The following is a 72,089-nucleotide window of genomic DNA, read 5'->3' on the forward strand; positions in this document are numbered from 1 at the left end:
GTTTAAGTTGTTGACTAATCTCTGAGTTCATGTGCTGAGCTGGTTCATGAAGTTCTTGAACTTTTCTTATCCTTGGACTTCTGACACAGTGGAAATGAAATAAGAAACCAGTACTGTCTTTAAAATAAGCCTATGGCATTGAGTGAATTGAATGTTTGACTTTGAATTAAGAGGTTCAAGGAATTCCAAGAAAACTCATCTACTACTCATTGAGGAGTACTGTGTGCCTGTCACTGTGCTAGCTTTAGGGTCAGAATGAAACTGAATTTCCCCTGAGGTCTGTGGAGAATTCTACTCTCTCAGGCTGCCTCCAGAGCCATTGGGTCAACATGAGTCTCCGTCTATTTTAAATATAATGTTTTAAATGCACAAAATGAATAATCAGGTGGAGATCAGAGCCTTTAAAAAGTGAAGATAGACCTGTGCTCTCCAGTGTGAGAGCCTGTAGTCTCACACCAATGAGGAACTGAAGATGTTGGGCTCCTGGGTTATACTAGTCAGAGCTCCAGGGCTCCAGAGCCACCTGTGGCCGGTGGCTGCCATATTGGACTGCACAGATAGAGAGCAGTCTCATTGGTGCAGAATGTTCTAGTGGGCACACATCATAAATAATTAAACATGGGCTCATAAGGAATATTTGAATATTTTTTCACTTACACACGTTTTGACAACTTCAGCCTATAACACTTGGAAGGGCCATGTCAAGACTGGAAAAAACCTTATAGATTACACAGAATAACTATCCATCCATGATTAAACTACTCTACCATATCATATCAAACCTCTGTCCATGATGGGCTTGATAATTCCAACAAAGCATTTGCCTTCCAAGACAATGGCTTTTCTCAATGAATTGTCCTTGGTCTAAATGGTTGGTATAATTTAGTACATGGCTCTTAAAAATGAACATTTTTCTCTGAAAATATTAAGGAATTCCATATTCTTACAAATACCTTTAAGATGAGTCTCACAATTCCCATTAAGATTGTGCATAGAAAGAGTAAATGTCAAGTGTAAATGCAAATGTCAAAAATAAAATGAAGTTACAAAGTTATCTGCCACCTAGGCCCACCGTCTCTTTAAGTATGCTCATAATAGGTGTAGTCACTGTGGCACAGTGGGTTAAGCCACCACTTGGGGATACCTGCAACCCATATCAGAATGCCTGGTTTCAAGATCCATTTCAGTTTACAATCTAGCTTCCAGCTAATGCTTGCCATGGAAGGAAGCAGATGATGGCTTAAGTATTCAGGATGGAGTTCCTGGCTCCCAGCTTTTGCCTGGCTCAGCATTCCTGGCCAAGGAGTAAGCCAGTGGATGGAAGATCTCTTTCTCTATGTTGTTCCACCTTCCAAATAAAAAATAAATAAATGAACATATTTTTAGTAAGACTGTTTGGATATTGGAATATTGGATATTTGAGAACAGCCAAACCGATGACTTATTACTAATAATGATCAGGTTTGTTTCCTAATGATTTTTTTCTCAAAAATATTTTACAATTGAAAAAATAAATGAATTTTCCAGATAAAAATTAAGCCTACTTTTTATAATACTATCTTGAGAATTGTAATCGGTCACGATAGAAATATTTTCATAGACTAGCTCTATGTGAGTAAACAGGGTGGAGGGGTGTGTCCCGTTTTCTCAGGGTTTGTCACTCTCAGTAGACCAAGGACATGGCACCGCTGTGGTGACCCGGCTTGTGAGCTTACAGCCACCCTCTGTGTGCTATTACTTCCTTCAGTAATTCCTTGCACTCTTCCCTCTCATTCTTTTTTTTTTATTATTAAACTTTTATTTATTGAATATAAATTTCCAAAGTATAGCTTATGGGTTACAATGGCTTCCCCCCTCCCATAACTTCCCTCCCGCCCGCAACCCTCCCCTTTCCCGCTCCCTTTCCCCTTCCATTCATGTAAAGATTCATTTTCAATTCTCTTTATATACAGAAGATCAGTTTAGTATATATTAGGTAAAGGTTTCAACATTTTGCCCATATAGCAACATAAAGTGAAAAAACTACCATTGGATTACTAATTATAGCATTAAATAGCAATGTACAGCACATTAAAGACAGAGATCCTACATAATTTTTTTTCAAATTAATTAATTTTCTATGCCATTTCCTTTTTAACTCCAGGTTGTTTTTTTTCATTTCCAATTCTCTTTATATACAGAAGATCAATTCAGTATATAATTAGTAAAGACCTCATCAGTTTGTGCCCACACAGAAACACAAAGTATAAAAATACTGTTTCAGTACTAGTTATAGCATCACTTCGCTTTAGACGACACATTAGGGACAGATCCCACATGGGGTGTAAGTACACAGTGACTCCTGTTGCTGATTTAACAATTTGACACTCCTGTTCATGGCGTCAGTAATCTCCCTCTCATTCTTAACTGCTGATGGCTGTCTGTTCTATGGGAGAGCTCTACCTCATTGTCTTATGTACACCAGAATTATTTGCAAAGATAAGAATCCCAACTATTATTCTGCCAGAAATCCGTAGTTACTGCTACTAAGTGAAGTGCGCTGGCTTTGTGAGCGCTCCTTTCCTTGGTGCCCTTCTGGCCTTCAGTACTGACTGATGTTCACAGTCAGCGACCCGAGTTGGGATGCTGTGTCATACAATGCCAAAAACAACAGTATGAGGAAGAATGGCAAGCACATAGCCACAACCCAAGGAGTCTTCAGAAAATTAATAGAAAACACATATTATGGAAAAATTACTCAAGGGCTTCAAAAGATTTTTGTCCCCAAACCAAATTTAATTCCAGTTTCTGTGAACTTTTAGAAGTGCCCTCATGGTAAGCACTGGGCTATGGATTTTGTGTACGTTGACTCATATTATCCTCATGACTACCCCCTAAGTACTGAATCAGACCGTCACACGCAGGTGTGCCAGCTGTGAGATCCTGCAGACTCCTATTTCGTTCTATCTTCATGTTTCAAAGGGTGAAACCCAAAGCACAGCAGTGGAGGTCATCCAGCCCCCAGGTGACAGAGCCTGGACTGAAACACAGGATGGGCAGCCTCACAGATTCTACTTGCAACCATTTTGCTTTATGGCAGATGTCTATAGCTTTCACTTGGTAGCAGAATAAATACATTCATGTTTACAACAAACACTTATTTCTATACTCAATTTTGTAAGGGGGGCCTTTGGTAAAACTCACAGACTATTCTATGAGAGGCAGCTTGTTCTAACAGAAAAGAATACAAGATCAGACAGAACTGATATGACCTTTGTGCACACATTCAACAGAGGTTACTTTGAACAAAGTCTCATTTGAATACTTAATTTTTTCAGCCTTTTGTATCCTTCTTAGAAGGCTAGCAATGCCTTGTTTGCATGTGAGCATGTGATTCTTTTGTGTAGTTATTGTGATAACATCTGACATACCGGTTTTCTGAAATGTGTTGGCTTAAAAAAATCTCATTATCCATATTGTTTGCTTCTGAAAGCAGATTCAGTATTTTAAGATTTAGGAAGAATCAATTTATTCAGCAACACTTATTGAGTGCCTACTATGTGACGAGGGTACAAGTAGTGACTTATACAGATTCCCTATGTTTAAGGCACTCACTATCTACTGGGGAAGGCACGTTGATGAAGTGACAGCAATGAAGACAGTGGCGGAGTAAAGGCAAAGGAAAAACCTAGGGATTCGGGAGAAGCCAGAAGGAGCTGGGTTGAGACTTGAGGCTTAATAGGAGGCCACCCAATAACTGAAGCAGGAGAGACGTCACTGGCCCCTTGGAGCCTTAGGTGCAAAACGGAGCCCATCCAACCTGCTCCTCCTCCTGGGTTCTCATTTCAGGGGATGGCACTGCTTGGTTGCTGAAGACAGAAACCTGTGCAGCATCTTTGACTCCTTTGTCTTTCTCCACTAGCCACTGCCCAGCCACCAAGCCCATTGGCTCCTGTGCCCCAGCGGCTCTGGGACCTGATGCTTCTCTGCACCAGGCCCATAACTTGTCTGGGTTTGGCAGATTCTAGTGTCAGGCTTTCTTTGCTTCCAGGCTTGGGCTCTGCGGGTCTCTTTCCACTCCCCTCCCCAAACCCATTCTCCGCATTGCAGCCACAGCACATTCTAAATTGCAAACCGGAACAGGCCGTTTTCCTAAGGAAAGAAACCTCTCAATGACTCTGCTGGTCTTAGAACAAAATTTAAATTTCTATCATGAGCGACAAAGGCTTCCTGCTTCAGTCCCTGCTTATTTTTTCCAGCCTCACATTTGCCTGCCCCTTCCTCACGTTCTAATCAAGCTCTCCTGAGCTCCTTTCAGTTCCTTGAATACATCCTGTTTTGCTCCCTGGCATTTTATGTGTGTTTTCCCACTTTGCTTGGATAAGGATTACTCATCCCACAAGTCTCATTTTAAATATGGCTTCCCCCAAACAGTCTTTTCTGGACTCCCAAGGCTAAGAACTTCTCTTATGTGCTCCCAAGACACATTTTACTAATTACACTATACGGTCCCTGGCTGTTTGCTTGGGTAACAGCGTGTTCACGTGGGCACCGAATTCTCCCGTATTTCAAAGAAAGATACATGCAGAGGAGGAATCCAGGAACCAGGTTAAGATTAGAAATGCTGGAGGCTGAAATAACCAAGAGCTCAGAGGATCCATAAGAGGGGCTTTGAGACAATCAATTGGAGAGGTTGATCTTTGTCATGAAGTTTGAGGTGACAGAGACACTGGGATTTGTTCCCAGTCTAAGAAGTCTAAAAGTAAATGGTTGTGGCCAAGGCGGCTTGTCTGGTGGCAGAGCTGAGATGAAGCTGCACGGAGTGAAAACAAACTGTGTTTGCACTGCCAACAGGGCAGAAATGTGTCCCAGGGACATGATGGGGACAGCCAAGGAGGAGACAGTCTGAGGATGATTTGTAAGGGGACCCAGCTAGGAAGGCTTCCAGCCAGCAGCAGGCAGTGGCCAGAGAAGGGAAATGGGTTGTCACGTAATAGAGGCAGAAGCTGGGAGATAGGGGAATTGGAAGCAGTTCACAGGAGACAGGGAGCATCAGTCAGATGTTTCTGGTGGGAAAATCTTCAAGGAAACAGGAAAGTGCTCCATGGGAGGAAGAACGAACTCTGAATGTTTCCCCATGCCCAGAGAGCAGCAAACCAAGTCATAACTGTAACAGTCACACAAGAGCCTGTGCTACACCGCACCCCTGCTACATCCACAGCAGCCGTGCTCACCACTGTGAAGGTTCTGGACACCTAGCTCCGAATCATGGGAAGCAAGATTGAACTTTCAATAGAATCAACTTTTTTATTATTATTATTGCACTGATTCCTTCTTTGACATATTAACTTGAGTATGTATTCAGAACTGAAAATGACCACAGGACTTTTTATTATCTTGCTGTGAACAAAGAAATTATGAAATCTGTTTAAGAGTTTCAGCTTAAGGAAAGATAAAAATATAGATTACTTAGTGATTGTAAGATTTTTTTCTTGAAGTCTTTGATTTCAGCAGTTTGATTATGGTATGTCCAGGTGTGGATTTCTCTGAATGGTCCCTGTTTGGGATTTTCCAAAATGTGAATCCAGAGGTGGACTTTTTTAACTAGTTGGAATGTTTTCACCATAATCTCTTCAAATGCTGCTTCTTCCCCATTTTTATCTTTCCTTCTAAACTCCAATTATACATATTTTGGACCATGTGATAATGTCACATCCTCTTCTATTTTAGTCAGTTTTATCTTGCAGTTATTTTTCCTGTATGTGCCCATATGATTTAAAGTTTCTCTCTCTCTCTCTCTTTCTCTCTTTTTTTTAAGATTTACTTATTTATTTGAAAGTCAGAGTTACAGAGAAGCATAGAGAGAGAGAAAGATAGAGAACTTCCATCTACTGGTTCACTTCCCAGATGGCCACAACCCGGGGCTGGGCCAGGCCAAAGCCAGGGACCAGGAGCTTCTTCCAGGTCGACTACATGGGTACTGGAGCTCAAGCACTTGGATCATCCTGCACTACTTTTCCCAGGCCATTAGCAGGGACCTGGATCAGAATTAGGGCAGCAAGGACTTGAATTGGTGCCCATATGGGATGCCAATGTTGTGGGTGGCAACTTTACCTGCTATATCACAATGCCAGGCCACATTTAAAGTTTTCTATTGAACTGTTTGACTTCTCTGATCTTTAAAAAAATTTTTGGTGATATCCAGTCTTTTATTAAATTCATCCAATGATTTCTTCTTTCAGATACAATAGTTTCAGTTCCCTGCAGTCAATTGCTATCTCAAATTATCAAACGAAAAGTCCCAGGAATAAACCATTCATAAGTTTTAGGTTGTACACCTTTCTAAGTAGTGTAATATAAGCTGATGTCACCCTGCTGCATCCCACCTGGGACGTGAATCATTGTTTTGTCTAGCATACCCAGCCATTAGTCACCTGTAGCTGACTTAGTCATCAGACTGACTGTCATAATACACAGTGCTCGTGTTCAAGTTACCCTTATAGAGTAGCCTAACCATCCATCGCAACACTTACGCCATTCACCTCATTTCACCTCATTATGTAGCCCTTGTATCATCTCACATTGTCACAAGAAGGAATGAGTATAGGACAAGAAGATATTTTGAGAAAGATCACATTCACATAACTTTTACCACATTAAATGAATTGTTGTATTTTGTTATTAGTTTATATTGTTAATCTCTTACTGTGCCTAACATAAAATAAACTATACCATAGGTATCTATCTATCTATCTATCTATCTATGCACATATGAATGCATGTGTATGTGTCTCTGTGTGTGTGATCTTGTACTGTCTAAGGTTTTAAGCATCTACTGGGGGGTTTTGAACTGCGTTCCCTGTGGATTGGGTGGGAAGCAGGCTGCATTTTATTTTTCAGTTCTGGAATACACATGTAGTTATTGTCTAAAACATTCTTTGTTGAATTCTATTTCTTGTAATCCGTTTTATTTACCTTTCCTCTGTGTTCATTGCCATACTTATAAAAGTATTGTTATACACAATGAGATACTACTCAGCATAAAATGGGTTAAAATCTTGTCATTTGCAACAACATGGATGGAACTGGAGGTCATTATGTTGAGTGAAATAATCCAAGTTTAGAAAGACAAGTATCATGGGGCTAGGGCCAGCGCTGTGGCGCAGCGGGTTAACACCCTGGCCTGAAGCGCCAGCACCCCATATGGGTGCTGGTTGAGACCCTTCTGCTCTACTTTCTATCCAGCTCTCTGCTATAGCCTGGGAAAGCAGTGGAAGATGGCTCAAGTCCTTGGGCCCCCGCACCTGTGTGGGAGACCCGGAGGAATCTCCTGGCTCCTGGTTTTGGTTCGGTGCAGCTCCAGCCATTGTGGCCAGTTGGAGAGTGAGCCATTGAATGGAAGATCTCTCTCTCTCTCTCTTCTTCTCTCTGTGTGTGTAACTCTGCCTTTCAAATAAATAAATCTTAAAAAAAAAAAGAGAAGTATCACATCATCTCGCTGATACGTACCAGAGGCTGGTGAGGAAAGTGGGGAGGGAAGGATGAGGAATCTGTAGGGCAACTACACATTATGTTAATTTACTATATATTTTACTGTAAAACAAGCAAGCTAGAGATAGGATTTTGGATGTTTTCATTACAAAGAAATGTTAAATGTTTGAAGAGATCAGTATATTTACCATGATTGGACATTACGCAATGTATACATGTGCTGAAACATCACATAGGATGCTATAAATACATGCAATTTTTATACATCTGTTGAAATTTTTAAAAAATAAAAGCACTTTTTAAACAATCCAGTAAGAAAAAAAAATCATTGCCTATCATTTCCTGCATTAGGGTCATCTGGTGGTCAACTTCTATTCCATGATTTTCCTCATTTCATTATGAGGCACACATTCCAGCTTCCAATCATGTCATGTAATTTCTAAAATTGTATACCAGATATTATGTATAAAAGATCTGAAGTTGGTATTATAGGTAAGATGAGGAAGACTTCAGTCCAGTCTGGAATTGCACTGGATTTTCACTTTAAATATCTTGAAAGATATACCTGTTTTGTGCCTATTTCAGATCTTTCTCTTTCCCCAGCAAGATTCTCTTGCATAAACTGGAAGATCTTTCTCATTTCCCAATCCTCTTAGCTGCCCAGTACTCAGCAAAATCCTATAGACTAGTGTTTTCCTTCACACATGGCCAAAATATTTCTTGCCTCTCCACATCCCACTCAGATTTTCCTCTAGAAATATACTTCTCCAGGGGTAAGCAATGTATTTCCCAAGGATTGCCAAATGAAAACTTAATTCAAACGTCCGTCAACATAAAGCAACACTAATTCATTATACTTTATTAGTTTGTTAGCTAAAGGGGGGATGAGGAGAACAAGTTACCTGGAAAGCAGAATGGGAAAGTTGAGTTGGGCTTGCAGGGGAGTCAGACCTAGGTGAGAGGCATTACTGGGTGGTAAGTGAGCAGAATCAAGAGTGTGGTTCTCCTTCTACCCTCCTGACCATAGCCAGCGCTTCCCATTGGCTGAAGCAAAAGTCAGCCATAGCATAAGAGAGCTCGGTTAATGCAGACAGCAGAGATCACCCTCTTGGGCAGACAGTGGATCTGGGGAGAAAAGAGGAATTGGTCAAGTGAAGAGTGGTGAGAACAAGATTCTTGAATTATGCCATGCTACTGATTATGACGATCCTTATTTAGACACTGTTTTATACAGAAAAGGTTTGTATCCTAATGCATTTTGGTCCTTTTGTTAGAGTTTGGGAAATCATATTTTTTTTCCTTCTTCAGCCAGAAATTACTGTTATAGCATCAATAAAATAAATAAGTACACATATATGTAAATACAAACAGAGCTCCTTACTGCATAATTTTAATGACGTGCTTACATTAGTATTTGTAGACTATCAAACATATCACACATTTTTTTAGTTGTTACAGAATTTGGAGGCCTGGCCATCACTCTCAAATAATGTTGTCACTAACCACAGATTTAGAGGTAATGATTAAAATACCACACTGAATATATTAAATATGAAGACACTGTGTCCTTGTCTAAACCTTCTTGAAGGAGACATGGATTATAGGGGGCAAAAGTATTATGGAATCACACAACTAATATGAATCCTTACTCAGGTACAGAAGGGAGGCTAGGGAATCTGGTCGTTCCAATAAAGACAAGATCTAAAATATCTGAGTTCTTCCTATATAGGCTAAGAAGAAAATAAAGTGGCAAGAAATGGGATATTAAAACTAGGATATGATTGCCAGTAAAAATCCTAGTAAATCAGCTAAAATACTTCACCTCTGAAGGAACAAGAGGGTAAAATCAGCTGAGTACATAGAAATATTGAAAAAGAAAGTTGATAAAGTCAATGACCCAATAGTTATGGGGAATTTTGCTTAAATTGTTGAGGAGAGAATATCAGGGATGATAAATTTTTACATCACCAGATTAAACCTATAAAATATTTGCTCTTTTCTGTAAAGATAGTGTGATGATTAATTTTATGTGTCAACATGACTAGGCCGCAGGATGCCCAGACGGCTGGTTAAACATTATTTCTGGGTGTCTGTGAGGGTATTTCTAGGAGAGTCGAGTATTTAAATTGGTGAGCTGAGGCAAGCAGACAGCCCTCCCCATGTGCGTGGACCTCACCCAGTCCATGAGGAACTGAATAGAACCAAAAGGTGGAAGAGGGTTAAATTCACTCTCTGCTTGAGCTGAGACACCTGTCTTCTCCTGCCCTCAGTGTTCCTGGTGCCCAGACCTTCAGACTGGGATTGGAGTCTACACCCCTCTGCCTTTCTGGCTCTAAGCCCTTGGAAATGCACCTGGCTCTCCAGCTTGCATGAAAATTCTCAGTCTCTATAGTCATGGGAGCCAATTGCTTCTGAGATCTCTCTATCCCTCTCTCCCTGTCTCTCTCTTTCTCCATATATGTAAATTTTAAAAATATGCTTCTATTTCACATTGTTGTTTTATAAACAAAGGCTCAGACCTTGTGGCATCTGACTGCCTTTCCTCCGGCAGCATGCCCCAGGTAGGCCTGCCTTCCCTGCTCCCACTGACACTCCCCACCTGTGAGCCTACACCTCTTTCTCACAGGTCTATCTGCTCCAGTCAGTCCAGGCTCAAATCCAACCTCAACTCAACCCTCAAAGTGATATATTTAGATTGCCCATCCAATATCACTTCCATACTTAACAGCCGATAGTGACTTCCTTTTGTAAACCTGTTTTTACTTTTGTTGTTGCTGGAGATGGTATGCTTCTTCAAGTGCACCTTGATTTTGGTCACAGAAAGATTTCTTCAGATGAAAGCTTAGCTGGAAGCATGATATTGTAAAAGATGTGACTTGGTTGACCCAGATTGAAGCTAGGGTCTGAATAGTGACCTCCATCCTTGTGCTGGCCTGATTGTTGACATAGGGGCTGTGATAAACCCGAGAGGGCAATTGAAAACAGCATGAGAAGTGCTTGAGAAGACTGGGCCACTCTTCCCTGTATCAGCTGGCCAGGTGAGAGGCAGGCATGAGGCCTCAGGCAGTGAGAGATAAACTGGCTGCTGAAGAATGTGGGGCTGGGCATGGACAGAGGTCCTCGGCAGTGGCCCATTGCCCACTGTTTCTGAACCCTAACATGGCTCCTTTCCGTCGGCCAATTTCTTTTCTCCTTGCTTGATGGTTCCCAGATTTTAATGACTCCAGGACCTCCTTTTGACTGAGTATTAATGGTTCTCAAAGTGTGGCCCATAGGCCCGTGAATTCCTTGGGATCCATTCAGGAGACTCTCAAGACTGAAGCTATCTTTAGAGTAATCTGAAGACTTTGATTTACCTTTTTTTGTTTGTTTGTTTGTTACCATATGGACATTTGCTCCAATGGGTAAAATGTCAAAGTCATAGAACAAATCAAGGACAGTTGACTTGAAAACTCCCTTTGTAGTCATCATTTTCTTCACTACTACACACTTCCTAGTTTAAAAAGCATTTCATTAACACACAATTATTCTTAGGTATTTAAATTTCACTGAAAAGTGATCCCAGTTAAATATAAGAGTGGGAATAAGAAAGGGAGGAGATGCATAGTTTGGCACATGCTCAATCAGACTTACCCCATTGGGAGAGTCAGAAACCTGCCAGGGGATTCCAATTCAATCCCATCAAGGTGGAATGTACCAATGTCATCTCACTAGTCCAAGTGATCAGTTTCAGTTCATAATTAATCATAATGATAGGATTAAGAGTCAAAGGGATCACATAAACAAGACTAGTATCTGCTAATACTAACTGGTAGAATTAAAAAGGAGAGAACGATCCAACATGAGAAGCAGGATACACAGCAGACTCATAGAATGGCAGATGTCCTAAACAGCACTCTGGCCTCAGAATCAGCCTTTAAGGCAATCAGATCTGGCTAAAAAGCCCATGAGAGTATTTCAAGCATGGAAAGCCAAGACACTGCAGCAAAAAAAAAAAAAAAAAAAAAAAAAAAAAAAAAAAAAAAAACAAAAAAAACAAAAAACAAAAAAACCTAAATGAAAGATCTCTGTGAGTGAGATCCCAGTGGAAAGAACAGGCCATCAAAGAAGCACGTACCTTTCTCTGAAGAGGGGAGAGAACTTCTACTTTGACTATGCCCTTGTCTAAATAAGATCAGAGTTGGCAAACTCAAGAGGCTTCCATAGCCTTGGCAACTCATGACAAGAGCCTTGGGTGATCACTGACGGCATTAATAAGAGTGTCAATTGTTAAAATCAACAACAGGAGTCATTGTGCACTTACTCCCCATGTAGGATCTCTGTCCTTAATGTGTTGTACTATGTGAATTAACGGTATAACTAGTACTCAAATAGTACTTTATACTTTGTGTTTCTGTGTGGGTTCAAACTGTTGAAATCTTTACTTAGTATATACTAAATTGATCTTCTGTATATAAAGATAATTGAAAATGAATCTTGATGTGAAAGGGATGGGAGAGGGAGCAGGAGATGGGATGGTTGTGAGTGGGAGGGAGGTAATGGGGGAAAAAGCCACTATAATCCAAAAGTTGTACTTTGGAAAAAGCATTTCATTTAAGAATGTCCTTGATGACATAGTAAAAATCATTGTTTATGAGCTCTTGACATTTGAATATATTTTAAAAATATTGGTGGGGGGGTGCAAAATGGGAAGTTTGCCAAGAGGACATCTCTGCATGTAATTGAATAAGAAGCTGTCATGAGGGAAAGCACCCATGTGATCTCTGCAGTGGACTTGTGAGCAGAGTAAGAAACAGAGGACTTGTGAGCAGAGTAAGAAACAGAAGATCTATGCTTCTCAGACTTGGGTTTGTGGGTGGCAGATATTGCCTGGAAAATTAACAAAATGCTGCTATCCATTTAAGAAAAACAATGGACAGTGGTGGTTGCCAATGATAGAACTCAAGCTGTCAAGGAAAAATGAACATTTTGGAAAACTTCTGCCCCTGTGAACTTAGTTTTCCAACACTGGAGACTTTGCTAATGGACTCAACGGTGACATTTGTGAATGGAGGTTCTTGATATTGTAGAATGTATTGTGTCAACACTTGGATGTTCTGTGGAACACAATGAACAAATATTTTCAAATGACCAAATGCTTGTTGTTACAAAATCTTCCCTGGATAAATGATCCATTGGAAGAGTCATAGATATCATTATAACAGTCAGAAGATATCACTGGTGGTTTGAGATTTCATAGTAAGAAACAACACTGGTGACATTTGGTATATTAGAAAAGCAGAAGTCCATGATTATTTGGAAAAGCAATTAAAATATGCCTCCCTTTTTAAACTATATATTTATGTGAGACTATATTTTCATCAAGCACTTCAAGAAAAATAATGTATCACAACATATTGAGTACAGAAGCAGATATGAGAATAGAGTTATCTCCTATGATAGGAATTTGCAAAGCAATCAATGCAACCCTTTTCACCAATATTCTAGTTTTTGAAAATGTAATCATTGTTCATAAAATATGTTGTTACCTCAAGTGAGTAAGAAATTTCCATTTGAAGTTCCGATATGTTAAATATTCACAGCTGTAATGCATATTAAAAAAAAACTTTTTGAGGTCCCCAGTGTTTTAAAAGGGTAAAGAGATCCTGGGACTAAAATTTTTGAGAACTGCTATTGTAATTTCATGGAATCTTAAAGTCATGCAAGTTCAAATTTTTCTTAAATTCTATAGCTTGGTGTTAAAATTACATAAAATTAGCATTAAAATGCATCTATGTATTTCTCTTTACTATCTAGGCATATTATGCTCTCAAATTTGCTGCATGTTTTCCTACTTCAGAGAGGCCATCAACATTTTCACAGAGTGACATTATTTGGACATTTTGTCACTTTCCTCCTTAACATTTTGTCTTCTCCTCAGTCCAGCCCTCTGTAATAGGAATGCCAGAAAAATGTGTACATGCTACTCTTTAATTTGTTCATTTCATAAACATTCATTAAGTGATTTGTTAAGGGAGTAGGCATGCAAAGATAGAGACTACTGTCAAAGCACTTAGAGTGATAGATGAGATAGAGAAGGAAGTTAAAGACGATCAAATGAAGCTTCAGAGCTGTGATTGCTGGGTGCTCTATGATGTAGTGAAGAATGATAGCAATGCTCAGCCTAGGAAGGGGTCCCAGAAAAGCTTCATAAGGACCAAGAGCCTTAACGGAACCATCGAAGATAAGCCAGTAATTCAGAATAAAAGTCAAAGAGCCACCTTGACAGAAGACCCTGATGACCAAAGTTGTAGAGGAAAGAAATGGGAGGGTTCAAGGAGTTGTCTATTGCTGGGTCAGAAAGTGGTGAGGCTGGAGGAACAAGGAAATCACGCAACACGGGACAGACAAGATGACAGAAGCTGTATTAAGCAACTTGACAGTAATCTGATGCGCTGCTGGGGCTGACAAGGTTCATGAAGCTCTAGCAAGACTGCATGTCTGACGGGCCGGCACCATGGCTCACTTGGTTAATCCTCCCTGTAGCGCTGGCATCCCATATGGGTGCCGGGTTCTAGTTCCGGTTGCTCCTCTTCCAGTCCAACTCTCTGCTGTGGCCCAAAAGTGCAGTGGAGGATGGCCCAAGTGCTTGGGCCCCGCACCTGCATAGGAGACCAGGAAGAAACACCTGGCTCCTGGCTTCGGATCGGTGCGCAGTGCTGGCCATAGCAGCTATTTGGCGGGTGAACCAATGGAAGGAAGACCTTTCTTTCTGTCTCTCTCTCTTACTGTCTATAACTCTACCTGTCAAATAAAAAAATAAAAATAAAAAGACTGCATGTCTCTGGAAATGTTTGTTATGGCGAGCGCCATGCCTTAGAGTAGACTTTGAATGCTTTCCTTCAATTTGTTTTTCCACATTTCCCATGGACCTGTCCCTTGTTTGTCCTCTTGCTGCTCTTTGTCCCTGTATGGTCCCCTGGCTACCAACTATTTATGGACACCTTGGCCCCTTATATTGTATTGTCCATTCATGTCTTACAGGTGTCTCACCCAGTTTGTAACCAAATCTTGCTGCTTAATCCTTTGATATGTGAGGCTCCTCTCCCCAAAATGATTAAAAATATTTGGAAAACTCTAAACACCAAGTCCCTTGTCTGAATGGAGATTCACCATGTACATTTGTACATTAACACCACTGATAAGATCGGCATTAATCCAAAAACAACCAGTATTGTTTAAGATGATATTTTCTAAGATAATGTAAGTGGAGGATGAGCCTTGATCTGAACCTTATCAGTGTGCATAGGACTGCTTGGCAGCAAGCGAGACAGGCTGGATGGCTGGATTTTTCTGAGTGTGGTCAGAGAATCTTGTAACTCTGTACTCCCTTCAGGAATTCCACAATTGTAAAAGCCTTCCATAACAATGGTGAGGCATAATTTCCTGTTTCACTCTCATACTCTCGGCAGTGTAGAGTATCATTGTCTAGAGGCTGCTCCATGTACAACATTGTAAGGAAGTAAGTGTCAAAGGGGACCTGAGCGTCTATTAAGTCAGAGAGCAAAGAAACTTGAAAAAATGTCAAGCAGTGCCAGTGTTCTTTCCACTTTTTTTTGAAATATAGTTTTTAAAAATAAAAATATGTTAACATTTTTTCAGTTGAGGTTTCTATTATGTCAAATATTTATAGCTGTCTCATAAAATGAAAGCTTTCAGGAGTCCTCATTAACTTTTTTTTTTAAAGATTTATTTATTTGAAAGAATTACAGAGAGAAAGAGAGAAACAGAGAGATCTTCCATCCTCTGGTTCACTCCCCAGATGACTGTCATGCCTAATGTGGGGACTGGCTGAATCCAGGAGCTTAATCAGGGTCTCCTACATGGGTGGCAGGGGATCAAAGACTTGGGCCATCTGCTGCTGCTTTTTCCATCCTGGCCATTAGCAGGGAGCTGGATTAGAAGTGGAACAGCTGGGACACAAACCAGTGCCTATATGGCAAGCAGGCACTGCAGGCGGCAGCTTTACCTGCTATGCCACAATGCAAGCCCAAGTCCTCATTAACTTTTTTTTTTTTTTTTTTGACAGGCAGAGTTAGACAGTGAGAGAGAGAGAGACAGAGAGAAAGGTCTTCCTTCTGTTGGTTCATTCCCCAAATGGCTGCTATAGCTGGCGTGCTGTGCCAATCCAAAGCCAGGAGCCAGGTACTTCCTCCTGGTCTCCCATGTGGGTGCAGGGCCCAAGCACTTGGGCCATCCTCCACTGACTTCCTGGGCCACAGCAGAGAGCTGGACTGGAAGAGGAGCAACTGGGACAGAATCTGGTGCCCCAACCGGGACTAGAACCCAAAGTACCGGCGCCGCAAGGCGGAGGATTAGCCAAGTGAGCTGCGGCGCCGGCCGTCCAACTTTTAAGAATAAAGGGGTCCTCCTGAGGCCAATACTTTAAAAATTGCTGACCTAGCAGAATTACCGCAGAAAGACAACTATTCATTTTCTGTGCCCAGCAGCACAACATAAATTCTTTATCTTTTGTGTATCTGTGCTTGAGTAATTTTCCTTTGAAAACTCCCTTCCCCCTCCTTTCAGCCCACAAAGTTCACAGTGGGTTAACTTAATTCCCTGGCTCAAGGGAGAGGCATTTGAATCAGACCTGTATTTAGCCAAAGTCTAGATCTGACCTTACATTTATCAACAACATGGACCAATAAATTGTCACTTGAGTCCAGAAAAGTCTTGTCTTAATACATCAAGGTATCAGGAAATAGAGTTTGGAAAATGGTGATCTAATCACCATGTTTAGAGTTGAGTATTGATTCAAGCTTTGAATTTTCAGATACCTGGATCTTGGCAGCACTGAATACCTATTAGTTTACGAGTTTACTTTGACTTAATTGTTTTATAATTTTGATAATTAATTAGGTTAATTGTTGTTAATATAACATATAAATGAACTCATGGTCAATGAGAGACATATGCAATTGGTAAAACATATTAAATAAATTACTATAATAACATAATCACCCTCCACTTAAGACAAGCCCCTGGCTACTTTCTCTTTGGGTAGCTGCTACAATGGGATGAGTTGAATCATTATCTTTTATTATTATCTAAAAACCTGACTCCCCAAATTGGTTTATGTCCCACTTTTGTTATAAGGTTATATTGTTATAAGGTTCTCATTGTTTTGCACTTAGCCTGTGAAATACAAAGTTTTAATTATTTGTGTGATGATCTGGTCCGGAGGTTTTTCGCACTACAGTGTAAGCCATGTGTTTGACTTTGATTGCCATGTTCCTGGGATCCAGCTCAGGGTTGGCACAGCATGGATCCTCCCCAGTCTATCTGCAGAGTAAAGATTGAAGGCATGAGTGCCAGCGGGAGATGTCAAGGGTGCTGAGGGAGGATGATACTAGGGCACCCTCATGGGTTAGTGGGGCCACACAGGACTTCGGGAGGGGTGATGTCTGAGCCAGGAGAGCAGAGCGAGTAGGAAACAACCCAGCAAAAGGCTGCACTTGAAGCTGATGTAAAAAAGGCAGCCTCTAGCCAACTTGTGCAGCACCATTTGTAGATTGCACTTAGAGACCATGCAAGGAGTTTTGAATAATGATACAGGAGGTAGCTTTAAAATGTTCATGGAAAATGTATATTATGAAGAAGCCATGCATGGAGTTCAAAAATTTTTTGCACTTTTAATTCCATTTTCCCACAAACTTTATGCACCCCTCTTACATATTTTTGCTTTTAAAAAGATTTAATTTTTAAAAAAAATTTATTCGACAGGGAGGGAAAGAGGGTGGGAGGGAGATAGATAGATAGATATCTGGTTCATCCCACAAATGCCTGCAGTGGCCAGGACTGGACTCAAGAGCCATGAACTTGATCCAGATCTCTTTACACGAGTGACAGGAACCCAATCACTTGAGCTATCCCTTTATTAGCAGGGAGCTGGAGTCAGGAACTAGAGCAGGGACTCAAACCTCAGCCTCCAATATGGATTGTGGGCATTTCAAGCAGTATCTTAACTGCTAGGCCAAAAACCTATTTACCATAATTTTGCTTTCAAAAGGAAACCAATGTGTATGGACCTGGACCTGTGCAGGGGACAAACAAAACTGGAATTGGTGGGATCAGATACAAGATGTGATTAATTCAGATGAGAAATAGTGTGGCTTAGATTTAGAGAGTGGCAGAAACTTTGAGATTCCTTCACTCACTGGTTTTTAAAGACAATTTTATTTATTTTTATTTAATTTGAGAGACAGAGACACAAAGAGAGAAACAGAGACACACAAATAGATTTTCTATCTGCTGGTTCTCTCTGCAAAGGCTTGCAACAGCTCAGGCTGAACCAAGCAGGAAGCATGAGCCTAGAACTCAATCCAGGTCTCCCATGTAGATGGCAGGTATCAAAACACTTGAGTCATCACCTGCTACCTCCCAAGGTGCACATTAGCAGGAAGCGGGATCAGAAGTGGAGTCAGGACTCCAGGGCACTCCGACATGAGAACTGGACATCCAAGTGACATCTTTTTAAATATTTGTTTATTTATTTATTTTTAAAGTTTTTTTTTAAATTTTATTTTTGACAGGCAGAGCGGACAGTGAGAGAGAGAGACAGAGAGAAAGGTCTTCCTTTACTGTTGGTTCACCCTCCAATGGCCACTGCGGCTGGCGCGCCGCGCTGATCTGAAGCCAGGAGCCAGGTGCTTCTCCTGGTTTCCCATGAAGGTGCAGGGCCCAAGGACCTGGGCCGTCCTCCTCTGCATTCCTGTGCCACAGCAGAGAGCTGGCCTGGAAGAGGGGCAACCGGAACAGAATCTGGCGCCCCAACTGGGACTAGAACCCGGTGTGCTGGCGCTGCAAGGCGGAGGATTAGCCTATTGAGCTGCGGCGCAGGCCTAAAGTTTTTTTTGGTTTGTTTTTTGTTTTTTTTTTTTGAAAGGCAGAGTTACAGAAGCAAGGGCAGAGAGGCAGAGAGAGGTCTTCCATCTGCCTATTCACTCCCTAAATGGCTGCAATGGACAGAGCTGGGCTGATCCAAAGCCAGGAGCCTGGAGCTTCTTCCAGGTCTCCCACGTGGGTGTGGGGACCCAAGGACCTAGGCCATCTTCTACTGCTTTCCCAGGCTATAACAGAGAGCTGGATCAGAAGTGGAGCAGCCAGTACTCGAACCAGCATCCACATGGGATGCTGGCACTGTAGCCAGCGGCTTTTCCCGCTACATCATCCAGCCGGCTCTGCAAGTGGCATCTTAACCACTGCCCCTCTTCACTTATCTTTTATTTAACAAATATTTACTGTGTACCTATTGTACCAGGCAGCATTCTAGGAAATGGTGAATGTTATAGAAGTGTATAACACATAAAGAGCTCTTGAATATTTAGGGCTTACATATTAATTGTAGTGTGGGATATTGACAAATAAATAGGTGAAAATATACGTTACCTTCGAAGGAGTAGCAAGTGGACTGATAGTGAAGTTTCTAATGCAGCCTATTGAAGCCCTCGCACAATGGGATGCCATCTTGTGAGTACCAGAAGAAAATACCTGCCAAGTGACAGGGAGTCATGTGAGAGGGGTCACAGGAATGTAATATGACACTCTGGGCCCAGTATACCTGAGCATGATTCACAGATTTGAGAGATCTTGTAATCTGAGAATCAAGATGAAAAGGAATTTAAAAAAAAGTATAAGACAAAGCATCATGACATCATTGCATTAAAACTCACTGTTGGGGCTGGCACTGTGGCATAGCTGGTAAAGCCACCTGCTGCAGTGCTGGCATCCCGTATGGGCACCGGTTCGAGTCCTGGCTGCTCCACTTCCAATCCCGTTCCCTGCTAATGTGCCTGGGAAAGCAGAAGAAGATGGCCCAAGTTCTTGGGCCCCTGCACCCATGTGGGAGACCTGGAAGAAGCTCCTGGTTCCTGGCTTCAGATCAGCCCAGCTCTGGCCATTGAGGCCATTTGGGGAGAGAACCAGTGGATGGAAGACCTCTCTTTCTTTCTCTGTCTCTACTTCTCCCTGTAACTCTTTCAAGTAAATGAATTAAATCTAAAAAAAAAAAAAAAAAAAAAGTGGACTCTCATCACTCTTCTTCAACATGTATGAGGTTGAAGTATTCCATGTAGAAGACACGCTTTAATAAGTCAGAAATGTATCATTTGTGATAAACACTATCTATCAAAGTCCCTATTGGAGAACTGAGCAAAGAAATATTTGAAACAAAACAGTATTAATAAAAAAGTGAAAACAGCGCAAGCTTTATCGATGTTTAAGTGGCCCACACCTCCTCTCTTTCCCTCTGAAGAGGCATCAGGATTTGTGAGCTTTGTTAATATTCTCATTCTTACCAAGGTGCACAGTTCTCAAACAGGCATTTACAAAACCCTAGAAAGTTTTTTATAGCAATGGAAGTAATATTTACCTCTCTCATCAGTTTTTTTTTTTTTTTTGAAAGGCAGGGTTACAGAGAGGCAGAGGCAGAGAGAGAAAGAGAGGTCTTCCATCCGCTGGTTCACAACAGCTGGAGCTGCCCTGAACTGAAGCCAGGAGCAAGGAGCTTCTTCAGGGTCTCCCACGGAGGTGCAGGGACCCAAGGACTTGGGCCTTCTTCCACTGCTATCCCAGGCCATAGCAGAGATGTGGATCGGTAGTACAGCAGCTGGAACTCGAACTGGAGCCCATATGGGATGCCGGCACTGCAGGCAGCAGCTTTACCTAATTTGCCACAGCACCAGCCCCTCTCATCAGCTTTATATAAGATGTCGCTTTAAAAAAAAGTTTATTTATTTGAGAGGTAGAGTTACAGACAGTGAGAGGGAGAGACAGAGAGAAAGATCTTCTGGCTGCTGGTTCACTCCCCAAATGACTGCAACAGCCAGAGCTGCGCTGATCTGAAGCCAGGAGCTTCTTCCAGTCTCCCATACGGGTGCAGGGGCCCAAGGACTTGAGCAATCTTCCACTGCTCTCCCAGGCTACAGCAGAGAGCTGGATTGGAAGAGGAGCAACCGGGACCAGAACCAGCATCCATATGGGATGCTAGCGCTGCAGGCGGAGGATTAACCTACCGCGCCACAGCACTGGCCCCTAAGATGTCTCTTATACAAAAACAGATATTAGGCACAGAGATTAAGATACCATTTGAGACACTGGCATCCCATATCAGAGTGCCTGGGTTCAAGTCCCAGCTCTGCTCCCAATTCCAGTTTCCAGATAATGCACACCCTGGGAGGCAGCAGGTGATGGCTTAAGTACTTGGGTCCCTGCCATGCATGTGAGAGACCCTCAGTGAGTTCTGGGCTCCCGGCATCAGCCTGGTCCAGCCCTAGCTGTTGGGGCATTTGGGGAGTGAACTAGCAGATAGAAGCTGGATCCTCTCTCTCTCTCTCTCTCTCTCTCTCTCTGTGTGTGTGTGTGTGTGTCTTTGCTTGTTGCACATCCTGTATCCTTTTTCTCTGCATCACCATCTTCATTTTAAGTGAGTTCATGTCTGTAAGCTCTCTTTCGTGGCATTCAAAGCAGCCACGCTTAAAGCTACTTTGATGATGCAGAAGCACGCAGCTGGGAAGACAGTTCTGAAATTTTCTAAGCCTTGCCAAATACTTCGGGAAGCAACATTTGGAACGTGATAGAGGCCGCACCTTTAAGATCCCTGGGGATGACCTTTGCTGAGTTGGGGATGGGGGTAGGGGACAAGAATAGGAAGGGTATACAGAGGTCACCAAGTCTAACCTAAATCCAAAGGAGAAAACTGAGCTCAGACATGTGCACCGCCCCAAGGAATGTGCCCATGGAACTCTTCAGCCTTGCCCAAGATCTCCTTTGCATCGCCCGCAGCCCACCTTTGGGCTCTCCAGAAAGGCAGCCTGGGATGACCCAGCGGAGCCTGGAACCCCTGGAGCAACCCACAGCCTCCCCCTCCGAGGGCCCTGATGGGGAGGAGGCTGACAGTGCAAGAGGGGGAGAGGAAGGAAGGTGGGAGTGGAAGAGGCAGCCTCGCCCCGGGCTGATTGGCTCCCGAGGCCGGCCCTCTCGAAGCGCTTTTTATAAGAGTTGGGGTTGCCGGGCGCCCTGCCCGCTGGCCCGAGCGCCCCAGGAGCCACCGCCGGGCTCCGAGCGATCGAGCGAGCGCCCCACGTCCAGGCCCCCCGCCTGGCCCCTCCGCTGTCTTTGGAGTTGGCCGCGAGCGGACGGGAAAGAGAGGGAGCGCCCGAGCGAGCGGGCTGAGCGCCATGCGCCGCGCCAGCCGAGACTACACCAAGTACCTGCGCGGCTCCGAGGAGATGGGCAGCGGCGGCTCCGGCGCCCCGCACGAGGGCCCCCTGCACGCCCCGCCGCCGCCGCCGCCCGCGTCGCCCGCGCCGCCCCAGCCGCCCGCCGCTTCCCGCTCCATGTTCGTGGCGCTCCTGGGGCTGGGGTTGGGCCAGGTGGTCTGCAGCGTCGCCCTGTTCCTCTACTTCCGAGCGCAGGTGAGTGGCTTCCCTCCCCCTCGGGTGCCTGCGCACACCGCGCGCCTCCTGCATTTGGGGACAACCGGCCTGGCCGCTGGCCACGGCTCCTCAGATCTTGCCTGTGCAAGAGGGGAAATGACTCCGAGAGAGCGAGAGCGCGGGCCCGGGGACCGGCCAGCTCGGGGCTGCCCCGCACGCTCGGCCCTGCTCTCAGAGCGCGGAGGTTGGGCTCCTGGGGTTTGAATTTCCCCCCTGGAAACAGCATTGGCCGCTCGCTCACCTCTGCTGGAGAAGGCACGATTTGTCCTTCCGTCCATTTCTCACTTGGAGCTAAGACCCAACCAACTTGGGTCCCCTAGGGGGAAAAAAAATCCAACTTCTCCACTTGGGCACCGACCCCTTTCCTTTTCTGCCCACCGCCTGGGGGACTTCGGGTCCTGGGTGGGCCAATTTGTCATTGTACTGGGGACACAGGGCTGGAAGGATGCGTGGTGCCAGCAGGCGCTGGGATACTCGGTGGCTATGCCCGGGTTGCCAGGGGGGCTCATAGCGCGACCAGGAACGCCCAGTCTCGGCACAGGGACCGTGCCGCCGCGCTGACCCGTGGCACACCACTCGCTGGCGGCGAAGTGGGACGGCCCCACGTGCTTGCCGGGGAGGTGGGCGGAGGAAGGAAGCAAGGTGTGTGCGGTGAGCAGGGCTCCGCTACAATCTAGGAAATACCCAGCCTTTGAACAGAGGCTGTGCAAGGCGGCTCGGAACTGCAGGGGGAGAGTGGAAAGGAAGGGGCACATTTGTAATACTATGCTTTCTGGTGGTTTATGTCTTGTGTTTTCTTGGAAATTGCAGTGCAGTTGGTTGGATTCATTCAAATATTCTTGTCTGGTGCTGTGAACTCTCTCAGAGGAAGTGGGGGGCTGACTGTGCATTTTTTTTATGGGAAAAGAAAGTTGGGTTTGGACTTCATTGGTTTCAGATTCAAAGGTGATTACTAAACTAAGTTGGATGCATGAAAACATGGCATTGTGTTCATTGTATGGACTTTTGACATGGGCCAGCGTCTTCAACTCCATTACTTTTAATCAGTGGCTTTTCGTTAACTATTCATTATCCACTGGTCTGCATTTTATGGAGATAACGTGGTTATCTACTAAAGGAGAAATACTTTGATCGATACTGCAGGAAATTTATGTTTATGTACTATAACAATAATTTTTACATGATGATAAATTTTTTTTTCCTAAAAAGATGAGAGAAAGGATAAATCATTCATTCTCGACTTTGGTGTGTTTTTGTGCAGCACAGATTATGCTAATCTCTATGAAAGTAAATGCTTTTCTTTCTCTGGAGTATGTTGTAGTCAAGAATGAATGGTTTATCCTTTTTCTCATCCAGCATTTGGCTCTTCATCAGCTTGTGTACTGAGTGTGTGTGTGTGTTGTGAGCAAGATTCAGTAGTATGAAATACGAGTCAACAGTCACTTATTCAACACGCAATATCCACCTACTGTGTGTGTGGTACCCAGGAAGGGAGGAGTCTCAACAAAAACCTTAAAATCCTTAGTGAAACAAGAGGGCTCCAGTCATATAGGGACTAAATATGCAGTAGTTCTCAGCATTTTATCTAACACCTTGTGAATGCATTTTCATGACAGTAATAGCGAAGCGAACATTCAGCATTGAACACAGTAGGACAATGAACAGGTTCTCTTTTTTAAATATTTATCTGAAAGGCACAGTGACAGAGACAGAGAGAGACAGACAGTCTGGGGCTTGAGGGGAGTGGAACACCTTCCATCTGCTGGTTCACTCCATCAAATGCTGGCAACAACAGAGCTTGGGCCAGCCCAAATAAGGATCCTAGAACTCCATCTAGGTCTCCCATGTGGGTGGCAGGGGCCCAAGCACTTGAAACCTCATCTGCTGCCTCCCAGCAACATAAGCAGGAGGCTGGATGGAAAGCAGATAGTGGGAGTTGAACCAGACATTCCAAAATAGGATGCAGCTCTCCCAAGCTTAGGCTGCTGTGCCACGATGTGTACCCCTAGAATGAATGAGTTCTAGGGACCATGAGCCACTAAGCTTGACAGGAACCATGGAAATCTGTGTGGCTCAGTAGCAGCCAATCATTCAGCTTTCCCATGGGAATTCTCAATGGCCTTCTGATGATAACCTAAAGGCTTGCAGTAAACCTGATGGCACAGGGGTAACAGTGAAACACGCAAAAGCTTTTCCGAAGTCAACATGTGAGCTAGTAAGCCTGGCTTCAGAGTTTTCATTCGGAGAATTTAATTCCATCAGATTTCTAGGTACCACTTTCCTAATAACCATGAAGATTGGGTTTCTCTAAGACTTGGGAAAAATGTTCTAGCTATTATTGTGAATCCAGTCCTGCATTGCACTTTTAAAAGAGTATCTTCAGCAAAGAAGTAATATCAGGAGCAATGTGTTTACATGACTGCCCCACTAGATCTGATTGCATTTTACTGCCATTTGCTGCCTAGTGGAGATTTAATTCTATGGGGATACATCCTGAAATAGTTCAAGTGAAATGCTATCATCTCTGGAATTTGTTTCAAAATAATTAGTGGGAAGGGGGAGGGAATAGGGAAGTTATTGCTCAAAGATTGAAGTAAGATTGGGCCACTCATTGGTAATTTTAGAAGTTGAGTTTTGGGGACATGTGGGTTCAGTCTATGATCATTTCCACTTTTATATATCTTGGAGGCTTTCTCTCAAGATTCTAGCTAAGAGAATCACTTTGGGTTGTCTTAGCATTCTCAAGATAAAGCAATTCAATGTCGTTTCAAATGCATTTAGAAGAATGCCAAGAAAATGTAAAAATTATAGTGACTATTTTTTTTTCCAGTTTTTCTCTTCCTGACTCGCATTTGAATAGTTAAAAAAGAATCGGCCTCCTGAATGTTGGCAGATTACCTGTGCCTAGATTTTTAAAATATGTATAGTAGATCCTGTGTAGATTGCTTCTCTCCTCACAACCCCTGCTAAGAGAAAATAGCGTGCGGCTTGTGCTGTATTTTTACCACATAGTATTCATACTTTGGTTCACAAAGAAAAAAGCCAAACTTCTCAAAAACACTGCTTGTGATACTCGTGTGCATGTGTGCAATTTTAACTCCCATACAACCATATTTGAAGTTTAGGGTATAGCTAAGAGATAAGCTTTTCAGAAACCTCAAACTCTTTTGCCCTTGTCACTTTTCCTCTCAACCTCCCTATTTGCGTTTTAGCCAGGACACTACTGAAAATAGGGTGGACAGATGTGCAGGCTGCCTGTTGGAAAAGACAGAGAATTTTAAAAGAGTAAAAATAAAAATAAAATAAAACTGGCAATGCTTGGTGAGAAAGATGAGGACTGTGTGTCAGATATCTGCCCTGTTTAACCTTACAAATGACCACATTTCAAGGAAGCTAAAAAAAAAACCCCAAAAATAAATTTATCGCATAGGTATTATATCATCTGGCAAATGCACTTATGTCTATTTTAAATCAGACATGCAGGATTTAGTGTTTTGAAGACATTTCTAGGTATAAGTGATTTTCTGACAGGTTTCTGTGTTCCTCACTCCATGTGAGTCCATGAAGAGAGGGAGTGCCTGTTTTGCATACTTCCTTTTTGCAGTATCTAGTGCAGCGGCAGAGTCCGCCCTGTTTCGTTGACCAAAAATCTTCTCTTAAGGATACGGATGGAATTGGCTGGAAGGGCAGAAGGAGGGATGCAGCCATGAGTATTTTCTTTTAAGAAAGGGACACAGTCTTTTGCATTGTATTCCTTGGTATCAAATCCTCAACTATCATTAACTGTTTTTAACATTTTTGTACTAATTGGCATTTGGTGTTACTTGTGAAAAAAAGCTTAAATTGTTGCCCAGGGAAATTTGGAGTCATTTTTAACAGCAGAACATCTATTTGTCTAGCTGGCATTGTAAAGCGTCTCTTCTCAAACTTTAAGGTGTGTAAGAACACCCAGGGACCTGATTGACGTGCAGGGTCCCAGGCAGCAGGCCAGAGCAGAGCCTGAGATTCGGCATCGGAAGGGGCTCCCAGCGAGCCCCTGCCCCTGCCTGGTCTTAGACCGCACTCGGAGTTGTGTGCCCCACAGCTCCAAGTGTGTCAGCAGGACACGAATTTACCCGGTGTCAGGGTCCCCAGCTCAGCAGTTTTCTGGTGGCGAGCCAGCTGAGGCCACCTCCTGTCTCTTGCTCCCCAGGTCATTGCTCCCCAGTGACCCTCCATATCAATTGTCTGGGCTTTTCTGGTTTTGTGGGACACTTATTGGTATGAGGGAGCTTTTGTTTTGTTTTTCAGTGAGTGATTGAAAGCTTTCCTTATATAAAAACATCACATCTGTTGATTCATCCCAGTTATTCCAGAGAAAATATAAAAACTGTATGTCACAAAGAGTTTTTGCTTCATACTGGTACCTCTCCCATGATTATAGCTAATCCTTATTTTGCAAAACTACAATGATAAAGTTTGTAATAGTGCATGCACCAAGGCTGTCATTTCATGGTAAGAATTTCAGATGTGACTAGGATGTTTTCTAGTTTATTTCTGATGCCTGGAAGGTTCTGATATTAAAAAGATCACTATACCAGGGAGAGAGGCTTGGTATTCATTCTGACTGTGCTTTGGTTATTATAGTTTTTCTTTTTCACTTTTTCATCTATTCTGTGTGTGCATATAAAGTACCTTGATAAGAAGGAAGACAAATGCAACTGAAATTTTGGAGTCCACCCAATAGTTTTCTCATAACGTGCATTCTTCATGAGCATTTTGAAGTTCCCTCGTATTATTAATTAAACAATTGATTGCTAATTATCATTACCCTTTAGTTGGCAGTCACTGCCAAGGCCTGTCAGAGCTCTGGGAGGAGCAGGCAGACAATTTAAAAGGTAGTGTTTGGTGGCCGGCGCCACGGCTCACTTGGCTAATCCTCCGCCTGTGGCACTGGCACCCTGGGTTCTAGTCCCAGTCGGAGCACTGGATTCTGTCCCAGTTGCTCCTTTTCCAGTCCAGCTCTCTGCTGTGGCCCGGGAGGGCAGTGGAGGATGGCCCAAGTCCTTGGGCCCTGCACCCATATAGGAGACCAGGAGGAAGCACCCAGCTCCTGGCTTCAGATCGGCACAACGCTGGCGTAGTGGCCATTTGTGGGGTGAACCAACGGAAGGAAGACCTTTCTCTCTGTCTCTCTCTCTCACTGTCTAACTCTGCCTGTCAAAAAAAAAAAAAAAGAAAGAAAAAGAAAGAAAAAGGGGTAGTTCTTGGAGAAAGACTTACACTGGGCACCTGTTCCAACCTAGAGATATGCTGATAGCTCTTTGGGAATTTTGAGTGGAATACTTCTTTATATTAATGACATTTTAGCATCATCCACCCAGCTCATAGCCATGTGGCCTGCTCATGCAGCTCTCCAGATCCCATAATGCACTCCAGGTTGGCAAACACTAATGGGAGTTTCAGAAAAATGAGACATTAATGCTTCTGGCTCCAATTTTTTTCCATTTAAGTTTACTTTTTAAATGTAAAAGGCTAAGAGCTCACTCGCAAGCCAGATGGATAGACACAGTGAGGCACAGTGAGGGAACTCCTTCACTTTCTAAATGTTTGCAATGGCTGGGGCCAGGCTGGGGCCAGAGCTAGGTACCAGAATGCTATCCAGGTCTCCCATAGGAGTGGCTGGGATCCAAATACTTGACCCATTACCACTTCCTCCCAGGGTCTGTATTTGCAGGAAGCTGGAGTCAGAAGCTGGAGCTAGAAATTGGACCCAGGTACTCTAAAATGGAACATGGTGTTTTCACCAGTAGACAAACACTTGCTCTCTGGCTTCAGGCTTTATTTGGAGTTAGGACACAGATTTCTCTGGCTCTTACTCAGTTGGTTAAAATATACAGTGATTACAGGAAGAGGTCAGGCAAACCTAGTGGTTAAAGATGGTGTTAATTTCACCTGATTTATGTGGGCTTCATGCTTTGAGTATCCTAGAGAGCTTTGTAACTCCATTGAGCATGTTACCTGTGATTTAAAGATAAAGATCTTTCTCTACCTGGACTGACCACATGTGATTTCCTTGATGCTTCTCTAGGACTTTCATGTTGTTAGGCAGTTTGGAGAATTTCCCCATGAGTCACATGTGTACAGTTCTGTTTTTGAGCATCCACACACAGAACTGTGCCTTATGCTATGGATGGTAGCTGCTCACCCAGATGAATCAGTAACCTGTGTTTTTCTCCAGCTTGAGGATAATTGTCCTAACTATTTCATCGTTGGGGGCATAAAGACTTGCTAGAATGTCTTTTCTGTTCTTAAGTCGCACTTTATTAAGCAGCAGAATAGCTAATGGCAGCCACTCTACCATTCTTCCATGTTTTTCTCTCTTCAGATGGATCCGAACAGAATATCTGCAGACAGTACTCACTGCATTTATAGAATTTTGAGACTTCAGGAAAATGAAGATTTGCAAGACGCAGCTCTGGAGAATCAAGACACAAAATTAATGCCCGATTCATGTAGGAGAATCAAACAGGCCTTTCAAGGAGCTGTGCAAAAGGTAGGTCCACACTGAGGTTGGTACACCCAGGGCTCTTGCTGGCTCTACCATTCCTGAAAATTAAAACCAGCCACGTGCTATTGACTCTGCTCTTTGTATTTTAATAATTTGTCAGAGAGTCAAAGAGAATGTTTTAAAAGAGATTAACAGAATTCTTCTCCAGTCGATAGCGGTTGATTAAGGTGTCCAGAGACATTCATGCAAATATCCTTTTCTTCTCTTTCTGTTTTCTTTTTCAGAGGAGGGGTTTAAACTCGCAGTTAGAAAGAGGACAGGGGTGGTTGTGGTTAGTAGATGGGTCAGTCAGCTAGGCTGAATTTCCTGACCTAGAAACCCTTCCCTCCCTCGGCTCACATGTCTCTGGTGGCCATTTCCTTTGCACTGGGTTTTGTAGCAGTAGGATCCCCTGTTCCTCAACTGTGGATCCAGGACTCCAATGAGAATTGGTTGTACTTGGTGCTTCATGGTCATCTGTGGTGGGGAGGTTCGCAAGCAGAGCAGGAAATGATGTGATGGAGAGGGTGGAGCTTCTGTGGCCACCATCTCATTTTCTGGTGGAGCCGGATGACAGGAGGAGATGCAGAGAGACAAGGTCAATGACTTCGCTTATACCAACAGCTCCAATTGAGAATGCTCTCATAACCGCCTTTTTCATCTTCCTGGATAAAGCCCTTTGAGAATTCTGCAGGCGTGGCATTATTTAACTCACTGATTCCATCAATAATGAGTCAAACAATGACTCCAGGGCAGAACACCTATGTGTCTATGTGTTGCTTATATGCCTGCAGGTCTGCATTCATGCAGCCGCTTTCTCTCTCTCTCTCTCTCTCTCTCTCTCTCTCTCTCTTTTAAGATTTATTTATTTATTTGAAAGTCAGAGTTAAATAGATAGAAAAGGAGAGGCAGAGAGAGAGATGTCTTCCATCCTCTAGTTCACTCCCCAATTGGCTGCAATGGCCAGAGCTGCACCGATCTGAAGCCAGGAGCCAGGAGCTTCCTCCGGGTCTCCCACGCCGGTGCCGGGGCCCAAGGACTTGCGTAATCTCCTACTGCTTTTCCAGGCCCTAGCAGAGAGCTGGATTGGAAGTGGAGCAGCTGGGAATAGAACCAGCGCCCATATGGGATGCTGGCACTGAAGGAGGCCATTTAACCTGCATAGCCATATCACCGGCCCCTCAATTTAATGTTAACTTAGTTCATTTTTTAAAAATCCATTAACGGTAGTGATATTTTTTTAAAGAGGATGACATAGGAAGATGGAGCTGTTTTGTAAAACCAAGGAATATGAAAGGACTTCAAAGTATTGTGGAAAAATACAACTAAGATAATGCAAAATTTCCATGAACTTTTTGAACCCGTCTCATGTCTCATGTCAAGTCAAATCTAAGATTAAAAGATAAAAATTTAAGATAAAATCAAAGTTAAAAAAATTTAAAATTCAAAGCTTAGATTTTATCGATTCTAAGACATCACCCATTTCAGCCCCCATTCTTTCATACATCACTGAAAAACAATGTCTACTAAAAAACTGAACATGATCATCATAGATTCCAGTTACGTGCTAATTTCAGAGACACTAACATGTAAAAAAAATGCATCATGGAATCAATGAAGTACATCTGTTTCTAATATCTATAAGAAAGTTCATTGCTTTTGAAAATTATCTCTCCATGATGATTAATGCGGAGGTGCTTAGCTTTATGCAGTAGCTGTATAAAATGTAGGTTCAAATTTAGTGATCATTTTGTAATTTTTGAGCTGCCGAGACAATTCTCCTAACCTATTCATTTTCATTGCTCAGTTTTACATTTCATTGGTATGATTTTTATCCTATTTATAACTACTGAATGATCTACCTATAAATAACTATTTACTTGAATTAGAAATAATCTGTTAATTCTAAACTGAATCTCTTATTAAGATAATTCTGGTTAGGTAAATGATTGTGTCCAATTATCCAGAACAGCTAATATTGTCTCTCCTTAAAACAAAGAGACAAATTTTTTCATTGATCTCTTATGCTTAATAAAGATGATCCTTTGAGTTTCTTATTGAAGTATACAAGATCAGCCAAGATAATTTTGAAAATAAATAATATTAAGAACAGATATCATTAACATTTATTTATGAAAATACAAGAATGGTTCGATCCTAACAGATCAAAGGAGAAAAATATATTATCATTTCATAGGACCTATGAAGTGATTGATAAGATTTTGCATTTGTTTCTGGTATTTAAAATCCATTAGAGGGCCAGCGCCGCAGCTCACTAGGCTAATCCTCCACCTGCAGAGCCGGCACACTGGGTTCTAGTCCCGGTTGGGGCGCTGGATTCTGTTCCGGTTGCTCCTCTTCCAGGCCAGCTCTCTGCTGTGGCCCAGGAGTGCAGTGGAGGATGGCCCAAGTGCTTGGACCCTGCACCCACATGGGAGAACAGGAGAAGCACCTGGCTCCTGGCTTCAGATCAGTGCGATGCACCGGCCACAGCAGCCACTGGAGGGTGAACCAACAGCAAAAGGAAGACCTTTCTCTCTGTCTCTCTCTGTCACTGTCTATAACTCTGTCTAACTCTGCCTGGCCAAAAAAAAAAAAAAAAAAAAAAAAAAAATCCATTAGAAAAATAGAACTAGGTGAACTCTTGATGTGATCATAAATATCTCAAATTGTAAGTTAGCTGGTGTTGAAAAACAGGAGAATTTCTCAAAGTCAGAAAGACGAGATGGATGCCCACTGTCTCCTTGTTTTTTAATACTGTTTTGAGGTGCTGGCTAATGGAATTATTCAGTGAATTAAATAAGAAAAATATAGACAGAAAAGGAGAAAGAAGTATTTGCATGAGATATGATGATATACTTAAGAAATTCAAAAGGAACAGAAAGGCTAGAAGCAAAGTAAAATAAATCAGTGTGAAACATTCATAAGTGATCCCTCACTGTCCCCATTTTAAATAACATTTAGAAAACATGATAAAAAATTTCATTCATATTTTTAAGTAAATGCCTTTAAAATAAACTTAAAATGTTTTATTTGTATGAAAAAAGTTCATACAAATAAAAGTAGAAAACTCTGGAGGCATTTTTTAAGTAAAATTGGATAACATAAAGACATAGCCATGTGAAGTCGTAGTAATTATTACAGTTTGACTTGAACAAAGGGTAACAGACAAACTCATTAATGAACAAACAACTTAGAATAGACTTATCATGTGTGTCTCTGAGTGTAGGTATGTTTGTGTGTGTGTAATTTAGCAGAGTGTAAAATCATTTTATGTGACATAGTTTGGATCATTAAAGAATGGTATTGGAATCATTTGTCTACTGCTTCCAAAAACCAGTGGACTTAGGATAGATATGTTGCATTGAGTTGGCCATTATGCAATGTATACATATACCAAAACATCACCTTGTACTCTAAGTGTGCCTAATTATTATGTGTCACTTTAGAAAAAAATGATGTTTTAAGCCTTCCTTCATGTTCTAAGGGAAAATAGCCCCCGTGTGGAGAGTTCTGGGTGGCTGATGGCTGCTCTGTGGCAGTCAGGAGACCCTTGCCTCCTCTGCTGCTTCAGTGGGTTTTTCTCCTGCACAGCTTACCTGTGCTGCTCACTGTCCCATTCGTTTTTAAGACTCCTAGTGGCTGCCTGGCTAGTATGAAAAGCCAGTTTGTAACATTTGTGATGAAAAGTGTTGACGAGCAATAACAGCAGAATCTTCACTCTTTGAGAGACTGCATTCCAAACAAGTACCATTAATTATGAGACATTCAGTGCCTGTCAAGCCAGAAGAGAAAGATTTGTGGCCATAAATAGCAAGTGACTCTCATTCCAGGCACATAGTCTTACTTAAATGAACAGATCATGCTTATTAGTCTCCCAGGATGAGTAGAACGTTACTGCACTATTTTCACATTTGTTTTTGTTGAGCTGTAGGATTTCAGCTTTTTCTCATGAGTAATATTATCCACAAGGAATCCTTTTTAAAGAACGAGAGGCTGCCATGCTATACCATGGAAAGCTGGTAGAAGGTACCAATTTCCATATGGAGATGGAATTTTTAGGATGCCATTTTTAGGATGATTTTTAGAAAGAAGAGGACGTTTACCCACACCTTATCATTAGAATCAACCATCAACCATTAAGTGTACATACCATGCTTGGCTCTTTGCCATAGCTTTCCTGTGCCCAAGGATTTACTCTTCTCTTTCCCTAGCTAAATGAATGATTTGCCCTATGTGTTGTCCTTTGATGAGGATTACTGGTTGATGTGACATTCCACAAAATTGGCCCAAAGAACCAGTTTTCTTATTTCTCTTGCCAATGCTGAAAATAGGATGGGTGTATTAGGCATTTATAAGTAGGCTTGCTTCATCGTTTTAGCTCAAACAGAGATAGTGAGTGACACTGTGAAACACAATCACATGTGTGGCTGCAATCATTATTGAGCGATCAAGCCGCCCAGTGGTGAGGAATACCAGACTAAGGCACAGTATCACATTCTGTGTGTGCAGAAAGTGGTGTTTACCCAGCCTGTCCTTGGTCAGACAAGTAATGCTGGTTTTTTTCTCCTCTTTTTTTGTTTGTGGCTGCGTTTTCTTGGCTTTTTTTTTCCCCTTTAGCACAGAACTCTGAAAGCCTCTTAGTGATCCCACCCTACCAACCACAATTTATAAAGGCTATCATAACAGTCTATGACAATAAAGAAAACACGAGTACAAATATGGTGTCTGATTTGTAAAGCGATGCTTGTTTCCAGCTTCGGCAGCCTCCCTGGCCCCTGCCAGCCTGTGGGAGGAGGAAGGAGTGGTGAGCTCAGGCCCGACCGGGGGCACCGTGACCAGGGGGACCAGGTCCTCAGGCCTCCTGACCAGTCTCAGTGCAAAGCCATCTGTCCGTGCACTAACTGTCCATTTGGAGTCCTCAGGCTGTGACTGTCACTTGACTTCAGTGTACCAGGTTGTTGATTTCAAATGGGGTGTCTATTTGTGAACACTTCCCTCGCCTAGCTATGTGAGAGAAAGCTATGCGGGCTAGACAGCAATATGAAAATGGTGCAAATCACTCTGTTCTCTAAATGCAGTGTTCCATGTGTTCAAGATGATGCCTTAGGATGTGAGAAGAAAGCCTTGGACTTACCTGTATGATAGCTTTAAAAATCCAGATTTGGATGAATATCACAGTAGTGTTTAATGTTTAAATAAACAAACATAAATATGGAGGTTTGGGCACATTAACTATTTTTTTTTCCTGAAAGAGCTGGAATGTTTGAGATCATGGAACAAAGCTTCAGGCTCCATCAGAAACAGAGCTATAGCCATGTTGCCCACACACGAGTAGATCACACCTCTTTTATTCTTGGAAATGAGTGAAAACATGAACACATAAATGATGGATGATTCACTCAACTCTGAAAACTACTGTTTTCTGAATGAAGGGGAACATCAGCCTACCCAGGAAGCCATTCAGAACGTCGTAAGCCCGACATCATTTACCTGATGTCTTACTGGTGCCCCAGTTGATAATTATGGATATAAAAGCTTAAGGCTATAATGCTTCAGTACAGTCACAGTACAGGCTAATTGTGGTTAGACGTTATCTCAGGCTCCTCTTCTTGCCCCAGTCACGTTTTCCTCAGGCCCCTTTGCCTCTGCATAGCCTGCTTACCACGTGGGGAGTAGGCTAATGATGTAAACTAAAAGATGTCACTCTGGCTCTTTACATAAGCTCAATTGTATAAGCTCATTTCGCTCTGGAATATGAAGATCCAGTGATGATAATAACCAACAAAGTTATTATTTTTTTGGCATATCTGTGATCAATCATTTGCTAGAGAGTAAGCCCCTGAACCTCTGAAGACTTACTGGGAATAGGGACCCGTGTTTGGTGCAGTGGCCCCACTTCTTGGGACACCTGCATCCCCCAATGGAGTGCCTGGGTTTGAGTCTTCATTTCCTTCCATATTCCAGCTTCCTGGTAATGTGCACTCTGGGAGGCATCAGATGATGGCCCAACTACTTGAGTCCCTGCCACCTAGGTGGGACACCTAGATGGAGTTCCAGGTTCCTGGGCTAAGCCTTTCCTACACCTGGTTGTTGTGGGTCCCTGGGGAGTAAACCAGCAGAAGGGAGATGTCTGTCTGTTTCTCTTTCTGTCTCTGCCTTCTCTTTGCCTTTTGAATAAATAAAATAGCTACAATATTTTTTGAAAGAAAATGGGAGTAATATCAGAGGCCATAATTACTGAACAGTTCCTTCTTACCTGGAATTCTGATCTAAAAGTTATCTCCAGGTAGTTTTGTCATTGAAGCAAGAAGCCAGCTGGAGATAATATTCCCTGGGATGAGTACGTATTTGGCCTCATCTCCTTCAGGATTCAAAATGTAAGGGCACACTATCTCCTGATTGAACAGTGTACCCAAAGATTTTCAATGCTTTGTTGCATGAAAATGTTCACTGCTATTTGTTACAGTCTAAGCTGGGTAGCAAAGAGGCCTTCACATTCGGTGAACTATGTGAGAAGTGTTTTCTCTCTCTCTCACTTTTTTAAGATTTATTTTATGTATTTGAAAGACAGAGATAGATAGAGGGAGGGAGAGAGAGGGAGATCTTCCATCTACTGGTTCATTCCTCAGGTGGCCGCAGCAGCCAGGGCTCGGTCAGGTTGAAGCCAGGAACCTGGAGTTTCTTCTGGGCCTCCCACGTGGGTGCAGGAGCCCATGCACTTGGGCCATCTGCTGCTGCTTTCCCAAGTGCTTTAGCAAGGAGCTGGATTGGAAGTGGAGCAGCTGGGACTCAAACTGGTGCCCTTATGGGATACCAGCATTGCAGGCAGCAGCTTAACCCTTTGTGCCACAGCGTCGCCACAATACTGGCCCCAAGAACTTGTTTTCTCTTTCATCTAATAACGCGGAGGGTGTCACCCATGAAGGATGCTCCTCCATCCTTACCTGTGCCTTTCTGCTCTGCTCCAAGTCGGCTTCTCCTTTTGTTGTCGTTTCTAGACAGAGAAAGGGTGAAAGAAAAAGTCAGGGCAGTGCATGGAAGCTGAGACATCTGAGTGGCTGGAAGTTACCCAGGGGACCCAGTATCACTTCAGTGGCTGCTGGGTACTGTGGTTTTCAGCTGACCAGCCATTGGCCCACCCAGCTGCAGAAAGTAATTGCCTGTACCCAATAGGAAAAATGTAGGAGTGATGAGTGGTGTCTGACATCCACTGAAGTCAACAGGGCAACTTCAAGAAGTCTGTGCCAAATGGAGTTAAAAGATAAGTGTATTTGAGTTCCAAACAATGAAAATTCATGCAGAATTTCTTCATGCTATGCATTTTCCATGAACTCTGTGAGGTACCTTCATATTTTGGAAAGAAAGTGGACTTATTATGTAAGCAAGAGGTAATTATGAGAATCCACGGTCTCAAAAAAAATTGTAATGGTCAAGATTTGATTTTCAGAAGGTTTCTGTACTTTGGGATCATGTAGATTAAAAGAGAGAAGTTGAAAAGATTAAACAGCATTCATCTTTTTGAGGGTCTTTCTAAAGATCTGGTTAGAAACAGGCATCTGTGATCCTTTAGTGAAAGCTGATTGTCACTTATAGTTTTTGCAGGTTTGTGAATTCGGGAATATTAAGAACAGAAAGTTCATTAGATTAAGTAATTGTGTTTCTCCATATGTAAAGCTGAGCCCTTAGAATGGCAATATTGATTATCCTAAGACATTTATTCCCAATTTTAAACTAAAGTAAATAAGACATTTAAAATTTAAACAGATTATAACTGCTTGTGAGAGTGTAGTCACTTAATTTGTTCTATAGTTATTATTTCTCAATTGCTTTTTTTCATTAAAAAAATAGAAAAGTTAAGCTTCATTTATTGTCTCTTTGCCTTTGTACATAACACTATGTGTCCCGAGAAAGTTTCTCATAAACCCACAAGGAAACTTGAGTTTGGGGGCATGAAAGTTCCCAAATCAAGATGTTAGTCATGTAGTGGTTTTCCAATAGGATTTTGTCTCTGTTTGCCATAACAGTTTTGGGAACTGCAATTCAACCCCAATCATATTTAGCGTTTGTGAAAGCTGTCTTTATGGGAAAGCTGAAGTAAGACCCACAGAGTTTTCCTACAAAACCAAGGCCATCTACTGCCCTTTGCCCAACAATAGGCTATTGGTTTTGTGCTCAATCTCAGGGGAGAGCAGAGCCAGGGAAGAAGGCAGGAGGCAGGAGGCAGGAGGCAGGAGGGCTCGTGAGAGGGTAAGAACCACCGAGTGATGCTCTCGGAGATAGGCCTATCTTTGTGCTACAAGTACTCCAAGATGGAGGAGAAGATGTTCTGGCTTGATGTCTTTAAAGAAACAGAACTGGAAGGACACACCTGCCAGAAGAGCATTCTTTTGAGACACAGGGAGAGATCATCCCTCCGCTGGTTCACTCCCCAAATGGCCCCAGTGGCCAGAGCTGGGCCAACCCAAAGCCAGCAGCCAGAAGCTTCCTCTGGGTCTCCTACATGGGTGCAGGGGCCCAAGCACTTGAGCCATCTTCTACTGCCTTCCCAGGCCACAGCAGAGAGCTGGATCAGAAGAGGAGCAACCTGGACATGAACTGGCGCCCATACGGGATGCCAGTATCGCAGGCAGAGGCTCAGCCTCTGTGCCATAAGCGCTGGTCCCCAAAGGAGCATTCTCTACAGGGCCTGAGACCTTGGCCTGAGATCTCAGAAGGGCGTGGTCCTTTGTTGCTAGCACAGTGGTGAGGGATGGATTGGATTGTTGTGCCAGCAATGGCAGATTCTAGGGCAGTTGCAGCGTGTGTCGCTAGAGAGAAGAGTGTCTTCTAGGGGTGCTTGCCAAACCTGCTGCATCTTTGGAGCCTTTGTTTTATTAAAAAATAAAGTAAAAGGGGCTCCCTGATCACTGACTTTCTGAGAGCGCCCCGAGAGGAGGTGAGAGCCCCGGTCGGCAGGGCAGCCGTTCGTGAGCGTGTGACTGTGGCTCAGAAGCTGGACCAAGCCCGCTTGAGGAAGTGCTGTGGGGAAGGCGGGTCACAGAAGTCAGAGAGCCGTGTCAGAGGGGACCAGACAATCACCGTGTGCTTGGACGTTTTCAAGTTCAAGGTCTGGGACTTTTGCGTTCTGGCGGCTTCCTCATCTCTCTGCTGCTACCCAGTCATCAGTTTTTGCCCCTTGAGACTTCAGGTGGTGGTGGAGGTGGCAGTGGTGTAGTTTAAATAATGATTTTAATTGGGCCGGCGCTGTGGCTCAATAGGCTAATCCTCTGCCTTGCGATGCCGGCACACCGGGTTCTAGTCCTGGTTGGGGCGCCGGATTCTGTCCCGGTTGCCCCTCTTCCAGGCCAGCTCTCTGCTGTGGCCCGCGAGTGCAGTGGAGGATGGCCCAAGTGCTTGGGCCCTGCACCCCATGGGAGACCAGGAGAAGCACCTGGCTCCTGCCTTGGGATCAGCGCGGTGCGCTGGCTGCAGAGCGCTGGCCATGGTGGCCATTGGAGGGTGAACCAACGGCAAAGGAAGACCTTTCTCTCTGTCTCTCTCTCTCACTGTCCACTCTGCCTGTCAAAAATAAATAAAATAAAATAAATAATGATTATAATTGAACACCCAAAGGCCTGTATTCATCACTGAGTTTTGGTGAACTTGAATCTCTTCTGCTCAGCACTCGTAGCCACTTCTCATTTGATCTACTGTTTTTAATGGGAAGGATGATACCATCCTCTCTGTCACCCCAAACCAGAATCTGAAATGATGGTGGCCTTTCCTCACCTCTCTTTCTGCCTCCTGTGGATTCTGCCCCTTACCAAGCCTTCTGGTCTTCGCACCCCTCTGCCTGTCGTAGTCCCATGAATATGGGCCATCTTTGTTTCCTGCTCTTAGCTCTGCACCTGGCCACGTCACGCCTGCTCTCACTGCCTCTAACCCATCCTCTCCATAGCTGAGTGACTCCCAAGATGCAAATATGAAAGTAGCATTAAATTCCTGCTTCAGCTATTTTTCATGGATTGCCTGTTGTGGCACAGTGGATTAAACCACAGCTTGGGTTGCCCGCATCCCACATTGGAGTACCTGGGTTTGAATCCTGGCTCGGCTTCCGATGCAGCTTCCTGCTGGTGCACAGCCTGGGAGGAAGCGGGCGATGGCTCATGTGGTTGGATTCCTGCCATCCATGGGGGAGAGCTGGATTGAGGTCCTGTGTTCCTGGCTTCAGCCCAGCCGAGCCCTGGCTATTGTGGGCATTTAGGTAGTGAAACAGCAAATACAAGATGTGTGTCTATGTCTCGCTGCCTTTCCAAAGGACCGAAAATAAATAAATGAAAAGTTGAAAAGAGATACTTTCGGGAGAATCTGCGAGAGAAAGCCTCCGAGGGGATGGATCTTGGTAAGTGTGTCAGGTGGCATTATTTTTTTTCCAGAAGGCAGAGGGCCTCAGAGACACAGTAAATAGCACAGTGAGTCCAGGATTCCACACTGTAGTTACTCTGCCAAGCCCTCGGATGAAACTTTCTTAACGAGTAGCATGGTGCAAGACATTTTGAAATGGGGCTTTTTATGAAGAGTAATATTGCTGTCCTAAGGCCACTTTGTGAAAACCCAAGGGGACCCTTAACTGTAGCAGAAGCTTCCTCGTTTAAACCATGAAGGTTAAACAATAAAAACTAATTTTCTATTCCCAGCATACCCATCGTCCTGCCAGGAAAAGCGTCACTTTGCTTTATGAAAACAAGAACGCACTATTCTGCAGCCCTTGGGTGGGGAGAGCGCGTTAGCTGTTTGCAAAGCCACGTCCCTTCCTATTGGCAGGCGTCTTCGGAAGGAGACCACGCCCCTGTGACTGGATTTGGGATTTGGGGAGGGGGCTGCGGCCAGCCACAGTGTGGTGAAGTCCTCCTCCGAGGGGTTTCATAAAGGCTCGTGGCCGATGTCACTTAGGAGGTGATGAGGGGAGGAGGTTCAGACCGGGGCACTGGTGGGAATAGGTGTAGAATCCCCACTGAGAAGGCTTGCACTTTGAGGGGCAATTTTTCAGTCAGTGGCTGCGCATTAAAAAGTCAAGGATTGTCAGGATCAGAAACAAAGTAGGGAATGGAAGTCCGAGAGGGTGTGGCCTTCGGGGTCAGTCTCCTCCCTCTGCTCTTCTCCATTGGCTGGGCCGATGGACCCACCTCTTACCCTCCCTGAGCTGGGGGCAGGGCATGAGCTGCCTTCTCCATCCCCGGGCTCCTGCCCTTTCCCTTCCTGGAGGCTTGCAGAGCTCTGGTTTAAGGAACCTGCCCTGATTTTTTGTTTTATTATTGTTGCTGTTACCATTAACTGTATTTGGACAACAGACCACTCAATGGCTCCTACTCTGAAACTTTTTGTTTGGGGGCTGTTTTTGAACAGTCACCATGGCTCTCCATAAGGAACTGGAGGATGAGGGGTGGCCAGCTCCATCCAGGTGCATATAGGCGTTCCTGCCTCCCCACCCCACCCGAGGGTCTATGGAATGGGAGTTTTGGAAGATTCTTGATTGAGGCATGGATACTGTTAGGAAAATGGTGCAGTTTTATCTATGGCGCAATCTACACACTGACACTATGCTAGGCTCTAGCCCCCGCCGCCATTGCTAGAAGCCATGTGGCCACATGGCCCAACCTCCATTGTCAAGCTCCACCCACATCCTAATGGGATTCGCTGCTCCTGCTTCCCTGCCAGCCCACCAGCAAAGTTTTAGAAGGACCTGTTCCTGAACACGTGGCTCTCCTCTCACTCTCTGCGCTCTCTGCTCTCCTCTCCCCCTCTCGTTTCTCTTCCCTCTGCTCTCTCTCTTCTCTCCTCGCTAGCTTCTCTCCTCTCTCTTTCTTCTACTCTCCTTCTCTCTTTTTCCCTCTTCTCCCCTTCCCTCCAGTCTGCTGGGTTTTCCCCAATAAACCCTTTCCCTTACTCCGGTGTTTGGTGTGTTTTGTGACGGCCTAACAGATACTGAGTCCCATCTCTTCAGTGCTGCACGCCCCTGGTGGCTACTCTCCGTGCACCTTGTGAGCCAGGCACACATGGGCATAAAAGCTTCAGAGGAGCTCTGGATAAGACCCAAAGGTTGGCCGGAGCTGCGGCTCAATAGGCTAATCCTCGGCCTGTGGCGCCGGCACCCCGGGTTCTAGTCCCGGTCGGGGCGCCGGATTCTGTCCCAGTTGCCCCTCTTCCAGGCCAGCTCTCTGCTGTGGCCCGGGAAGGCAGTGGAGGATGGCCCAAGTGCTTGGGCCCTGCACCCACATGGGAGACCAGGAGAAGCACCTGGCTCCTGGCTTCAGATCAGTGCGATGCACCGGCCACAGCAGCCATTGGAGGGTGAACCAACAGCAAAAGGAAGACCTTTCTCTCTGTCTCTCTCTCACTGTCCACTCTGCCTGTCAAAAAAAAGGAAAAAAAAAAAAAAAAGACCTAAAGGCATCCTACTGAGGGAGTGGTGCAGGCAGAGAAGTCTGCATGATCAGGAGCCAGCGTTCTTGCAGGAAGAAATACCAGGAGTTTCAGGTGCGCGGATCCTGTGGTGTCCCAGGGTGTTTGGGGGTGGCGGGATTTCGGGGGCCAAGGGAGGAATACAGGCGAACCTGGAGTCGTGACCAGGCTGAAGGGAAGCCTCTTTTCCTCTACCCTTGCGTCCTGCCATTCCATCAGGACCCTTACTGCCAGGAGCTGAGACCAGAAGCCCCCCCCCCCCACTTCACAGGCTGACTGAGCACCCCAGCTTGTTGCCTGTGCTCTGACAACCAGGAGTCCACAGTACCTTACTCAGGTCCCACTAATTGCTTTAAATTGCTTTTTTTTTTTAAATAAAAGATTTATTTCTTTATTTGAAAAGCAGAGTTACAGAGACAGAGGGAAATACAGAGACAGATCTTCCATCTGCTGGTTCACTCCCCAGATGGCCGCAACAGCCAGGATTGGGCCAGGTCCAAGGCAGAACCTAGGAGCTTCTTCCAGGTCTCCCATGTGGGTGCCAGGGCCCAAGTACTTGGGCCATCCTCTCCTGCTTTCCCAGGCACGTTATTAGGGAGCTGATTGGAAATGGAGCAGTTGGGACTTGAACCAGTGCCCAATTGGGATGCCAGCATTGCAGGCGGCAGCTTTACCTGCTACGCCACAATGCTTGCCCCTTAAATTGCTTAAATGGCCACCAGAACCCAGGAAAGTGCTTTACTTACTTGTACCATTTATGATAAAGCACACAGCTCAGGAACAGCACAGGGAAGAGACACAGAGAGGAAGGCACAGGTACAGGCATTTGCAGAACTCCCCTGCACCTGCCACCCTCCCAGCGCCTTATGTGTTCCAGCTGGGAGCACCATTGCCTGGTGCTTTTGGGGGGGCATCTCTACACGGACATAGTTGTCTAAACCATTGGCCACTGGAGATTGAGGTCAATCCCAGTCTTTCCTCCTCAGAAGGTGGGGAAGGGGCTAGAATTCCAACCCTCTACTCACAGGGTTGGTTTCTCTGGCAACAAGCCCCTCCCTCCAGCCTCCCAGAGTCACTCCATCTGCACCGACTCAGGTGTGGTTGCAAGGGGCTGATTATGAAATACAAAAGATACTTCTGTCTGTCCTCTCCTTCAGGAAATTACAAGTTCTTAGGAATTCTGTGCCAGGAACGTGAGGCAAAGACATCTTAATCTTTCTTTTCTATCACACCATCACATGGTCAATGCAGGGCCTTCAATGTACTGATCAGGATGGTACAATTGGCTAGCAGAGCCTAGTGCATTTTAAGAAGAGAAGGTACATGCGTCTATGTGAACCTGAGGATGCTCACCTGAGCAGCAATGGCTGATGGGTTTGTGGTGGGCAGGGGAAGAGAGGTGGAAGGCTGTTACTCTAATCCTGCTGGGAAGAGATGGCAGCTTAGACGGAAGGCTGCAATGTGGGGGTTGGAGAGGAGGGGATGGATTTCTGAGCTCTTTCCAAGGTGGAAGTCATGCAGGACTTCTCTGCAGGAATAGGAACCGGGCTATTCATTTTCAGAAACAACTCATGTGTGGCATTCATGTGCTAACTTGGCTGATGAATGCACTATTCTTGTAACTGGGTTGGAGAAGAATTACAAGAAGGGTATCATTAAGATGTTAAAATGAAAGCATTACATATGTTAACAAGTGTATGAACCCTGTATTATATCTGGCAAGTGGGGTGTTAAATCCTTGTGCAGCCAGCCAGATGTCCCTGCAGCTGTTGCTGGCATTGCAGAGGGAAGCAGCCACCTGAGACCCCAGCTAAGAGCTGGTGCCAGTGGTTTGAGAAGCATCTGGCTGTACAAATTGCTTCTTCCGCGCTCTGATTGACAGGTAGTGCGCAAGTATCGCGTGTGTCACGTTACAACACACAGGTGGGATTTTCAGTCTGATGAGTCTACGCTCCAGCAACATGAACGTTGGAGGGAATCTTTGCAGCTGGGATTGTCTCCTCCCCCTCCTCCCCGCCCCAGTTGAAGCTTAAAATATATTGATATTATTTTGTAAGGTGAAAAAAAACACTTCAGTCAAACACACTTAAGACCCACTACTTAACAACATTTACTCCCGCATCTCGGAATGTTCTCCATGGCTTGTTTGGGGCACTTAATTCAGCTGAGTTTGCAAAGGCAGGCTGAAATGTTTGAATTACCTGGAGCTGTACGTAGCTCTCAATGTTTAAATTACCTGGAGCAAAATTCCCATAACTACTGGAAGGAAACACAGTCCTCAGAAGTGTTTGTACTTATTCTTAAACGGTACAGTCTCCCCTGGGGAGCCATGATTTATCAAGATCAAGCCAACTCTGGGATCTCACCCTCCTTATGTTTGGCAAAAGATCCCAAAACATCCTCAGCCGGGTCCCAGCAGGCTGGACACAAGGTTTCCCCTGCATACTCCTGGGAACTGTGATTCTTGGATGTTGAGTTCAGGCAGAGTTGAAGAGAGGCAGTCCTGGAGACCACAGTGACACAAGCACTTCATTCTTTTGTATGTTTAGCTTCCTGGAGGAGGCATTGTGAAATCCCATCATTTTTCTGAGAGTTAAATAAAAATTGAGATTAAAAAAAAAAGCGCTATTGTTTTCCTCTCTGTACAAATGAACTCTGACAGCAAAGATTAGAAGCTAATGCAGTTTAAATAGCAAATGCCGCAATGATAAGAGTTTTTAAATGTTGCAAAACTTAATCTATTTTTAGACAGAATTTCAATCTGGAAAGCTGGCTGAGATGATGTCCCAGGCACTTCACTTTCAGACAGTGTCCACTAGGGGGCAGTATGTCAGAAGGTTTCTTTTACCCTTGACTCGGCAGGATTTCTTTGGTAGGCTGCTGCAGTTCAGTCTCCTCTTTTTGTCCTCTTTGAAGGAACAGATGAAGATGTCCTGAAGTAGGCCCAAATTATGCGTATCTAAAAACGTATGTATTTGCCGAAAAGCCTGCTTGCGACAGTGTGACCATAAATAAATACATTCATTCATGTGAATTTTCTCAGTAACTTTTTGTAGGTAATCCTAATTTGCATAGGCAGTTTCTAGAAACCAGGAGATAATTCGTTTGCCCTCTCCATGTGACACATGAGACACATGCTGCATTCCAGGAAGGAGGAACACCGCTTTTCCTGGGCAGCGAGACGTGGGGTTCTCTCCAGGATCACTCTGTGGCAGTCCCCAGCTTTCTCAGCCAGGAAACTGCTTCAGGCCTCTGCTCCAAGCTGCTGGCTGGGAGCTGTGTCAAAACTACCCGTGAAAATCTGTAGGTATTCTGAGAGTGTAGGGAACATATGAGTGCATTGTCTGTCTAGCCAAAGAATTAGCTAACTGGTTTTTTATTAATTATAGCTAACTTAAAATAAGATAAAAACACGCGCACAAAACTCTTTAAAATATCCCTTTCATCTGAGTAATTCGTTTAGAAGAAAGGAAATGGAACACTCTTTGTAGTGTTTCCCCAAAATTAGATTGTCAGAACTTTCTGAATTCAAAGAAACCAAAAGCAATGTCTGAATGATAAGACTTGGGGAGGGGGGAGGACTCCACATTTTAAATTGCTCTAATTAATCTGACAGATGTAGAGGGCCCCAATGAAAGAAAATCAATATAGATGTGAAGCTTAGAAAATAAATGGAATTGTTGGTCGGGGTGAAGGTTGGGCACTGCTTCAGAGGGGCTTCTTAGAATCCTGAAAATGGAAAGGATTAGAGGCCATCAGGGATGCCCTACATGGGATGCCCAGGGCCGAGTGTCTGATCTTGGAGGAGAGAAGGGCCGAGCGCGGGGCCTGTGCTCTGTGGAGTGACTTGGTAGAGTTGTGGCTGGCGACATGAAGCAGCCAGGGGTTATGAAGGCCTGAGTTGGGAGGAGTCAGACACAAGTGTTTTTTCCAAGGGCCCCAGGAATTCTGTGTGTAGGCTCCTTTTTTATCAGATCCCCCAGGTGCCCACTCAAGCTGTGCCTCCTTTTCAGAGTCTCCCCCCAACCAGGCTCTAGGGGTTACTGGAGAGGCCACGCGTTCTTTTCTTCAGGCTCCCAGGAGAGGACAGAAATAACAATGGTGTAAAAGGGAGTGTGCAGATCTCTCTGGCCAGTCAAGGTTCAAGTCCCAGCTTTGTGGAGTGAGTCCTTAGTCTCTGCTTCCACCTGTCAGTTGGAAAAAATGGAGTTAGCAATAGTTATTCAACCTTCAACTATAATAAGACTCAAATGTGACAATACCAGAAAAATACTTGGTTTACTTTGACTGTATGAGGCTATTTAATTTTCAACAAATACTTCATACAACTGGCCTTCCATGCCCTTGGATTCAACCAATGGTGGATCAAAAACATTCATATAAAGAAATGCCTCTGTGCTGAACTTGTAGAGATCTTTCTCTTGTGAGTATTCTCTAAACAAGATAATAATTATCTACATAGCATTTACATTGCATTTGGATATTATAAAGTGTGCAGATGAATGTGCTTGGGTTATATGCAAATTTTTCACTATTTTATATAAAGAACTTTTAAGCATCCACAGTTTTTGGCATCTGTGGGGTCAGGGGAGGAAAGAGATAACCTAAAATCAATCCCCCTGTGCATGCCAAGGATCAACAGCACATATGAGGTGTGAGAGTGTAATAACTCCTTGCTAAATAGAGGTGTCACCAAACAATGAATCATGAGAACCCTCAATGATTCATAATGTTTCTTAGCACCTGCTATATGTTAGAATCACCTAGGGCATTTAAAAAATATACCAAGTCACTATCAGATTAATTGAGTTAGACTGACTGAATTTGGGGTCCGAGCAACTCCAAAATTTCCCTTCAAGTTAGCCAGCTTCCCTACTAAGATACATCATGCCCTTCCCACAGAAGTTTACTTACAGTCCCTAAGCCCAAAGACACCCTCAAAGCATAGTCGTGTGCTTACGGTTGGACAGAAATAACAATGGTGTGAGTTCAGAAGGTTGGGACGGAGACCAGATGTCAGGAACACATTGAAACCTGAGATGCAAACACACCCTGGGCTCCCTGTTTTACATGACAGCTTTCCCACAGAGTTTCAGAGATGGGAGATGCCTTGTGATTGTGGGACAGGCAACAGACATTACTGGAGAGCAGCAATACGAAGGGGTCCCTCATTCATGCTGGGTCATGAAGCCTTCATTTTTAAAGTAGATGTTGAAAGTGCTTTGAGAGTTCTCTTTATTGAATTATCTTGTAACACAGTGGGTCTGTAGCAGCTCTGACCTAGAAGCTAACGATGAAACAGCCAAGAAATGTTCTTTCCCAGGAGAGAGAGAACCAATTTTCCTTGTCTTGGGTCTGCAGTTTCTCTGACCTGGATCTCAGACTTCTAGGAGAGCTCTGGATTGGACTGTCTTTGAATCTTTTGGAAGGGATTGTTAGTCTCAAAAGAGGCGCCAGGCTAGGAGCACCTGCTCACCTGGTAGAAATGCAGACCCTCAGTTCTCCACCCAAATCTGCGGCTTCAGGAATTCTGGGGCTGGGGGCTCTTCCTGAAAGTCAGCCACAGTGGGGCTTTAGGACTTCAGGGCATGTAACGGAAGACAGCTGTGCTGTCATTTCCAAGGCTGATTAAAGATACCATAGAGTCTCATCTCTGTTGGGAGGCCTAAAGACAGAGAGAAGAATAAATGTTATCTTATGTCCAGAGCCCTTCCAGCTGATGACAGTTCAAGTTTTGTTATTGCCTTATCTAATCTAATCTAATCTGATCTAATCTAGTCTTTCTGTCTATCTCTCCCTCGATTCCTCCCACTGTCCCTCCCTCCCTCCATCTGTCTACCTACCTACCTTCCTACCTATCTGACCTCTATTTCAAAACTCTCCTATCCACACACTCAAATAACTTAAGCTGTATGGCCTGTCTCTTAAGCATCATGGGAGGAATGGTAAGCCTGAATGGTTATCCTAATAGCAGAGAAATTAGCGCTCTCTCCAGAGTGTTTCTAGTATCTACATATCTGAATTTTTCAGGTACTCAGCTACGTGTCGACATCCATTATTTCATTTATGCTTTGTAAGCACCCTGTGATAGAGGTGCTATTAATATCCTCCGTTTATGCAGGTTTTGAACCAAGGTGAAACATGAGCTTTCATTCACTCCATCTTATTGTGTCCCAAGAAGTGACATTCACCGTTAGCTAATGTCTGGGTTCAAGTGGGCACGTGGATACCTATTGGGTCTTTCATTCCCAGGGCTCAAATTGAGCTATGCAATTACCTGTGCTCTTTATGTTTGTTCTTTTTCTGGCTTTTGCTTCTAAGCCTTTATTTGCAGCAATATATTAGGTTAATTATTGGCACTCTAAAAGCTCTGAGACTTCCATATAGTACTTTAGATAAACCGTGATTTTAAAATAAAAAATTAGCCACTGGCAATGAGGCATCCTTCTCTGCCCTGGGTGCTGAGTCTCAGTGCTGTAACAGGAATCCGCCAATGAAACAGACATAAAAAGAGCCTCCGTAAAGATTTAGGGGCATCATATATTCCGTGTAATTGGTATTTTCCTAGCTAATTTCATCTCCATTTATGTACCTGTGACACATTTTTAATTGTGTTCCATTATTCTATGTTTTGTAATTTACATTTTTTTATTTTCTCTTATTCTCCAAAGTATTTGGTCTGACAGTGTATGAACTGTTTTCTAAGCACATAAACATCTGATTCTTTGGGGTGAACATCCCTTGAAAGCTCCTAGAACAACCAGTAATATAACTGCCTATGCACTTCTCACATCTTTTGAAGGACGTGAGAGTTAATTTATTATATATCTAACAGCCCTGAATTCTTACTGTTTTTCAGAAAGAATGAGTGAATAAATAAGATTCTTTTTCCTTTTGATTTCAGGAACTGCAACACATTGTTGGATCACAACACCTGAGAGCCGAGAAAGGTAGGCATGAACTTGTGTGCATATTTGCAATCTTTCAGGGTCGCTGCTCTTTGGGCTAATGTGGTTTCTCATCTCCAGCTGTGATGGAAGGTTCATGGTTCGATCTGGCAAAGAAAGGCAAGCCTGAAACTCAGCCTTTTGCACATCTCACTATTAATGCCACCAACATCCCATCAGGTAAGTTCCATCTGCACCCAGCCTGAAACATATTTCAAGAGTCATTTATCTGTCTGTAAATACTCAAACCTATTATCATCCTGGCACTACACTTGTGAGAGCACTGACTTCCAAACTGAAAGACAGATGGTTAAGTCTTCAGTTGACAGTCCACATCCTGGAAACAGAATGGACTTCGGCACTGCATGCGTTTCCAGGTCATCAGAATGGGTGTGTATTTTCAAGGACTACTGAGAAGGACAAACCCTTGTTATGCTCATCCATACGGAACTCACACCAAAGCTGCTGCACCCACACTGCTGACCTCTCAGGTGGATGAATGCATAGTCACATGTTCAGCTGTCCACAGAGTTCCAGCCAGGGGTTCAGCAAAGTGATCTTAAAAGTCAGTAACTCTCCAGAAAAGGCAACATCCTCCTTCTTCTCCAGGGGCTTGTCATTGTTCTCTGGGTAAACGTTTAGCTCAATAGACTGGACACTGGCTTGTATTTTACAAATGCAGAAATCCAGAGCGCAGGGCCTGGAGCTACATGAATGCACCAGCCATTGCATCCTGTAGTCCCCTCTGAATCCTTCACTTTGGGTTAGGGAAGGATCCCAAAAAGATAAGTGCATTTTAATAGCATTCTCATTGAATATCATTCAGATTGTACAGACAGGGAAACAGGTTCATACACTACGTCATTTGGTCAAGGTCATATGATTGCAGGATTAGGAGTTGGGTTCCACTCTGCATGACTCCCAAGTCCGTGTTTCTACGCTCTGTGTTCTCAGACAAGCAGGCCACCAGGTTCTTGTGGTTAAGTGGCTTTGTCAGATGAAATAAACTGAAAGGTATTTCTGTTGTCCTTTTCCTGGAAGAAGTAGACTAAGGTATTATCTAATAACAGGGACTATAAAATCTAATGCCTGGATTTGCTCCTCCACAGTACTGTTTACTGGCTCTATGATCTTGTGTGAGTCTTTGGAAACTTCTGAGCCTCGGCCTCACTGTATCTACGATGAGGATGGAGATGGTGTCTGCCTCACAGGGTAGTGCGGAGGTTTGGCTGAGAAAAGTGCTAACCTTCTTGGGTGGAAGGTGGCCTATGGCAAGCACCTGGTGTGACTTGGTAGAGTTAACTGAATTGAATTAAACAATTACATATTCCGCTTTGTTCTACCGAGGATTTAAAGCGTGCTTTTCCTGGGGTTGAGTTTTATTAAATGATGTTGATGCTATCATCATCGCCTGGGCCAGAGACAGATTTTTCCTAACTGAAAGACAAAGAGAGTAAGAAAATGACTCTTTGGCTTTGGGAGAATTTTCCAAATTACCTACCCTGTCCCAGAGACTTGTGTTGTAAATACATCTTCTCTCTCTTTGTGTCTGTGTGTGCCTTGTGGTAGAGCTGCACTAATTTTCTGAGTGGAAAGCCATTTTTGCATGTTTGCTAAGGCAATCAAATTAATACTGGTGCTTCAGCTGTGTTGTATGTGATGAATGCATCCTACATTTATCTTTTCAGCTCACTTTAAATGGCATGTGATAAATATTGCATTAGACTGGGTGCCAGAGTCTGTTTGGCAACAGCAAGCCTGTTTTAGCTATAAAGCTCTCTGCAGGCACCTAGCATCAAATCATTGTCAACAAAACAAGGCAAAACTCCTAGTTATTATCTGACAGTTACTGAGTTTATGACGGAGTGAAACAAGTGCTACTGTTTAAGAAAATGGAGTCTGTTGCTCTGGCTCGGCCAACCATCTCTTGAGTCTGTTAAGCTTGCTGTGTGGGCCAATGCTGGCTACTGTAGAGGAAGTCGGCCATGTTCATTTTGTGGTTCTTATGCTTACTTACACAACAGAAACCAGACTCTGCCTTCTAGGGCTATTGTCTTGTGTGTTTTCAAATCTTCTTGGATAAGATGCATGGAGAGGTATTTTGTGGGGTCAGCGTGGGCGGCTTCCTTTACAGGAATGCTCAGGCTAAATATCTGCAGGAGGCTCTTTCCAGCATCTAACAGACAGGACTACCGCGTAGGCCTGCAGAGGCTGGACTCAGAGGTCATGAGCCTGCCTCATTAGCATTGGAAACTCAGGCTGCCCTGTGAGGCCCTCCAACCTGCTTGCTGTACATTTTTCTCATCTTTTCTCCCACTGTTGTCTATGCATGAGTTCATTAGTGACACAGTTTGGCTTTACTTCCTGTCTGTGTGTGTCTTGCACAGGCCCTTCTGTCCCCAGACCATTTCTCTGGCCCTCATTCCTCTCCCTTTGCTCAGCCTGTGCAAATTTGACCCAAATGCAACCTGTCCTCTGTCCCTGAGCTCTCCTGATGCCACAGATTTCTGTTGGTTTCACTGGACAATTGCTTGTCTGGATGTCAGCCCTGTGCTAGGCAACATGGAGAAACAAGCCTGTTGTATTTTATATGCCAATTTCCTTTTTCTCTGCTACTGTGGTAAGAAGCTGTGAATGTACACCACTTGATAAAATTCTGAGTTATGGGCAGAGTGAATGCCTACTGAAAGCGCCACCTGATATTGCATGACTGGTCAACAGAATGAGTCAATGAATGTATGGGCAAATTAATTGATAAGCATGGAGAGGTATTTACTGGGAAATAAGAGCCCTTCTTTAACTTGACTTATGTAATGAGCTAAATGGTATTCAGTCAAGATTCCCATCTTCTCTCCTCTGTATTTAACATTCCTTCCTTGCCTCTCCAGCCGAATTTTACTCTACCATGACATGACCCGTCCCACTGGGAGAGTCAGTTTCATCCTAGTCATTCTGCTTCTCTCTCTCAATAATTGATTGAATAATTGCATACAGGAATAGGGTAAAAAGGAGGGAAGTGTGCGATGCAGGAGGTGGGAAACATCTTGAATTTGTTAGCTTTGTCGATGGATTAGGTGGCTGTTCACCAGCCTGTGTTCACAAGGGTGTGTTGAGTAGTCTTATAGTCTCGTGTTGACTCACTTGGGACTGTAGGGTGGTGTTTACATTTGGAATGCTTTAATCTACAGTGCCCTAACATAAGACCTCCAAAGAAAATGAAAGACGTTTTTCTGGTGATCCCCCTGGGATGGCTCTGTTGTGGAGGTCAGGAAAAAATCCTATCCTTGGATGTGGGAATTGGAACATTGGATTCTGGTCTTCTTGTGATGGTTTGCCTGGCTGAGCATTGGTCACTGTGACTTTTTTCATCCACTTGCCCCATCACGTGGTTGACTCTTGGAACAGCCTAGTTTTGTTTGAGTCCTCCAGACCATATCCCCAGCTTTCTGGTGGTCCTGTAGAGATGATAGAACATTCTAAAGCTTGCGACTCTAGAGATGTTCAAGGTTTCCTGGAGCTGGGCCAGTCTGGGAAGGCAGTTAGTGTGGATGTCTTACTTTACAAGGATCGTCTAAGGATCCACCCCAACCAGAGCGTTGTCAGCTCTGATGGATCCTTGGAGTCCACATTAAGTTTAAGTCCTATGAGGGCGAATTTCTCTTCCTCAACATCTCAGGGACAGCAAAACTAATTCCAACTCCAGTCTGAGACTTAGCTCTCCAAAAAGATGACTCCAAACAGATGACAACCTCCAGTCAGCCTGAGTCTTTGCCAGGTCTTCTGAAGGAAAAGTTCACTTCTGGGCTATCCACATTATCACAAGTTCCCCCCATTAGGGAATACCTTCTCCAGCTGAGTAATTGCTTTCCCTGTAAATAAAAGTGCTTGATTCACTGAGTTGAGGTGTTATCAGTTTTTAAGAACCAAGTAAAATATACTAAAGACTTATAACACAAGGGGACTTGAAAGAGTTCACTGTGGGGCCAGTGGTGCAAGTGGTGGCATAATCTGGACTGCTAGAATTCAAGTCCCAGGTTCTCTGCTTCCAATCTAGCTTCCTGCTAATGTGCCTGGGAAAGCAGCAGCAGATGACCCAAGTACATGGGCCCTTGCCACCCATGTGGGAGACCAAGATGGAGTTCCTTGTTCCTGGCTTCAGCCTGACCCAGCCCTGGCTATAGTGGCCATTGTGGAATGACCTAGCAGATGGAAGATCTTTGTCTCTCTGTCTCTCTCTCTTTCTCCTCCCTACCCCTCCCTCTGTCACTGTTACTCTGCCTTTCAAATCAATAACAAATAAATAAATACATCTTTGAAAATAAATCTTGAAAAACAGAATTAAAAGATGTTTACTTAGGTGCAAAAATGTACACATTCACACTGTTTGTTTTTTAGAAGTTTCCCAAGAAACTTTCAATGCTCCAGAAATAGTGGCATGAATACAAATAACATCAGAAGGGGGTAAAGGAGAATTCTAGTCAATCAAATGAGATTTTACAACAATAGATTGCATGGAATTGTTAACTTAGAGAGTGCAATACCAAGAATTTTTTTTTGAGCTTTTCTGGGAATAGTTTTTTACTTGCATAAGCCTGGGAGACACTTGGACTATTGGAAGTGAGGAAAATAGATCATGGTAATAATAGAGTTGAGGAGTTTGACCTTTTGTCCAAAGTTACTGTGACCCAGATTTTCATCTCCTTGTACACGTCCTGTCCATGAGATAAGAGAGAAGGCTGAGAAGATGAAATGTGCAAATTCTCTTCCTCTGTACTAGTTTCTTGTTTTCCTGTCTCAGTTGGCTTTGCTAATTCATTTCCTTGAACCTGGGACAACCCCTTTGCTGCTGCTGGTCTGACTGAATCCTATTCCTCTGTGTCCATTCTCAGGCTCAGTAGCAACTACACAAAGACATTTTTAAAAATCTTTTCTTTTTTTAAAGATTTATTTATTTATTTGAGAGACAGAGTTACAGATAGAGATCTTTCACCTGGTTCACTCCCCAAACAACCACAACAGCTGGAACTGAGCCAGTCTGAAGTCAGGAGCCAGAAGCTTGAGCCCTGTCTCCCACGTGGGTGCAGGGGCCCAAGCTCTTGGGCCAACTTCCATTGCTTTCCCAGGCCATCAGCAGGGAGCTGGATCAGATTTGGAGCAGCCAGGACTCCAACCAGTGCCCACATGGGATGCCAGTGCCACAGGTGAAGGCTTAATAACTCTGCTACAGCAGAAGCCCCACAAAAAAAAAAAAAAAAAAAAAAAAACCATTCTTGATCCCCCTGCATGGATGAGATCTCCCTCCTTTGAATTCCTGTAACTGTCTCCTGCACCTTGCTTATCAGTACTCCTGCCTTCCTTCTGATCTGAACACATGGCACACTTACTCCTGGAGGGCAGGAAAAATTAGTGCTTATCTTTGTATGTCTAACGTGCCTATCAGACTACTAAATGCATCTGAATGTATTTCTCTTTTATAAAGTAAATTCAAAGACATTATTCTCCTATTAGAATAACGACTGTTAGTTTGTTTCACCTCTAACTTTATGGAGTTATGAGGATGTCCTAATAAAGAGTGGATTTAAAATTTTTACTTATTTATTTTATTTGAAAGAGGAGAGAGAGAGTGCGCACACTCCCATCTGCTAGTTCATTCCCGAAATGTGCGCGACAGCCGGGGCTAGGCTAGCCCAAACCCAGGAGCCCTGAACTCAATTTGAGTCTCCCACATGGGGAATCAAGAACTTGAGCCATCCTCTGCTGCCTCTCAGGGCGCACACTGGCAGGAAGCTGGAGTTAGAAACAGAGCTGGAACTTGAACCCAGGCAGCAAAGAGTGGATTTTAAATCGCCTACCTTTCCTCTCCACAGGTTCCCGTAAAGTGAGCCTGTCCTCTTGGTACCATGACCGAGGCTGGGCCAAGATCTCCAACATGACTTTCAGCAATGGAAAACTGATCGTTAACCAAGATGGCTTTTATTACCTGTACGCCAACATTTGCTTTCGCCATCACGAAACTTCCGGAGACCTAGCTACGGAGTATCTTCAGCTGATGGTGTACGTCACAAAGACCAGCGTCAAAATCCCAAGCTCTCACACCCTCATGAAGGGAGGAAGCACCAAGTACTGGTCAGGGAATTCTGAATTCCATTTTTATTCCATAAACGTTGGGGGATTTTTTAAGCTGCGATCAGGTGAGGAAATAAGTGTGGAGGTGTCCAACCCTTCCCTTCTGGATCCAGACCAAGATGCAACGTACTTTGGGGCTTTTAAAGTTCGAGACATAGATTGAGCCCTACTTTGTGGCACAGGGTCAGGTATTTCCTAGATGTCTGGGAACTCTCTTTTAAGAAGACAAGGAAGATGTATATAGGTGTATGAGACTACTAAGAGGCATGGCCCACAACGGTACAAGACTGCCCATGTCCCTGACCCCGCGGAGAGCTTGCCCACGAGTATTCACTGCCAGTGGGCAGTGTTGGACTCCTGATGTGTTACACAATGGTTTTAATATTTTGTAATGAATTCCTAGAATTAAACCAGATTGGAGCAATGACGGATGCCTATGAAAGAGTGCACGTGGGCTGTGGGAGGGATTCATTCTCTGCATCTCCCCCGTGGTTGTGTGCCACTTTGCAGCTCAAACGGAGTGTGTATCATCTATGGCAAATGAAATGACCATTCAGAGGGTTAAGTTCTTTTGAATTGTTACATTGTGCTGGAACCTGCAAACAAATACTTTTTCTAATGAGGAGAGAAAATATATGTATTTTTATATAATATCTAAGGTTATATTTCAGATGTAATGTTTCCTGTGCAAAGTATTGTAAATTATATTTGTGCTATAGTATTTGATTCAAAATATTTAAAAATGTCTCACTGTTGACATATTTAATGTTTTAAATGTACAGACATATTTAACTGGTGCACTTTGTAAATCCCTTGGGGAAAGCTTGTGGCTAACAGGGAAAAAATGTTTCTTAATACCAAATGTACTATATTTCTTCATTCTCTTTAACTTAATAGATTTGCCAGACTTGTCAAATCTGTATAAAAAATAATTAAAATAGATGCCTTGAATAATAAGCAGGATGTTGGCCACCAGGTGCCTTTCAAATTTAGAAGCTAATTGACTTTAGAAAGCTGACATTGCCAAAGAGGTACCTAAAGGGCTACTGAAGTCTGTCAGGAATATTTATAATTATTGAACAGGTGTTTTTTCTATGAGTGCTACAAATTGTAAATTTTGTGTTTTTTTAATAGAAAAGTTTATTAGTTATGATCCACAAAAAATCCAATTTTTATCTTAGTGGAAGTTATTTTAAACTGTACAATAAAAGCATCACCTTTGAATATTAATTCTTTTGGTACAAAAATAAATTGATAGTAAAAACGGCCATGCAACTCTGTCTTTTCCTTTTATGTCCATCTTGCTGTGTGATTCCGTTCTCTCCAATATGATAATGTGGCTTCTATCTTTTTCTAAAGGTTACTGACAGAAATGCAGATTTAATTAAAAACTAGGAGCAGATTCAATTAAATTAATGAACCTTGGAATGTGAAAAATAATTTGCAAGGAATTTGTATGCAAGCATATAGCCAGCTAGAAAACAGAGGCCTCTTCACTCAAAAAAGAAAAGCTTATGTTATGTTGAGATCATGAGAAAAATTGGCTGTCAGCTTTGTTCGAGTTCTGAACATCCTAAAGAGCAGCGTTTGACCTGGATAACATTTGAACAGCTAACACCTTGCCACAGTGAAGGATTAGCAATGTCCAACTCTTAATCCTTATAGGAATTTCTGTGGACAAGGTGTGCAGCCCAGGTTGGCTACAAACAGCTTGGAAAGGCACAGTAAGCCATAATTTAAGCACTTGCCATTTGTGGATAAATGTTTTTGGATGGTTATTTATTTTTATTTATTTGAAAAACAGAGAGAAAGAGAGATTTTCCATTCACTTGTTCTCCCCCCCACCCCAAATGCCTGCAGCAGCTGGGGCTGAGCCAGACTGAAGCCAGGAGCCCAGAACTCAATCTGGGACTCCCAGGTGGCTGGGAGGGACCCAACTACTTGAGCATGGACTCAACCCTAGGTGCTCTGAAATGGAATGCAGGTGTCCCAAGTGGCATTTTTTTTTTAAGATTTTATTAATTTTTTTATTTGAGAGGTAGAGTTACAGACAGTGAGAGGGAGAGACAGAGAGAAAGGTCTTCCTTCCATTAGTTCACCCCCAAAATGGTCGCAACGGCCAGAGCTGAGCTGATCCAAAGCCAGGATCCAGGAGCTTCTTCCTGGTCTCCCATGTGGGTGCAGGGACCCAAGGACCTGGGCGATCTTCTACTGCTTTCCCAGGCCATAGCAGAGAGCTGGACTGGAAGTGAAGCAGCTGGAACTCGAAACAGCGCCCATATGAAATGCTGGAACCGCAGGTGGAGGATAAACCTACTGTGCCACGGTGCCTCCCCCCCCCACCCCAAGTTGCATGTTAAACACTGTGCCAAATGTCTGCCCTGGAAAAATGAATTTTATTTGGCAGGAAGTTGGGTGGGAAGCATTGTAGCTGGATTTCAAATGACCCTCCAATACGGGTTGCAGGCGACCCAAGCAGAGGTTTAATCTATGGTGTCACAGTGCCTGCCCCATGCGTGCTACTTCTCTGCCTGTTCTTCTCCTTCATGCCTTTTACTCTTGCTATCCTTTTGTACGTGTTTTAATCCTCTTGTTTTTTCCTCTTGATGCCTGCTTCTTGCCTCAAGGGCCATTGCATCGCCCAGGTGGCCCTTGGGGAATAAGAAAGCTGCTGCATCTGAGATGGAAAGAGATTGTCGACACTTACCCACAGCAAAGTGTGAGTGTGCCGAGGTGTGACAGCAGCATGTCGGGACAGCGGGACAGCCTGCGGGAGCCAATGGCACGCTGAGGCGCCTGCTCACTTTAGCTTCTCCATTTCAGTCTTATTCAGATGCACCAGATCTGCAGGGAGGAACGCGTGCCAAATTTGAAGTCATCCGTCTTCCCGAATCAACTTCTACAAGTATACCAGACTCCTGCACCCCTGTGTCTTTCCAAAGACACCGTCCACGGCAATTCTTGTCTAACGTGCTTGCGTCTGCTCTGGCCTATTTGCCTTCGTCTCGTTCATCTCCATTAGACCATCCAAGGAAAAAAATCTGGAGAACAGGACTTGTTTCCCCAGTGACCTTGCTGGGAACCCCAGCACTTGTTGCTCCATATTTTATCTGGGTCTGATTCTTGGTATGGCTTGCAGTAGTGGCGTCTGTGTGCTTGCACCTTCGGAGGGTACAACTTTGATTCTGCCTGTGGCTCTACATATTTCCCGAAGGGCCATGAGGGGTGTGCCAAGCATGTGCTTTCTTTGCTTTTGGCCTTGTTCATCAGTTCTCCAGCTTCCTTGCTATGGAATTGAAATATGTCTCCCAGTGGCTGCATTTATAAATACTAATTAGTTATTGATTCACATTATGATGATTTAGGTTTGTGTCATACTTACAGTAAAAAATGTGTGCACAGTGAGTGTTAGACTCTGGCTGTAAAACAGAGAACGAGCCTTTTGATTAATAACATTTTTATGATACTTCTACTTTTCTATTCTGGTAATATAAAAATTGTATTTCATCCACTCTCACCTCCCCTCTCTTTTTGGGCTGATTTCCTCTGCAGAGGCTTCCTTTTAGTGCACCTAGACCAGTGCTCTGGCTGTCTGAAGTGAGGACTTCTTGGATATTACACGATGTGGACTAAGAACAGCAGAATTGATACCATTCCTGGCTCTCAGTGTCTGTACGGAAATACCGTAGAGTACTCTGTGTCAAAAATTCTTGGAGGCATCCCTCTGAATTGACAAAGGAATGAACTAGGAGTCATTTATTCCGTGAGCAACACCCAGAATACACCAGCCTCCTGCACCCCTGCACAGTTGGTTTCAGAGACAATAAGTTCTCTAGAAATGATACTCCCGTGTCCCTCTTGGGCATCGTAGCATCACTAGGTGTCGCTCTCTGAGCTGACATGCCCTTCCTGCCTTTTGTGTATGGATCTTCCCAAACATGCATTTTCCTCAAAGGTCGGCTCTCAACCATCTCAGGTTGGTGGAATGAAATCTCCACAGAAGACGTCAACATCTTTGGGAAGATGGCTGACTTGGGCATCAGCCGGACCCACGTGGGAAGCTTATCTCCACGGCTTGCTCGGCTGGGAAAGGAAGCCTCCATGTGCGTCTCAGTTTCCAATCCTGAGAAGCAGAAATCTCCCTGTCTGTGCTGCAGAGTTGTGAGGATGGTCCAGGGCAGCCGCCATGGCTGTCTTCCCGTCTCCTTTACTCCATCCCCGGGGTCCAGGATGTAGTTTATCCTCCAGGTCAGGGCCCACCTGAAGCAAGTACTGTGTGGTGTGGTGTGGGAGATACCTGGACAGACAGCCTATTAATATCCTAGGGATGTCTAGATAACAAATGCTCAAAAACTGGGTGGCTTCAGACAACACTCTCACAGTTCTGTAGAGTGAAAGACCCAAAGTGTCAGCAGAGTCGAGCTCCCATAGGCTCTAGGGAATCCTCCCTCCCTCCCCTCTTCCAGTGTTTGTTGGTTGCTAGCAGTCCTGGATGTCCCTTGGCAGTGGCTGCATGACTCCCATTCTGCCTCTGTCTTCACGTGACCTCGTCCCTGTTTCTTCCCTGTGTGCCCTACGTTCCCTGTGTCTCCAAGTCTTGCTCTCCCTATTCCCACCTGTACGGCACCCATCAGCAGATTTAGAGACCACTGTCATCCAATCTGACCTCCTCTAACCCTGATGACCTCTGCAAAGACCTCTGCTGAATAAGGAAACATTCACAGGTCCCAGATGAACATAAATTGTGGGAGGGAACACTATTCAACCTGTACAGATATCAAGGAATTGAGAGTTCTGGTGGAAATACATAACTAAAAACCAAGCTGTAACACAAGCAGTGTGATGTTGAACCCATCTAACTCTCAGAGTTTACTTTCACGAGAATATGAATAACTCCATGTTCAGATGTCATTCAGGTAACTGATGTGCTTGTGTTGGCTGTGTTTGTGAAATTATTTTGGTATTAGGATAAGGCTTTTTTTTTTAAGGATTTATTTATTTCTTTGAAAGTCAGAGTTACATAGAGAAGGAGAGGCACAGAGAGAGAGAGAGGTCTTCTATCAGCTGGTTCTCCCCAATTTGCTGCAGTGGCTGGAGCTGCGCTGATCCGAAGCCAGGAGCCAGGAGCTTCTTCCAGGTCTCCCATGTGGGTGCAGGGGCCCAAGGACTTGGGCCATCTTCTACTGCTTTCCCAGGCCATAGCAGAGAGCTGGATCGGAAGTGGAGCAGCTCAGTCCCAAACCAGCGCCCATATGGGATGCCAACACTGCAGGCAGTGGCTTTACCCACTACACCACAGTGCCAGACCCAAGGATAAGGTTCATAAGCACTCTCATGTGTCCTACCTTCCTATGAAGCCACTCTCCCACCAAAGCACACAAACAGAATAAGCTGCACACCAGGACTTTACAGATTTACAGGTGATGGTGACCTTCCTTCTAATCGTGAATGTGGTTTTTCTGAAAGGATAGGAGTTAAAAGTAACCCATTTGGGGGCCAGTGCTGTGGTGTTGTGGGTAAAGCCTACAGTGCCCGCATCCCCCATGCACCCTGGTTTGAGTCCTGGTTGCTCCACTTCTGATCCAGCTCTCTGCTATGGCCTGGGAAAGCAGAAGATGGCCCAAGTCCTTGGGTCCCTGCAACCTGTGTGAGAGACCTGACAACCCAATGACTCCTGGCTTCAGATCGGCATAGTTCTGGCTGTTGCAGCTAATTGGGGAGTGAACCAATGGATGGAAGACCTCTCTCTCTCTCTCTCTCTCTCTCTCTCTGTAACTTTGACTTTTAAATAAATAAATCTTTAAAAAAAACCAGTAACCCATTTGAAGAGAGCATGTTTCCAAAAAACTCAAAATGCGAGAAAATGTTACTCTCCTAAAAATTTAGAGTGCAGAGGAAGGCAGGCCTGCTTGGCTGAGATTCTCCCAGTGAGATTTTTAGGGCTGATATTTAGCAAGGTGCCTTGACTGCATACCAGGGGGCTGCAGAGTGGCCACATAGGTGATGACAGGAGAAGAGAGTTTGAGAGAACAGAACCATATATGTGATTGAAATTTTCAGTCAAATCACCAGTATCCTCATGGGTTTGCTGCTATTGCATTTATGGTGGGAGTTAGTGGAAGAACAGAGTTTGCCCAAACGTTATGAGATACAGAACTGAGCAGCCTGAAGAAGCAGGAGCAGAGGAAGACATGAGGCCATGTCTATGACCTTGAGGGTGGAATTCCTGGTGTTTGAGTCTACTGTCCTTGAAAGTTCCCTGGCAGGGAAGCCTGTGTGTATTAAAGTTTGATTAAAAAAACAGAAGCAACAGGACTTATCTAGATATGTAGACAGAGATCTGTTTTCAGGGATTATCTCACATGATTATGTAGGCTGAGAAGTCCTCCTCCTACAAGCTGAGCCCAGAAAAGCAGTATTGTAGTCCCAGTTCAAACCCAAATGTCTGAGCTTCTGGTGAGCCAATAGTATAAACCCAGGTCAGAGTGGGAAGGCTTAAGAACCACAGTGCTAATGTCCAAGGGCAAGAGGACATGGCTGTCCCAGGCCACAGTGGTCTGGGCAAATTTTCTGTATTTCATCAGTGGATTCAAATACTAACTTCTTCCAGAAATACCCTCACAGACACACCTAGAAATGACATTTTACCAGTGATTTGGGCATCCTTTAGTCCACTCCACTTGATACATAGAATTCACCACCAAACCACACTGACACTTGGGTTAGATATAAAGTAATTTATTCAAATGTGGAAGGAAAACATTCTCGACCTTAGTAGACAAAAGAAGAAAAGTTCACGTGCAAATTTATGGAAAATAATAAACTTACTGAAAATATCTCAAAGAGGAATTAAGTCACAAAAGAGGGATAGGAATTTAGGTGTGTTAACCTACAAGACTTCATATATAATAGCAGGGGGAAAAGAGACCCCTACAGGTTATGTGGGAAATATCTCACCTGTCCACTCAAGAGGTGGACTCAGGAAGTTCAGTGGAAGTGAGACTTTATTATCAACCTTGCAAGATCAGGCGTCTGATGAGCAGGCATGACTGGAACAGCTATAGCAAGCAACATGTATCCTAGCATGGAATGTCCCTCCTCCATTTCCTCATTGGCTGAGTCCTATGGGGTATACAGTCTTCCCTGACTTCACCTAAGCTACACGGTTACCTTCCTCCTTCCTTCTCTGTGAGTTGGCTACTCTCTAACATCCTGCTTGCCTATTGAGTTCTGCTACATCTGCAAGTCACCTAACAGTAATGTTCCCTCCTGTGTTGAAACTGGACCACCAGACATTGTCTTACAAATATCTGATACCTACCAGTGAGAAGTGCAGGCACACCTTCCTAGCAGCAACAGGTGCAGCATCTTCCATTTTCCACTTTACAAAATTGCTGACATGGGTGGCCCATAATCCAGAAGCTAATTCTATCCAAGTTCAGACCATGTCACTAGTACAGGAGCAGTGAGGAGTGTCTGGACCATGCATGGAGACAGGAGTACAATCTAGAGGTAAGACTCCATGTCACTTTAGGCCTGAAGACCATTACCACAGATCCATCTTTAGTGTGTGGATAATGGTTCAAAAGTATGGGCTCCGCTCTGGAAGAAGACTGACTGGATCCTCACAATGGTTTAGACCTTAGGTGGCTGGGGGTGCAGGTGGTGCCTCCTGCCAAGACACCAGGGCACCCTGGGTATAGGAGGAAACCCCAAGTGCTCCTGTTCCCCTGGGAGAATGGGCTAGACAGCCAGCCAGGCTTCCCTATGGACAGATTCAGGGAGCTGCTAAGTAATCCTGTCTGTGAAACTACACAAAGCTGTTCCCTCTGTATTATCTTGCTAGCACAGCTATGACAAATTACTATGAACATGGTGGCTTTAAACTACAGAACTGTGTTCTCTCGCAGTGCTGGAGCCCAAAGTGTGAAATTAAGTCCTTGGCAGGGCCCTGCCTCCTTGGGAGCCTCCAGGGGAACTGCTTCTTTGTGTCTTCCAGCGTCTGATAGCTCCAGAAGTCCCTCTGCTTCTGTCTCCATGCTGCCTTCTCCTCTTCTCCTTGTGTCTTCTCTGCTTTTGTTTCTTGTAAGAACACTTGGCATTGGTTTGGGTCCAGCCTCATAATCCAGTGTGATCTCATCCTGAGATCCTTACCTGAATTACCTCTCCAATTACGCTTTTCCTAGATAAGATCACATTCACAGGTTCTAGGGTTCAGGTTCAGGATGTGGATTTATCCTGTTGGTGTCACCATTCGGCCTCCTACATCCTCCAAGGGACCATTTCCAAATCCTGACTGCCAATGGAACCAACCCTCCTGGTATCTTCCTTTGGGAGCCATGGCATCCAGGGAGGGGGTTGGAAGCCAAGTAGGAAGAGACTGAAATGGAAAAGCCATGCATAATATATGCAATGACATATATCTAACAATATATGTTAGATATAACATATCAATAAGTATCCAGAGAAAACCTCCAGAGGAGACAGACAAGGAGGAGCGTGTGGCTGTGTGAGAGAGATGAGATTATGGATGTTTTCTTTTCAAAATTTCCCTCAGTGTTGTTGCATTGCCATTGAATTCAATAGTAAAGAGCATTAAAACTGATCTTTGCAATAGAGGAAAGAGATCACAGTGTTTGGCGCTCAATGAATCTAGGCACCAGGCTGTGAGCCTGTTTACTTTTGAAATGGAATACCCTAAAGGCATGGGGAAAGCGCATCCCCAGAGGAGAGAGGAGTCCACTTTCTAGAAGTGACTTCTCCCCAGCAGGGCACCTTCCACTGCCTTGCACTTGGATTGTACTTGGTATAGGGGACTAAAACCCCCGCAGGAATCAGGGTGAGCCTCCAGCATTGCATCCTCCCCTTCCAGAACTTATCTTTTCACCATTCTGATTTAAGAGGGGAGGCAGAGTGGTTTGAAAGGAGAATGTTTTCCTGAACACCTGACACCCAAGAGGCTCAGAGTTTATTTTTTAAAGATGACTTAACAATTTGTTCACCTTGTTTCCTGCCATCAACAAGATGGTAAGCGCCGCAGATACAGTAGTTGAAACATCCCCTTAACATGTAAGCTGCTTGAATGAAGATGGTACCTTGTGGCATGACTGTGTGTGTGTGTGTGTGTGTAACAGCTTCTTAAGAGGAACTCAAAGTCAGCTGTGCATTTGTTGTATGCTACAGTAGGGTTTGTGAGAAAGGCTTCCTTTTAAAATGAGACTGGTATTTCAAACCTAAGAATTCCTTCATAAGCCTGGGATATTGTACCATAGGAGTCCAAGCCTGCAAGCTACAAGAAACATTGAACACCTACCTACTGGCCTGAGAAGAGGGTTAGGTATCTGGTCCAACATCAGTGCAAGAAACTGGATTTCCATCAGCAGAATTTGGCTAAAGGAAGTGTGTTAGGGATCTCCCTAACCAGTAGGAGATAGATGATAGATAGATAGATAGATAGATAGATAGATAATAGATAATTTATTAGATGATTGACTGACACAGCTGGAGGCTGAGAAGTTGCACCACAAGCCACGTACAAGCCAGAGACCCTGCAATGCCAGTGCGGTGGCTAAGTCTGAGTCTGAAGACCTAGGAATCTGAGTCGCACTGATATAAGTCCTAGAGACCAAAGCCCACAGAACCTGGAGTTACAGTGCCCAAAGCAGGAGAAAAGCATATCCCAGCCTCAGGAGTGAGAGAGACTCATCAACCTTTCTTTTGTTTTTGTTCTAGCCAAGCTGCCCAAATCCATCCAGACTCATACCAATCTCTGCTGGAAACACCCTCCCAGAGTCAAAAATGTTTGACCAGTTCTTTAGGAATTCCTTTATCCAATCAAGTTGATGTCTAAAATTAACTGTCACAGAAGGAAACATGGTTTAGAAATCTTTTCTTATTTGCACTTTAAAATAAAAACTATTTGGAATTCATTGTGCAGTGTTAATATAAATATCTGCAGCCTTTACATGATTAAAATAAGCAATTTCAATGACGCGGTCTTGCTTTTGCAGGAGACTGATTTTTTTTAAAGATTTATTTATTTATTTGAAAGACAGAATTACAGAAAGGCAGAGGCATTGAGAGAGAGAAAGAGAGAGAGAGAGAGAGAGACAGTCTTTCATCTGCTGGTTCACTCCCCAGATGGCCACAACGGCCAGAGCTGTGCCAATCCAAAGCCAGGAGCTTCTTCCGAGTCTCCCATGTGGGTGCAGGGGCTCAAGGACTTGGGCCATCTTCTACTGCTTTTCCAGGCTATAGCAGAGAGCTGAATCCAAAGTGGAGCAACTGGGACTCGAACTGGAGACCATATGGATGCTGGCTCTGCAGGCAGCAGCCTCATCGGCTATGCCACAGCACTGGCCCCTGATGGGTATTTTTGAGGCCACTGGTGTCCCTGGAAGGGACATTGGAGATTGGTATGAGTCTGGGTGGATTTGGGCAGCTTGGCTAGAACAAAAACAAAAGAAAGGTTGATGGGTCTCTCTCACTCCTGAAGCTGGGATATGCTTTTCTCCTGCTTTGGGCACTGTAACGCTAGTTACGGGCACCAGTTCGAGACCCTGCTGCTCCACTTCCGATCCAGCTCTCTGCTATGGCCTGGGAAAGCAGTGGAGGATGGTCCAAGTCCTTGGGCCCTGGCACCCACATGGGAGACCTGGAGGAAGCTCCTGGATCCTGGCTTCGGATCGGCGCAGCTTCAGCCGTTGCAGCCATGTGGGGAGTGAACTAGTGGATGGGAGACCTTTTTCTGTAACTCTGTCTTTCAAATAAATAAAATAAAACCTTTAATAAAAAATGCTATGGGAGATTAGAATATGTTCCCCCAAATAGGAAGGTTGTTGAGCTGCAGGCTGACCTCCTTCTATTTGTGTACACATAGGACATAGATTTTTTATTTTACTTTATTTATTTGAAAGACAGAGTTACAGAGAGAAGTAGAGACAGAGAGGTCTTCCATCCACGGATTCTCTTCCCAGATGGCTGCAATGGCCGGAGCTGCACTGATTCAAAGCCAGGAGCCAGGAGCTTCCCCCAGGTCTCCCGCACAGGTGCATGGGCCCAAGGACTTGGGCCATCTTGTACTGCTATCCCAGACCATATCAGAGAGCTGGATCAGAAGAGGAGCAGCTGTGACTAGAACCGTCACCCATATGGGATGCCTGTGCTTCAGGCCAGGGCATTAACCTGCTGAGCACAGTGCCGGCCCCCCTCATGCCAACCCCATGGACAAAGGTTACTCCCTGAAGTTGACATCCGATCCTCAAAGGCCTAAAGGGGCATTCAGAGGCATTACCAGCAGCTGGGCTTTTGTGGCCAAATTCTTCTCCTTGGTCTTATATGTAACTTCTCTAAGATATCTGTCTTTCATTGAAAATACTATATAAGCTAGGATTCAAAACCTGCTTCTGTCAGGATTGTATGTATGAAATAGAAACAAGTTAGTAAGCTTCTATTAGCTTTTCTCTTGTTAATCTGTTTTTAGCAACAAGGTCCTTTCCAAAGGGGTTATTTTTTTTCCTTGACGTTGCTCTCATGAACTTGACCCCTATAGTGGGCCCTAGAGACCAAAAATGAATTTGCTCCCAGCATATAGAGAAGTAAATATATTCTCTCCACCTCCATCTTACCTTTCCTGTGCCCCCAGGCACCCACCTCTCCAAGCCTTACACTTTGTAAAAGGAACACTATAGTCATCAATATCTCTCAAAAAAGTCTTTCTTCTTGTCACTGAAAAGGACTTTTAGGGTATTATGATCAAATGGTCAAAAATTAACAGTCCATTAAAGTACTTTTATGTATTTGTTTTTGCCTAGATCAATGATAGAGAAATACATGGGGTGGGCATTGGGGTGCAGCAGGTTAAGTTGCCCACTTCCATTTCATATCAGAGTTCCTAGGAGTGAGTCCCACCTATGCTTCCAATCCAGCTTCTGAATAATGCAAGTGGGAGGAAGCAGAAGATGGCCCACATGCTTGGGTTCATGCCACCCACATGAGAGACCTGCATAGAGTTCCTGGCCTGTGGTTTTGGTCAACCCTAGCTGTTGCAGACATTTAGGGAGTGAACCAGCAGATGGCAGATCACTCTCTCTGTCTATCTCGATGGCCCCGATTTTCAAATATCTATCTGTCTGTCTATCTGTCTATCTATAGATATAGATATAGATATAGATATAGATGATATAGATATAGATATAGGTAAATCTCTTTTAAAAAAGAAGTTTCTGAGTTGATTTCCTCTTCTTTCAGAGGTCCATGTCAGTAACCTGTCTCTTTGTTAGAAACTATATGGATTGGGCAGTGGCAAGATGTGTTACCCCAACTGTACTACATTTCCACTTGCCTTCTGCAATTCTAACCTTGGAATCAGACACACATTTGCAATTGTAAAAAGTCTATTTTCCCTTTCCCTTTCATATTTGAATTAACAAATGCTAGTTGCTAACCTTGTGCCTGACCAAAATGTTCAAACAGATGCTGACCTAAAAACTCCAGGAGCTGACTGCAGGAAAGTGGCCGGAGCAGCAGACCCCACATAAGAGAGAAATTCATGACCATCAGCACACTTGGCCAGTTGCACATTGGAGAAGCCCCCACCTAAGGGGCACACAGGCCCTAGAAATCCATTTGACAACCTCCCCCAACTTCGTTCTGCTAATTTGAGAATTGGAAAGAGCATATTTGGAAATAGACAGAGTGCCTTCCTCCATGCGGCCACTTGGAGAAACCTCTCGTTTCTTTGCATCAGCTCTTGTCTCAGGTGTAGACTTTAGACTTTCAGTGTTGAGCTGACCAGGTCTGACACTACTTGTTTTCTTTAGGATTAGCCTAAAAGTACTGAGAATCTCCCATGGGCTAAGCACTATGCTAGCGTTTTTCTTATATTTTAATTTTTGGAACCTTCCCTGTGATTCTCAGCAGTGACTGTCAGGTTCCATTTTACAGGCTCATCAATGGGAAGGGACATCAGGAGAGTCTATGTGTGTTTGAGATATGACTGTAAGACTACAGAGCTTCCGCATTCCTGCTGTTGGAGACAATGTGACTGATGTAGTTCCTTCTACCTGAAATGCCCTCCCACTCCTCACCTGGCCAGATTCTCACTTCCTTCCAATCCTTACGGTGCCTGCCCTTACTCCTGCCCCATGCATCTGGCAGTCATATTTGCCTCCTGTGCACTCTGGTTACTCCTGGTGTCTTAAACACACCGTCTAAGTCTGGGGGCTTTATTTCAGGCTATAGTTTCATTCATCCTCTGTCTCCTGAGCCTGCATCTTGCCTTTCAAGAGGAGTGCAAGATACCTGAGAACAGGGGCAGTCTGCTCTCTGAGCTTCCCTTGGATTCCCAAACACACTTAGTGTAGGGAGGGAGCAGAGAGCACAGCATAGGACTCTTGGGTACACGGTTCACTGTTGGGGACACTATCCCCCTCCCTAATAGCTCTAGACGTGGGAAGGTGCCTGCATAGCCTCTTGTCCTGAGGACTGAAACATTCTGCGATAACTGAAGAACATCCTGTGGTTAAGATAACATGTGCCTGCTTGCGATCACTATGTCCTGCCACCTGACCTTCAACCCTGAACAGATCCTGAAACAGCTCCTCTTTCCCACCCCCTACTGCTTCCCCTAAGAAGTATATAAACCCCTGTGTAAAAAATAAACTTTGCAACTTGATCAGAACTCTTGTCTTGCTGCCTTCCTTGTGTCTCCTGTCCCCTTCATTCCTCCTTCTAGGTACTTGGCCCTAGTTGACATCCCGTGGGATGGGACAGTTCACCTGTGCTACCCGTCAGTCATGAACAATCACAGCCCAACTTCTGTTGCACTTAAGAGCCCTTCGAATTCTCATCCCAGGTGCTCATTGAGGCTGCCTAGAACTGGTTGGGTATGTGATGGTGTTACGGGCTGGGTAAGGGCCTAAATTAATTTTCTAGATTCTTGCCTTTACTTAGAGAAGAATTCTGAATTCAGGCCCAAACACAGCTTGCAGTGTGATAAACTTTATTTACAAAGTGAGAAAAATACACAGGCCCAGTAGGGCTTTATTCAGGGAGAAGGGGGCCAAAGACAGGGAATACTTATACCTTGCTCTGCTCATCCTGAGTCCACGTGGAGGAGAGAGAGGAGGAGAGCATGCTTGCATTCTTCCTAGCTTTTTATGCACTTAGAAAAACAGAAATGTTTACATCTTACCACCCCCATGTCCCAGGTAAGAGGAGGTACTTCCTGGGGAGGGGGTCCCATGATTGACAGGTAGGTGAACATGACAACACAACGTGAAGAAGGTGTGGCTTCCAACTCATGAACTTAAAATTATCTTTCTAATCTTTGCCACATCCTCCCCACCCCCAGAGATTTCTGACCCTTAATCTTAAGGGGATGCTGAAAGGCGTAGACTCATCTTCTACAGCTACTTCCTGCTGATCAGGGACACAGGGCCTGCCTGTCTCGGGTCTGAAAATCCCTTCCTATCTCATCTAATGACTCTGTTTCATGCGCCAGAGAATTTTCAGTCACTGCCAATGACTGTATTCCCCACATGGTCATGATTATTTTCAGAAGTTGTTGAATTCTAAAACATACAAGTTTATCAATTAGAATGAGCAAAACTAGAAAAAAACAAACTGCAAGTGGAGTGCTGTTTAAGATGGAAACAACATATTTTATAGATTCCCAGATAGTGGGTGGTGATAGGCTATCCTTATGCAGATTGTAAAATCATTTAGCCTGAGCATAGAGATTTTTAATGTCTTTTTCAGTAAACATACTACTGTTTGAGTAAAAGTGGTAGATTCCATCAATCACTGCCCATGTTCCTCTTTGTTCTATTCATATATATTCCAAGGCCTATTGATTGTCCTACCTTGGACAGAGTGTCCACAGACATTTGCTGTAAAAGCTGGCCTGAAGTGTAAGCCAAACTGTCAAAAGCAGTGGTCAGATTTTTAAAATCAGTTTCATGTGACACACTGGGATCTTCTGATATTATAACAGAAGAATCCACTAAGGAGTTTTCCTGCCAATAACAACTTCCAGAGAGAATTTAAAAAGAGGTAGTAGGTACGACATATCTGTCTTGAAGTGCAGCAGTCTTGATGTGTCAAAAGCAGAAAGCTTTACTTATCTTTTTGCTTTTTGAAGAGGTATTGAAGATCTTCAATTGGCTCACAGGAATAAACAGACATGTCTTTCGAGTTCACCTGCAAAGACACAAGAGGTAGAAGTTTAGTTTGTGACAAATGTAGCCAGCGTGGAGTGCCCTGTAGTTTCACTAAGGTAGTTGTGCTCAGTAGCACCTGGTAAGGTTCTTTCCATTGAGACTGTGACTGGTCTGAAGGGGATCCTTCCTTCATGTAGCCACTGCCATCAGAAACCACTCAACAATTGGATTCTTCAGAGACTCATCTTGTAGTTCAGGTCTAGTAGAATACACCTGTTCTATAGTTTCTACATAAGAATGAATTAACTCTCCAATATCCTCAGGTGGCAACAGAGTTGCTGGGTTGAGGACTTGGAACACCTTAAGAGTTATGTCAGGCAAATCTAACAACAGAGCCTGATATTTTGTGGGACACCCTCCTGTTAGCCATTGATGTCTTTTAATTTCTATTTTTAAATTTGATTTTATTTAGGTTATATAAGTCTCATATATTTCATATATATAGATTTAGGAACATTGGGGCTGGTACTGTGGCTTAGCAGGTAAAGCCACTGCCTGCAGTGCTGGCATCCCATGTGGGTGCCAGTTTGAGTCCCGGCTGCTCCACTTCCTAGCCAGCTCTCTGCTATGGCCTGGGAATGCAGTAGAAGATGGCACAAGCCCTTGGGCCCCTGCACCCACGTGGGAGACCCAGAAGAAGCTCCAGGCTCTTGGCTTCGTTTTGGCACAGCTCTGGCAGTTGCGGCCAACTGGGGAGTGAACCAGCGGATGGAAGACCTCTCTTACTTTCTCTCTGTCTCTCCTTCTCTCTGTGTGTAACTCTGACTTTCAAGTAAGATAAATAAATAAAATCTATAAAAGACAAAACAAACAAACAAAAAATTTAGGGACATAGTGGGATTTCCCCACCTACCCTTCCTCCCTCCTGGATTCCCATTCTTAATTTTTACCATGATCTATCTTCAGTATACTTAATGATCATATAGTTAACCACACTCTAAGCAAAGGAGTTCAAAAAGTAGCTTGAAGAGAATGAAAACAAAACATAACAAAACCCTGTTCCTCAGTGGAAGAGACAGAGGCTGTAAACAATCATCAAATCTCAAAATGTCCATTTCACTCCAATATATTACATTTCAGATACTCTACTAGTTATATTGGATCAGGGGAAACATATGATATCTGTCTTTTGGGGACAGGCTTATTTCACTCACTAAGTATAGTGGTTTCCAGTTGCAACCATCTTGTTGCAAAAGGCAGGATTTCATTTTTTTAACAGCTGAGTAGTACTCCATAATTTATTTACCCAATCAACAGTTGGTGGACATCTGGGTGGATTCCATATCTTTGCTATTGTGAATTATGCTGCAATGAACATGGGGGTCCAGATAACTCTTTCATATACTTATTTGTTTTGGGTTGGGCAAATTCCCAGGAGTAGGGTAGCAGGGTCATATGGTAGGTCTATATTCAGATTTCTGAGTTATCTCCATACAATCTTCCACAGTGGCTGTACCAGTTTATATTCCTGCCAGCAGCGGATCAGGGTATTTTTTCCCGTTAATGACAAATGTCATTTGTTGACTTGTGTATGTGAGCCATTAAGTAACCACTCCTCTTTTGGGAGTGAATAAAAATGTGGAGCACACTGGGTCTGCCCCATTGTCCCACGCCTCTGTGCACTCAGCCTTCTGGCCACCCCTCGCCCTGCTTTCCTGCCTGCTCAGTAACCTGTGGTTACTCCTAACCTCACGCTTTGCTCCATGTGGCTCCAGCCTGTGGATCTCTTGCACATGGTTCCCAGCCTGCTGTCTGGTATGGACTTCCCAGCTCACATTTCTTTTTCTTCTTTTTTTGTTTAAAAAGATTTATTTATTCTACTCGAAAGAGTTACACGGAGAGAGAAGGAGAGACAGAGAGAGAGAGAAGTCTTCCATCTGCTGGTTCACTCCCCAACTGGCTGTAATGGCCAGAGCTGTGCTGATCTGAAGCCAGGAGCCAGGAGACTCCTCTGGGTCTCCCATGTGGGTGCAGGAGCCCAAGGGCCCAGGCCATATTCCACCACTTTCCCAGGCCATAGCAGAGAGCTGGATTGGAAGTGGAGCAGCCAGGACTCGAACCGGAGCCCATATGAGATGCGGGCACTGCAGGCGGCAGCTTTACCCACTATGCCATAGTGCCGGCCCCAGCTTATGTTTCTAAACTTCTCCTTTTTTTTAAAAAAGATTTATTTATTTATTTATTTGAAAGTCAGAGTTATACAGAGAGACAGATACAGAGACAGAGACAGAAAGAGACAGAGACAGAGAGACAGAGAGAGTACTTCCATCCTCTGGTTCACTCCCTAAATGGCCACAACAGCTAGAACTGGGCTGATCTGAAGCCAGGAGTGTCTTCCAGGTCTCCCACGAGGGTGCAGGGGCCCAAGGATTTGGGCCCTCTTCTACTGCTTCCCCAGGCCACAGAAGAGAGTTAGATCAGAAGTGGAGAAGCCGGGACTCGAACTGGTGCCCATATGGGATGCCAACACTGCAGGTGGTGGCTTTACCTGCTATGCCACAGCACCAGCCCCTCCTTCTCCCTTTTATAAAGCCCTCACTTTCCAATGTATTTCTCTCACTCCCTAAATAAATGTTAAACCTTACCATGTCACCTGTTTTATTCAAACCAATATTTAGAATTCTTATCTAAATAGATGGCAACGACCCTCGAGATACTAATTTTAAAATAACCAGTAATTTTAAAATAAAGGTAACCAATTTCAGAAGCACCTAAGAATAATAAATTTTACAAGCACTTAGACATAAGTAAAACTTACGAGACATAAGAATATCCTCTAGTTAACACACTAAAATGCAAGTAAAACTTTGAAACCAAGTTTTACTATTAACTCTAATAATACAACCCTGAAGACAGAGGTCTTGCATGGGAAGTT

General features: G+C 44.0%; 1 protein-coding gene across 1 annotated transcript; it reads left to right on the forward strand.

The window, feature by feature from the left end:
• Nucleotides 1–21,689: 21,689 nt before the first annotated feature.
• On the forward strand, nucleotides 21,690–54,156 carry TNFSF11 (TNF superfamily member 11). Its single transcript, XM_062195323.1, has 5 exons — nucleotides 21,690–21,926; nucleotides 28,315–28,482; nucleotides 47,825–47,870; nucleotides 47,949–48,047; nucleotides 53,735–54,156. Exons 1-5 carry the CDS (start codon nucleotides 21,690–21,692, stop codon nucleotides 54,154–54,156), a joined length of 972 nt encoding a protein of 323 aa, XP_062051307.1.
• The last annotated feature ends 17,933 nt before the right edge of the window (nucleotides 54,157–72,089 follow it).

The sequence above is a fragment of the Lepus europaeus genome, chromosome 6 (genome assembly GCF_033115175.1).
Source record: "Lepus europaeus isolate LE1 chromosome 6, mLepTim1.pri, whole genome shotgun sequence".
NCBI classification, from domain to species: Eukaryota; Metazoa; Chordata; class Mammalia; order Lagomorpha; family Leporidae; genus Lepus; species Lepus europaeus.

Excerpts from the sequence above, each read along its gene's own strand:
- TNFSF11 (XM_062195323.1), top strand. The coding sequence starts at position 21,690 with ATGCGCCGCGCCAGCCGAGACTACACCAAGTACCTGCGCGGCTCCGAG. Across the intron at positions 21,927-28,314 it reads TCCTCTACTTCCGAGCGCAG|ATGGATCCGAACAGAATATC; the intron begins GTGAGTGGCTTC and ends TTCTCTCTTCAG. Across the intron at positions 48,048-53,734 it reads TGCCACCAACATCCCATCAG|GTTCCCGTAAAGTGAGCCTG; the intron begins GTAAGTTCCATC and ends TCCTCTCCACAG.